The sequence below is a fragment of the Cajanus cajan genome, chromosome 1, assembly GCF_000230855.2.
Source record: "Cajanus cajan strain Asha chromosome 1, NIPB_CcT2T_4, whole genome shotgun sequence".
Lineage (NCBI taxonomy): Eukaryota > Viridiplantae > Streptophyta > Magnoliopsida > Fabales > Fabaceae > Cajanus > Cajanus cajan.
In genome coordinates, this window is record NC_138517.1 from 46,892,374 (window position 1) to 46,964,462 (window position 72,089).

General features: G+C 33.4%; 4 protein-coding genes across 5 annotated transcripts; all 4 read left to right on the plus strand.

Moving 5' to 3' along the window:
- The first annotated feature begins 20,557 nt into the window (after window positions 1-20,557).
- LOC145953968 (zinc finger BED domain-containing protein DAYSLEEPER-like) lies at window positions 20,558-23,139 on the plus strand. Its single transcript, XM_083067703.1, has 2 exons — window positions 20,558-22,203; window positions 22,299-23,139. The coding sequence occupies exons 1-2, from the start codon at window positions 21,988-21,990 to the stop codon at window positions 22,671-22,673; spliced, it is 591 nt and encodes a 196-aa protein (XP_082923829.1). The 5' UTR covers window positions 20,558-21,987; the 3' UTR covers window positions 22,674-23,139.
- Window positions 23,140-25,599: 2,460 nt separating this feature from the next.
- Window positions 25,600-26,127, plus strand: LOC145954617 (pectinesterase inhibitor 1-like). Its single transcript, XM_083069280.1, has one exon. It carries the CDS (start codon window positions 25,600-25,602, stop codon window positions 26,125-26,127), a length of 528 nt encoding a protein of 175 aa, XP_082925406.1.
- Window positions 26,128-41,361: 15,234 nt separating this feature from the next.
- LOC109808656 (mitochondrial import receptor subunit TOM20) lies at window positions 41,362-45,911 on the plus strand. Of its 2 annotated transcripts, XM_020371734.3 has the most exons (6): window positions 41,367-41,602; window positions 41,885-41,963; window positions 42,476-42,645; window positions 42,748-42,795; window positions 44,668-44,766; window positions 45,502-45,911. In XM_020371734.3, exons 1-6 carry the CDS (start codon window positions 41,504-41,506, stop codon window positions 45,634-45,636), a joined length of 630 nt encoding a protein of 209 aa, XP_020227323.1. In that variant the 5' UTR covers window positions 41,367-41,503; the 3' UTR covers window positions 45,637-45,911. The 2 variants fall into 2 exon arrangements, with proteins under 2 accessions (XP_082917058.1, XP_020227323.1); XM_083060932.1 differs by lacking the exons at window positions 44,668-44,766; window positions 45,502-45,911 and adding an exon at window positions 43,670-44,488 and having other exon boundaries at window positions 41,362-41,602.
- A 6,307-nt stretch (window positions 45,912-52,218) lies between these two features.
- On the plus strand, window positions 52,219-60,053 carry PAG1 (20S proteasome alpha subunit G1). Its single transcript, XM_020370880.3, has 10 exons — window positions 52,219-52,436; window positions 52,550-52,589; window positions 52,689-52,772; window positions 53,543-53,616; window positions 55,496-55,582; window positions 55,671-55,755; window positions 55,883-55,929; window positions 56,889-56,954; window positions 57,625-57,715; window positions 59,764-60,053. The coding sequence occupies exons 1-10, from the start codon at window positions 52,333-52,335 to the stop codon at window positions 59,833-59,835; spliced, it is 750 nt and encodes a 249-aa protein (XP_020226469.1). The 5' UTR covers window positions 52,219-52,332; the 3' UTR covers window positions 59,836-60,053.
- The last annotated feature ends 12,036 nt before the right edge of the window (window positions 60,054-72,089 follow it).

The following is a 72,089-nucleotide window of genomic DNA, read 5'->3' on the forward strand; positions in this document are numbered from 1 at the left end:
TTGATGACCCTTTAACAAAAGGGTTACCGCCCAAAGTATTTACTGGCCATGTAGAGAATATGGGCATTATGTCTACTAGTGAATGTTGAATGTTAATGTTGTTATTAATGCCTATTTGACACTCTGAGCTCGTTTAATATATAAGTTTCTGAAATTTGTGTTTTCTACTTTATGTATATGCATGCAAATTATGATGTGGAAAACATATTATGTGTTTATTAATGAAAGAGTGACTTTATGTTTGAACCCATTATGAACTTCTCATTTTTTTACGGTCATATTAAGGAGAAGAATAATATAGTAGTATATGGAAGGAAATGTGTTGATTGAATGACATGTAACCGCTATGACTCTTATTATTTCTGTATCTTTAATTATGATTAATGATGGAGCCAATTTATCTAAGGTCTTTAATGCGCATTATGATTTATGTAATTATTAAATCATGAAGTGTTATGACTTCACATGAGTCAAGTGGGAGAATGTTAGAAAATATTAAATAACATTATAATGTGACTCATGTGAGTTAAGAACTTAAACGTGATTTAATAAAATAAAAGGACTTATTAGCAAATATGGGAAGTTATTATTTTCAAATTTTATAACCGCTGATAACTAACTTGATGGAAGTTAGTTGAATAAGAGAAACTATTTGGGTTCTATCTCTACCATATGAAACAACTCTCATTATTTTTACCATCAAAGAAAGTGAAGTGAGAATATGATGCATGGAAAGAGATAGATTGGAAAAACGTAATTGAAGAACTTATTCTTATTACTGTTGTCATGGATCAAGGTAAGTCTCTCTTACTATTATAAACGTATGTGAGAATCATAAATTCTAAGATCCTTATGGTATGTAGTAACTTTCTTAAATCATGAATGATATACGAAGGCTACAATTTACACATGACTCTTCAACTCCATTATCAATTATAATTGTTGACAATTAATTTCATGTGATGAGATCACTCAGTATGTTTTGAGTTGCTTGTGGGTTGGGTATGCATTGAATGGTTAATGTGTGAGTTGTTAATATAAATAAGAAATTGTACAAAATTCATACTATATGGATGTATTGTACAGGTAAATTGGAGTGTTTTATCGATTGGATTGGGAGAAGAGAGTTTGAATGTGAGTTGTGCCTAATTCTAAAAGTTTTGGTATGAATATGCCTTGATATTTATGTGATTTCTCTATTTGTGATTAAGGAAATTAAGTTCTAATTGTTATGTTGGAAAATAGACATTTGGGACTACAACTTAAACCCAGTAATTATATAAAAATGTTAAGGAATGACCAAGTTATAAGAGTTAAAGGATGAACCTCATATTTTTGGGTGCAAGATGTAACATGCATATGTTGTAAGCTTTTTTAGTAGACTTAGATGGTAGAATCATGTTTTGTAAACTTCATGAAAGTTGTAGCCCTAAATGTTAGCTTTCAAATGCCATTAGAATACCTTATAAAAGATGTCTATAACTCTAGTTATGGTCAACTTAGTTAGCAAAGGTCAGACTATCAAATTTAAGTTGAAAAATTATAGTTTTGTATTTTTAGAAATAGTAGATGATAGAATTAGCCCTTGATGTCAACATAGAAGTTGTAGAAAATTACCCAATTTTTATAATAAAATTAATATAAACTTGATAGAATATGTATATCTCTAGATAAGGGTTTGGACAACATGATACCTTAGAAGATTAAGTTATGAAAATATAGTTTGTGAATGATGATAATGAATAGCTTTTCCCTTTAGGTGTTTGATCTTATGAATGGGTTGAGGTACCTATAATAATATTTTGGAAAGAGAAAATCATGAGAGAGAACAATTGTGAATAAGTTATAATGTGAGTTGATTATTAATGACTTGAGGTCTATCGGGTTAAAGTGTGTAAATATATGTTTGAAATGTGAGCATGTGAATCTTGTGTGATACAATGTGTTGTGTGTTGGTTATCTTGTCCAAGGAATGATTCTTCTACTAATAGATGGATATGATTGAATATGAAATTGTGAAGTCATGAGAATTTAATGTTGTAAATGAAATGTGTATGACATATTGTTAAAACGGTAAATTATTTGAGTATGTACAATGATATATTGATAAAGTGAATGAGATTTTGCCTTTGTATATTGATGAGACTATAGTGACAAATAAATTGAAATGAATTTATGATGTGTATTGTTATAATATGATAAGACATTGAGTCTTGTTTGACATGCATCACACACATAACTGAGAGTTAGCCTTTGGGTAGTGGCTTCGGACAATAATTGATAGTTGTGAGCCTTTGGGTAGTGGCCTTTGGGAAACAATTGATAGTTATGAGCCTTAGGGAGATGGCCTTCGGCCAATATTTTATAGATATAAGCCTTTGGGTGATGACCTTCGAGTAATAGTTGATACTTTTGAGCCTTCAAGTAGTGGCCTTCGGGCAACAACTGACAATTGTGAGCTTTCGGGCAATGGCCTTCTAACGATGGCCTTTGGGAAATAGTTGAAAGTTGTGAGCCTTCAAGTGGTGGCCTTTGGAAACTATTGAGTCTTTAGGCAATAGTTGACAATTGATCTTTGATTTGAATGCCACCATATGCATATACACTTTGAAGTCCGTGTCCATTACATCATATGTATATGTATATAAGTGACCTTATGTGATGAATAATATTGGTTATATGATTTATGTAATTATCAGTTGAATTGTATTTTGTTGTATCAATATATTTCTATTAATAGTTTGTTATGATTTATATTTTTGCCTTTTTGCTTGCGTTTGGCTGTTTGACTATATTTTGTACCGTGAGTTAGAGTGAGATGTTTCTCATTCTCCTTATTTTGTGTTTGTCTCTATTGTATGTTCTTGTAGGTGATTTACATCATGAGATTGAGGATGTTGTCAGTGAGGCCTAGTCCTTGCAGTTGGGTTTATTCTTTGATAGGATGTGACATCGGGGCTTATTTAAAATTAATGTCTCTTTAGTTATGTTTTGGACAATGGCTATTTTAATGTATTAGATTTCATTTGGATATGAGTTGGTTTTTTTTGTTAAAATGTGATACTTTCTATGTTGAACATGATGAACTTTCATTATGATAAACTTATTGATTCAATTTTAGTTATTTCAAGTATTGTGGTATGTAGGGTATAGAAGGTGTCACATTTAGTGGTATTAGAGCTTGATTGATTCAAACTAGATATGTATGTGTTATGTGTCTTAATTGTGTATTTTGTGTGTACTTTGATGATGATTGATGTGATATCTTGTGTTAATAGTTAATTTGTTTATTGGTTTGTATCAGTGTTATGACTGGTAGGAACGATCATGCTATGGATGAATTTCTTCAAGCATTAGTGAATGTTATAAGGATTGATAGAGCTAGATCTGGTTGGAGCAATTTCTGCGTAACCATCCTTTCTCTTTAATGGGAGGATATGATCCAAAAGGTGCAATGATCTAGTTAACTAATATAGAGAAAATTTTTAAGGCTATGGAGTGTCCTACTACTTAGAAGGTGAATCTAGTTACATTTATGTTAATCGTTGATGCATATTTTTTGTAGGAAGGTGCTCTTCAAAGGATGATGGGTGAAGGCATACTCGTTAACTAGGATAAATTCAAAAGAGTTTTTCTATAGAAGTACTTCCTTAATGATGTGCGAAGCTTGAAGGAGGTAGAGTTTCTAGAGTTGAAGCAAGGAGAGAGTATGGTGGCTGAGTAGGTTACCAAGTTAGATGACTTGGTCCATTAATGTTCTCACTACCATGGTGAGGGTGGTGAAAGAGTGAAGTGTATCAAGTTTGTGAATGGTCTCCGTCTTGAGGTGAAGACAATGATCAACTACCAAGAGATTTATCATTATCTAATATTAGTGAACAAGTGTAGGATATATGATCATGATAATCGGGCATGTGCTGCACACTACGAAAGTGTGGGTCTGATTAAAAGAGGTAGATTTGGAGGTTCGAGTAGGAGTAAGGCATACTCCTCACCTGCTAAGTTCTAAGGGAATCAAGTTGGAGGAAGCCGAAGTAAGTCTATTGTTGAATCTTTTGTTGTGAGTAGAGCTACCAGTGTTGGGAGAACTATTTCTACACCTTCTAGTGGGTGTACCAAGCACGAGCACATGGATTGTATTGACAAGGAGGTTACTTGTCTCAAGTACCTTGGAAAAGGGTCATATTAGTATGTAGTGTTCATAGCTACTATGACCACGACTTGTTAGAGCTAGTTTTCAATTTAAGCATCCAAAGGCTATTGGAGGAGTAGTTTCTCTTAGTGGTGCTAAAGCTGCTCAGTCTAAAAATTTAATACAATGTATATGTTTCATAGTTGAGCAACCTTTTGTTGTTCTGTTTGATTTTGGTGCAACCCATTCCTTTATTTTCTTGCCTATGTTAAAAAGCTAAATTTGTCTGTCTTGCTTAAAATTGGATTTGGTTGTGGAGAATCCCACTGATAGTCCATAACTACTTCTAGCATCTGTTTAAAGTATCCTATTGTAATTTTTGAAAAGTAGTTTCTAGTTGATTTAATTTATTTCCTTTTAGCCAACTAGACATAATCTTTGATATAGACTAGTTTTATTTCAACCGTGTCCTATTAGTCTGTCTTGATAAAATAATATCTTTGATGAGAGTAAGAGTGTGAAGTTATGATTGTCAATCAAGTTAAAACTTCTCTAATTGAAATATTCAAGTATATATAATCCTTTTTTCTTGAGACTTGAGAATATAAGTGAACTAAATGACATCCCTTTAGTGAGAGAAATGTAGACACCAGATTTCGTTTGAGCTATCAAGACTAAGGACAAAAGATTGCTAGAATTACATGTGCGGCCCTCGAGGACCCAATAGAATGCTTAAATGAACCAGGACAACACTAGAAGGCCTAAGAACCTCAAAACCCTAGTTTTAGGCTTGGAACGGTCGTTTCCAAACCTAGAATAACCGTTCCCAATTGAAAAAAAATGGCTTATAATCCTAGTTGGGAATAGACCATTCCAAAGGCCCATTTCATGTGTAAATTCATGGGCTAGAACGGTCATTCCAAGTCTGGGAACGACTGTTCCACGTCCTTAGAAGCCTATTGAAGCATTTTTGAGTGCTTCCACACACACTGCGTAGTTGACCTAGTCCAAGCAGAAACTCTTTCTCCCCTCTCTTTAGTCTTTCTTGAGTGTTTGTGAGGTTCTTGTTGATTGAAAGGCTTCCAAAACCCACCATTGTAACAAGATTTGAGATTCTTCTTCTATAAAGCTTGCTTCGGAAATATTTCTATCAATTCTCTTTCTCTCTCTCTCTTTCTCTTCTTATTTATTTAATTGTTTTACATGTAGTATTATTGTCGTGTAATAATCAGTAATCATGTAGACATTAGACATGTAAATGACTAATAATAAGGGGTAAATATTTAATTATTGTTCATTATTACGTTAAATTCATCATAGGGTACCGAGTTAGGGCGTTGTAGGGTGTCTAACACCTTCCCTACACGTAACTGACCCTCGAACCTAATTTTGGCTATTAAGGCCATTATTGAATTTTGAAAACCTTTTCCTTTTTCTGATGTTTTGAGTAAAATTTTGGTGGCGACTCCTAAGAACCTTTTCAAAAACCATTGGTGAAGGATTAGTCTGGTTTTTGGGCATTCCTAAACTGATGAGATTTTCAAATGGAAGTCAAAACCATCTGTGGGCAAGATCAAAATTTTTCGAGTTTCGACAAGTATCTGTTTTTCCTTGAAGACATGTATAATTACATTTTGGGTAGATATAGAGTTTTTATAAGTGGATTAGAATTATTTCTTGAGTGAGAGGTTAAGTGTATGAATCATTGTCGCCACCGGCCCAAACGGGCCTCGGCGGTCGCGAAGGCGGTCGAGCTCGCTTATTATTTTAGTTTTGAAAATGTATTGGATTATTAGAACGACTTGTTCTCAAACTGAGACCTTGTCGATCTTATCCAATTTATTTATTAAATGTCTCACCAATCCATATTAATCCCAAGCGGGACCCTCCATGGATTAGTGGTTTTCGCAAAAGGAGGGTTCGTGGAGTCGCCACCAATGTTTTACTCAAAACATTGGAAAAAGGGATAAGGCAATTGATTTTATAAATCAACTTTGGCCATTACAACCAGAGTTGGGTAAGGGAGTCGGTTACGCGTGGGGAAGGTGTTAGCACCCCACAACGCCCCTTTCGGGTTCCCTATGACAGATTATTTCTAAAATAACAGTGTAAAATTACTAAATTACCCCTATTTATTCTAAGCAATTATAAATTAACTATCTACATGATGACAGTTTAAATATGCACACAGAAAGCAGTAAAAGGAAGGATTTAAGAAGAAACCTCTTGAAGCGTGCTTTTATATATTGAGTAAAACTGGGAAGCTTTTTGGCGTTCCCTCGCTCTACAAGCTCGCTCGCTCCTTCCTAAAAACTTTTGACTATGGAAATCCGGAGGATTTCCCTTCGACTAGGTTCGAATCTCCAAGCTAAGTGCTCGGAATTCCAGAACTTCGTCGGATCGACTCCCAGAGAGATTTCTAGGGCAGAACACTGCTCAAAAACCCCAGAATACTCAAGGAGGGAGTCAAAACTGAGTATAAAAAGTGTCCAATGACGTCCAATTGACGTCATATTTATAGGGAACAGGCCCAATACGGGCCCTGGAGCCAATACGGCCGTATTGAAATTTTTGAACTTCAATACGGCCGTATTGAGTTCAATACGGCCGTATTGAGTTCAATACGGCCGTATTGAAATTCAGAAATTTCAATACGGCCGTATTGAGTTCACTGCGGCTGTATTGAAGCTTCAATACGGCCGTATTGATTTCAGTACGGCCGTATTGAAGTTTCAGAAACTTCAATACGGCCGTATTGAGTTCACTGCGGCCGTATTGAAGCTTCAATACGGCCGTATTAAGTTCAGTACGGCCGTATTGGGCTTCATTCCCTCCACTTTCTTATTTTGAGCTATTCTAAGACCTCTAGACCTACAGAGAACCCTCCTAGGGCCTTCCAGGAGTCCTTCTGGCTGATCTTTCTTCAGTCTTCGAGAGTCTTCAAGCTTTATTTCCGACCCGGGCAATTTTAGGGGTCTACAGCTGCCCCCCCTTTACTTAGTCAAACGGTCTTTTGGTGTACCGATTGACAAGTAAAGGAGTTGACCCAATTGTCCGGGTAATGTGCCATCCTTCCGACTTGTAGTGTCTTCAGGTGGGAAAATTGTTGAGTAGCCTCTCCAGGTTGGTGCATACCTCCGCGCTTCTAGTCACTTTGGTAGCGTGAGTCTTGCCCTCTCCAGGGTGAGTTTGCCCGCTCCAGGGTGAGTATTAGTCGTCGCCTCTCCAGGCTCGTGCGTGAGTCTTGCCCTCTCCAGGGTGAGTTTGCCCTCTCCAGGGTGAGTTTGCCCTCTCCGGGGTGAGTATTAATCGTCGCCTCTCCAGACTTGTGCGTGAGTCTTGCCCTCTCCAGGGTGAGTTTGCCCTCTCCAGGGTGAGTTTGCCCTCTCCGGGGTGAGTATTAGTCGTCGCCTCTCCAGACTTGTGCGTGAGTCTTGCCCTCTCCAGGGTGAGTTTGCCCTCTCCAGGGTGAGTTTGCCCTCTCCGGGGTGAGTATTAGTCGTCGCCTCTCCAGACTTGTGCGTGAGTCTTGCCCTCTCCAGGGTGAGTTTGCCCTCTCCAGGGTGAGTTTGCCCTCTCCAGGGTGAGTTTGCCCTCTCCGGGGTGAGTATTAGTCGTCGCCTCTCCAGACTTGTGCGTGAGTCTTGCCCTCTCCAGGGTGAGTTTGCCCTCTCCAGGGTGAGTTTGCCCTCTCCGGGGTGAGTATTAGTCGTCGCCTCTCCAGACTTGTGCGTGAGTCTTGCCCTCTCCAGGGTGAGTTTGCCCTCTCCAGGGTCTGCCTCCGTGTTCTTGACGACATTGGCAATGTGAGTTTGCCCTCTCCAGGGATTTGAGATGATTTTTGTCTCCACAGTCCACGATGCTGCTTCGACGGTTTGATTTTGGTGCCACTGAGGGCTGGATAACACAGGGATCCGTCTAGGGGATGTGCAGTCATTCATAGGTTCCTGTGCCCCAACTTGCATTGCATTGTTGGTACCCATTGAGGAATTTCTGTTTCCTTGGGGTGTAGACACAGATGCTCTTCTTGAATTGAGCGATGCCTTATGTTTGGCTGACGTCCTTTGACGTTGGTGGAGTATCCCGGTTATCTTTATTCGGGTATCTCTTTTGGGTTTTCTGATTTTTGTCGCCTCTGTGTAGGCTGTTATCCGCTGGGGATTCTGTCGTTGATTTTGATTAGCCTCTTCTGTTAGGCGTATCAGCTCGACGTTCAATGATTGGCTAAAAAGCCAAATTCCACTTGGGGAATTGTTATTGATTTTTTTTCTTTTTTTGGGTTTTCCTTTTTGAAGGAGTGCCTCTTGTGTAGGCGACTGGGGATTTGAAGTTCAGTGTTCGGCTGAGTGCCAGATTCCGCTTGGGGAATACTTATTGATATTTTTGATTTTTCTCTTTTTGCAGGGATGCCTCTGAGTAGGCGATTGGGGAATGAGGGATCTTATGTATCCCAGAGTATTATTTAGGAAGCCTCTGCAGGCTTAGCCTCACTCAACACTTGAGTTGGAGAGCTATCTTCACTGAGGAAGTGTTAAGTCCTTTGACTTGTATATACTGTTTGGATGATCGCACTTCCATTGGGGATTGCGTCGATTTTGCTTTGATAGCTCTCGCTGGGGATTTTTCCGTGAGCTTGAGCTGAGGTTCCCTCTGGGGAGTATTATTTCTGCGAGCCTCTCCAGGCTCAGTTATTCTGCATACTGTGGAGGATGTGGAGTATTATTTTGGTAAGCCTCTCCAGGCTTAGTTATTCGGTACAAATTGTTTGTTGGATTTTCTATATCCTTGCCTTTTTTATTTTCGGCTTTTTCTGTATTTTGCCTTTTCTTCTGATTTGGCTTTTTCTGTATTTTGCCTTTTTTATGTTTTTGGCTTTTGCTGTACAGAAATTAAAAGTGCTAAAGAAATTAAATTCAGTTATTATGAGAGAGTATTATTTCGGCAAGCCTCTCCAGGCTCAGTTATTTTGTAGGAGTATTATTTCGGCAAGCCTCTCCAGGCTCAATTATTCTGAAGGAGTATTATTTCGACAAGCCTCTCCAGGCTCAATTATTCTGTACGAGTATTATTTCGGCAAGCCTCTCCAGGCTCAATTATTCTGAGAGAGTATTATTTCGGCGAGCCTCTCCAGGCTCAGTTATTTTGAGAGTATTCTTTCGGCAAGCCTCTCCAGGCTCAGTTATTCTGTATGATGCTGTTGATTTTCTGAATCTTTGTATTTTGCTTGCTGCTGTCATACACAAGCAATTTTCTATTTTTCTATTTTATGCGGTTGCCTCATGATAAGGTCTTTGAATGTGCAACTAATGTGTGTGTGATGCACAAATGCAATACAATTTTTTATTTTTGTTCATTTATTTAGAAAAGTGAGTGGCTCTCCCTATCCTCTTCTTCTTGGAGGACTTTCTGTCATTGACGCGAGGGAGTATTTTTGTGAGCCTTTATGCAGGAGATTATGGATTTTACAGGAACCCCTCCAATTTTCTTTTATTGACCGATTAATAATGGAATTTCGTACAATTTTTATGAAAAACCAATTCAGAGGCATAATCACATGGTCAAGAAAGAAAAGAAACAAATGGATATTTTTATTGATATTCACAATTGTTTTTACAGAAAGATATACAGAAGGAAATTTCTGAAGAATGGCTGGCCAAGGTAGGCTATACATTTTTGGCTTAAACAATTATATCTGTAATTGTCGCTCTTCCCGTTCCCCTAATCGTTTCGGGTGAGATGCCTGAGCCAGGAGTGTAGATACTGCAAGACGCTTGCTTCTAGAAGATTATCACTTGAACCGCCTTTCGGTTTTCGGTTCAAGTGATCGTTGCTTGCTTTGTTTTTATATCTTATTCTTTTGCCCCTAACTTTTGCTTAGGACGTATCCTAACGGGGTAAATTTGCCTTTGTTTTGCCTAGTACCCTTGTACTGGCAGGCTTTTTATTTTGCCCTAACTTTTGCCTAGGATGCCCTTTTTGGGTTTTCATCCTAGCGGGCCTATGCAAGCAACGTCTTCAAGCATAGTACTTCTTTACCACGTCAGCGTTGACTGGGTATCGAAGTTCTTCTCCATCCATGTCTATGAGGATTAATGCTCCTTTTGAGAAAGCTCGCTTTGCCACATACGGTCCTTCGTGATTTGGGGCCCACTTTCCGATTTTGTCCTTTTGAGTTGGTAGTAATTTCTTCATTACCAACTCTCCCTCATGGTAGACTCGAGGGTGGACTTTCTTGTCAAGAGCCTTTTTGATCTTCCTCTGATAGGCTTGACCATGGCATATGGCGTTCAGCCGTTTCTCTTGGATAAGGTTCAACCGGTCGTATCGGCTTTGAACCCTTTCTGCCTCGGAAAGTTTTGCTTCCATGATTACCCTTATATAAGGTTTTTCGACTTCGACGGGTAGAACTGCCTCCTGAAGTCCTATAACCATGAAGAGCAAAGGGTAATATCTCGTGTCAGTCTTTAAATGAGACAACCATCTTTTGCACTATTTTCTTGATGTTCTTTTTGGCTGCCTCGACTGCCCCATTCATTTTTGGTCGGTATGGGGAAGAGTTGTGGTGTTGGATCTTGAATTCTTGGCTCAGTTCTTCCACCATTTTGTTGTTCAGATTAGATCCATTATCAGTGATGATTTATTTCTCCATGCTTCCACTAGATTATTCCAAAATCTTTTGGGACAAGAGAGAAAAGAAGGAAGAGATATTTTTGTTTTGAAGTTTGTGTTTTAGAAGGGATTTATTTTTCAAAAATGGTTTTTGTAAGAATGTTTGGCCAAGGTAGGCTTATGTGTTTAGCTTGTTTGATTAAACACTTATGAAGTTAAGAAAATCTTTGTTTATTGACGTTGTGATTTGACAACTTAGATAACTTCCCTTGAACCTTTCTTTTTGAATTCGGTTCATGGTACCATCATGGATTTATTTTGTTTTTTGATTGTCCTTATTTTTGCCTAAAACACCCTTTTGTGGCGTTTTAGCGGACCTTTATTTTTGTTTATTTTTTGTAACCCTAACTTTTGCCTAGGTCACCCTTTCGTGGGATTCCTAGCGGGTCTTTTGCTCTTATTTTTGCGCAGTCCCCTTTTTTGAGTTTCCTGCTGAGCTTCTTTTATTTTGAAAGGTTTCTTTTTACCCATGATGGCACTTGTCAAGGCCAAGGGAAGGTGCTCCAAGTTGTCACACACACCTCCACATAAAAATGATGTGGGCTTATTATTATTAAGATGATTTTAACCTCATTCATGTTTATTCAAACAGGGTTAAAAATAATGTGGTTTAGAATTTTATTATAAGCAAGAAAAGAAGCAATGAAGAATGATTTTATTATAATCATAGTGGAAACATTAGTCTTTATTTCATCACTGATATGGGTCCCAATGTTGACCTCTTCTATCTCTCGGCCTCGCCCCAAATTCACGGTCTCTAATTTCTCTTGACACGGTTGGAGTAGACGAGTTTCTTGATCTAGCAGTCTTTGCAGATCCGGAGAGATGGTCTCCTCATCACTGTCCAACTCAACCCGTTTATCCTCAACTTTCGGATCCCGGTCAGAGCGAACAATTACAGACATAATTATTTTATTGGTTCTGTTTAGGTTTAGAATTATTAATGTTAATGAGAGAGAGAGAAAAGAACAAAATAAGAGAATAATGTGTGAAATATGCCTCTTTATTGATATATGTATGTAGAACTGTACAAAACCCTTATTTACATGAAAAGGTTCTCATGATCTCGGGTACAGATCATGAGTCCCTAAAAGAAAAAAGTGGAGGGGCCCTATCATGGCTTGTTATTCTCTCTAATCCTGTTTTGGCCGAGGATTCTTGCTCACGTTGGGCGCTATCGAATCAAAAGTGATCCACCCGGCATCAATAAGGTTTTGGACCTTATATTTGAGAGCTCTGCAGTTCTCCGTTGAATGCCCTGATGTCCCCGAATGGTATAAACATTTGTCTTGTGGTTTGTACCAACTGGGATGAGGTGGATCAATCTTCTTTAGTGGAACGTAAGCTAGAAGACGTGCTTCCACTAGCTTCGGCAGGATGTCGCTATATGTGGTCGGAAGTTTATCAAACTTCTTCACAGGTTTGAATTGCGATTTTCCTGACTTCGAAGTGGAAGAAGACGAAGAGATGGTTATGGCACTGACTTCTCTCTCCTTCTTCTTCCCAAAGGTCTTCTTAGCTTTAAATGATTGGGAAGGTTTAGCTAGCTTCCCGCTTTTCAGCTCTTGTTCCACTCTTCCTCCAACATGATGGGACTCATGGTCACTGTGCTCAGCCCCTTGTATGTTGTGGTGACGCATGAGTTCCATCGTTTGCGCCATTTGTTCTTTGAGCTGTGAGAGCTTGGCTGTAAGCTCCTTATTTCGTTCCTCCAACGCGTCCATTTTCTTGTTGAGCTGAGAGAGCTCGGTTGTGAGCTTCTTATTTTGCTCCCCCAGCGCTTCCATCTTCTTGATTTTCTGCGCGCGTGTGAGGACAGAGAGATGACCAGCCACTTTCTAAAAATGAATATTTAATCTAATTAATTTATGGGATGAATACGCTCTTTAACATGAGCTTGATAAACCTCCATCTTTAAGGCGCTGCCTTTTTAAGACGGAAGTTTACCACCCTTCTTTATCTATGATCTCTCCCCAACGGAGAATCTCTATAGTCATGGGTCTCTTTCACTCATGTCAAGAGGTATTGGTGAACCTAAAATGCATGGTTTATGAGGATGCATGATGCCTTATTGGTAATGATGTACATGCTCCTCACTTTTATTATATTTTCACACATGGTCCTTCCTCTCATGTCATGGTTTTTTCATGCATGGGGATTATTCTTTAGACCTTATCACGAGGTTATTTATTAATGCACAAACAATTGCACATAAGCATTTACACAAACAATTCACTCATCCACGAACAGTCACGAGCGAATCACGAGGTAGGGGTCTCCTGCAGAAAAGTGCATATTCAAGGAGGATCTAACTGTTCTCACTTGGTCAAAGGCCCCCAAGGTGCCCCCATTATAGGGACCCAATTCCTCTCGTCGTAAGTCGATGGAAAGCTCCAACGCACTGTCGGACTCAAGTTCATGGTTATCACCTTGAGTGATGTTTTCCGACAACGGTCTCGTAGGCTCCTATAGACCCATTCAACCGGCCGTACTAACATCCACTCCCTATGGATTACCACTCATGCCCCCGGGTATAGAGGGAACTGTTGTGTGCAAAGGTTTGTGTGCAATTTTTATTTCAAACAATTGCGGAAATTTAAACAAACAACAGTTATTTAAAGCCAAATATATAAAGCATGTTATCATACAAGCAAGGGGTAATAAAGTAATTTTTAACTATTATTTGTTAAAAATAATCTGTCACTAAATGGGACTGACTCTCGAAGCTTCCCCAGCGGAGTCGCCATCTGTCGCCACCGGCCCAAACGGGCCTCGGCGGTCGCGAAGGCGGTCGAGCTCGCTTATTATTTTAGTTTTGAAAATGTATTGGATTATTAGAACGACTTGTTCTCAAACTGAGACCTTGTCGATCTTATCCAATTTATTTATTAAATGTCTCACCAATCCATATTAATCTCAAGCGGGACCCTCCATGGATTAGTGGTTTTCGCAAAAGGAGGGTTCGTGGAGTCGCCACCAATGTTTTACTCAAAACATTGGAAAAAGGGATAAGGCAATTGATTTTATAAATCAACTTTGGCCATTACAACCAGAGTTGGGTAAGGGAGTCGGTTACGCGTGGGGAAGGTGTTAGCACCCCACAACGCCCCTTTCGGGTTCCCTATGACAGATTATTTCTAAAATAACAGTGTAAAATTACTAAATTACCCCTATTTATTCTAAGCAATTATAAATTAACTATCTACATGATGACAGTTTAAATATGCACACAGAAAGCAGTAAAAGGAAGGATTTAAGAAGAAACCTCTTGAAGCGTGCTTTTATATATTGAGTAAAACTGGGAAGCTTTTTGGCGTTCCCTCGCTCTACAAGCTCGCTCGCTCCTTCCTAAAAACTTTTGACTATGGAAATCCGGAGGATTTCCCTTCGACTAGGTTCGAATCTCCAAGCTAAGTGCTCGGAATTCCAGAACTTCGTCGGATCGACTCCCAGAGAGATTTCTAGGGCAGAACACTGCTCAAAAACCCCAGAATACTCAAGGAGGGAGTCAAAACTGAGTATAAAAAGTGTCCAATGACGTCCAATTGACGTCATATTTATAGGGAACAGGCCCAATACGGGCCCTGGAGCCAATACGGCCGTATTGAAATTTTTGAACTTCAATACGGCCGTATTGAGTTCAATACGGCCGTATTGAGTTCAATACGGCCGTATTGAGTTCAATACGGCCGTATTGAGTTCAATACGGCCGTATTGAGTTCAATACGGCCGTATTGAAATTCAGAAATTTCAATACGGCCGTATTGAGTTCACTGCGGCTGTATTGAAGCTTCAATACGGCCGTATTGATTTCAGTACGGCCGTATTGAAGTTTCAGAAACTTCAATACGGCCGTATTGAGTTCACTGCGGCCGTATTGAAGCTTCAATACGGCCGTATTAAGTTCAGTACGGCCGTATTGGGCTTCATTCCCTCCACTTTCTTATTTTGAGCTATTCTAAGACCTCTAGACCTACAGAGAACCCTCCTAGGGCCTTCCAGGAGTCCTTCTGGCTGATCTTTCTTCAGTCTTCGAGAGTCTTCAAGCTTTATTTCCGACCCGGGCAATTTTAGGGGTCTACAATCATTACTAAAAGCTTAGTGCAAGTTGAATATCATGCTTGTCGTAGTTTTCCTAATCCTAACAAACCTTATGATGTTTGTGTTACCTATGTGTTTGGGTGACTTGAGGAAGAAATAGAGGAATTTGTAGAAAATAATTACTAGGCACTGTGGGTTACTTTTGAAATTCTTATGTTGATAATTAAGGAAGGTAGAAAAGTATGAAATTAAGTATGGTTTACTGCTAGGTAGACTAGTGAACCCGATAAGTAAGTATCTCTTATCAAGGTATAATGGACTAGTTGTTTGGAAGAAATATTTTTAGAAGTATAAGTTAGAAGTATTGGTGGGTCTAAAGATCTTAGATACCTTTTGATCAAAAATTATAAAATATTATACAAATAAGAGTATTAGAGTTTCCTGAGGATTATGATCCTGAAACTTTCAGTAGGAAAATTCTTATTGCGTATACCTTGAGGATTAGAGAGTTGAACCATTGGCACAAGTTTCGAACCTTAGTTGACATGTGAGTGACCTTTAGAGCATCCTAAGTTGAATATGTTAAACAGAACCAAGAGCTTGATAGATAAGATTTTAGTAAAGGTAAAAAGGTTGAATCCTAGTTGTTAGTTTTAGTTTAGGTTTGGATCAAGATAGAAGGATGGTATTGAGATGATATATAGTGACATTTTGAGTTCTTTGATAACCAAAGTGCACAGTCGAAACATGTAATGCCTTGAGCCAATTAGAACCTAGAGAAAACCTTGTGTTAGTACTTGAAAAGATGAAATCTACTATAAAGGTTATATCAAACTAAGAAATGATGAGAGACTACTTTTAGAAATCAAACTAGATACCATAACATGAAAAGGAAAAATTTAAGAGATCAAGAATTCTTGAGAAAGAACCCTTGAACTAGAATTGATTGACATATGGCCGCACAAACTCTCTGTGTTTCATTAATCCAATCCTATAATTGAAAAAGAGTTGGTGAAGTTGCCTATCATGTAGCCTTTGTTTTTAATAATTATGAATGTTTTAATTAAATAATAAATATTTGTGACAATTATTTTATAAAATATTTATTAGAGAAATATGTTTTTTATGGCATTTTAATATATATATATATATATATATATGTATTATATGAGGAGGGTTCAAACGACACTTGTGTAACTTTTGCTAAGTATTATACCACTAAATAACTTTATATTAAATGTGAATTTTGTAAATTGAATCGTTGAATTATAATTTCATATCACTTTATATGTTTATATCAAATTTGTTAAAATTGAACAACTTGAAGGTAATCAAAGTGTTCATATTTTATTATATTTTGAAATGTATATATTACGTTAATTTTGTTTTATAAGAATGAAGTATCAAATCATCTTGGATTTATATAAAATTTTATATATATGATCTAAGAGTAAAAAAATTTCAATCTAATTGTTGGATTTATAAAATTCACATTTCATATAAAGTTATTGAGTTGTGTAATACTTAGTAAAAGTTACACCGGTGTTGTTTGAACCTTCTTATATATATTGTTAATTACTATTATCGTATTTTGTTATAATTAATTAGGTTGATTTTAATAATTGTTTTAATTATTTTATATGTATATGGGTATATTATAAGGTTTCATAATTAATTGATTCATTTGTTTTATTAAGTGAGAGAATAGTTTTGTAACTAGGGTTAAAATGTTTAACTGTTGGATTAAGAGAGAGTTGAGTTTTAAAAAGTAAGCTTTCTAAATATTTATATTTTACGCTTCTCATTCTTTCTTATCATGTGTTTATGCTCTAAAGGCTTTGAGAGAACCAAAGCTCGTAGGAAAACATCCCAAAAATGTACATCCATCTTTTAGTGCTCATTGAGATAAGGGGGAGTGAGTAATTTCACTTTAACGTGTGAGATAATTGTTGGGTAGTGAGCTTGGCCTCTAACCACTATATGTTATATGCATTTTATGAAGGGGAAAATCCTATTATTTTCTATTGGTGATTTGTTGTTTGTTTCATGACTCTTCAACTCCCCTATTGATTGTAATTGTTGATAATTAATTTCATTTGATAAACTCTCTTGGTATGTTTTGAGTTGCTTGTGGGTTCTTGTGAGAACCCTAAGGGTATGTATTGAATGGTTAATATATGAGTAGTTACTAGAAATATATAATTGTATGAAATCTGGGCCTTATGAATGTATTGTATGAGTAAATTAGAGTATTTTACCAATTGGATTGGGATAAGAGAGGTTAGATGTAAGTTGTGCCTTCTTTAGAAAATTCTGGTATGAATATACCTTGGTATTTATGAGATTTCTCTATGTGAGATTAAGGAAATTGAGTTCTTGTTTTTGGGCTAGAAAGTAGATATTTGGGGCTACAATTTATACTCAAGAATCACATAAAAATTTTAAGGAATGATTGAATTATGTGAGTTAAAAGATGAACTTCATATATTTGTGCGAAAAATGTAACATATATATGTTGTAAGCCTTTTGAGTAGACTTAAATGGTAGAATTAGGTTTTGTAATATGCATAAAAGTTGTAGCTCTAGATGTTAGCTTTCAAATGCCATTGGAATCACTAAAAAAATAGGTCTATAACTCTAGTTATGGTCAAACTAGTGAGTAAAGATCAGACTATCATATTTAGGTTGAAACGTTGTGATTTTGTAATTTTTAAAAAATAATAGATGACATAATTAGTTCTTGAGGTTAGCATATAAGTTGTAGAAAATTGCCTTAACTTTCATAAAAATTAATATTAACTTGATAACATATGTATATTTCTAGATAAGGTGTTTGGACAACATGATCCCTTAGAAGATTAAGTTATGAAAATATAGTATGTCAATGATGATAATGAATAACTTTTTCTTTTAGTGGTTTGATCTTATGAATGGCTTGAGGTACCTATAACATATTTAGGAAATAAAAAATCTTGAGAGAGAATAATTGTGAATAAATTATAATGTAAGTTGATTGTTAATGAATTGAGATCTATCGGGTTAAAGTGTATAAATGTGTGTTTGAAATGTGAGCATGTGACTCCTGTGTGATACAATGTGTTGTGCATTGGTTATTTTGTCCAAGGAATGTTTCTTTTACTAATTGATGGATTTGAAATTATGAAGTTATGAGAATTGAATGCTGTAAATGAAATGTGTATGGCAAATCGTTAAAACGGTAAATTGTTTGAGTAAGTACATTGATATCTTGATATGAGGTTTTGCCTTTGTATATTGATGAGACTATTGTGACAAATAAATTGACATGTATTTATGATGTGTATTGTTATAATATGATTAGGCATTGAGTCTTGTTTGACATGCATCATTTGTACAACTGAGATTTAGTCTTTGGGCAACATTTGTTAGGTCTGAGCCTTCAGACAAGAGTTGATAGTTGTGAGCCTTCGGGTAATGACCTTTGGGCAATAATTTACATATGTGAGCCTTTGGTCGATGACTTTTAAACAACAATTGACAGTTGTGAGCCTTCGGACAGTGGCCTTAGGGCAATAGTTGAGCATTTGGGCAACAATTGATAATTGACAGTTGATTTGAATGGCGCCGCATGAAAATTCACTTTGATGTTTGTGTCCATTGTATCATATATATATGTATGCAAGTGAATTTATGTGATGACCTGTATTAGTTATATTACTTATATATTATCAATTGAATTATATTTTGTTGTATCAATATATCTATATAAATGGTATGTTATGATTTATATTTTGGCCTCTTTGCTTGTGTTTGACTATTTGACTATATTCTATGTCATGAGCTAGAGTGAGATGTTTTTCACTCTCTTTATTTTGTGTTTGTTTCTATTGTATGTTCTTGTAGTGTTTTACATCATGAGATTGAGGATGTTGTTGGTGAGGCCTAATCCTTGTAGTTGGGTTTATGCTTTGATAGGATGTGCTATTGGGGTTTAGTTATAAGAATTAGTGTCATTTTAGTTATGTTTTGGACAATGGTTATTTTAATTATTAGATTTCATTTGGATATTAGTTGATTTTATTTAGTTAAAATGTGATACTCTATATGTTGAACACGATGAAATTTCATTATGATAAAATCCCTGATTCAATTTTATTTATTTCAGGTATTATGGTATGTGGGATAAAGGGTGTCACAGTGGGTGAAAAGTTGCAACCTTTTGATGGCATCTAAGTCCCACAATGACCCCTTCGACGTGAGTGGCAACATGTGGTTATGGGATGTTCAACGAGCTTTTCATGATGTTTGCTAAGGTATTTGACATTAGTGGTTGCGGCGCGCTGGAAATTATTGTTAAGTTAGATGTAGGACTTGGTGGTGATGGTGGTAGTAGAAGGTTTGAACTTTTGGTTTGTGGGTTTGGGCTAGAGCTGTCAAAATAGGGAGTGGCTCGTGGACCATCCCGACCCACCTTGAAAACGGGTTGGGCTGGGCCAAAATAAATAAAATTTTTACAGTAAGTGAGTAAATTTAAACCCAGCCTACCACGGGTTCAATCCAAGTGAGCCGGGCAACCCACCAGCCCACTCAGTTTTTATTGCAACAAACTACACAGAGTGGCACACACAATAAACTACAAATTGTAAAAAAAATAGTCAAAACCCTATTCTAGCAAGGGCTAAATCGACCACGCCGACTGCATCACACTTGGCTCCACCTGCACGCCTCCCTCCCCGGTGCCCCTTCTTCAGGTTTCGCTTCAGCTTCACGAAGATTCGAAGGGAATTCACTGCTTTAATTTCGAGGTATCAAATTTCCTATTTATGTATTCTTGTTTCATTTATATAGTTTATCGTTTAGAAAAAATACATTTTGGCTTTCCTTTGGATCATAATATGTTAAATGAATAAATGAGGATATTGGGTGGGCTCTTCGATTTGACTCTTCCAAATTATTTAAATAAAAGCTTAAAAGGGAGGAAAACATATAAATAAAAAATTAGAAGCAAACAAGTGTAATAATAGACCCAATCTAACAAATGGAGAAATAAGTGAACTTTCTTACCTTAACCAAAAGATAGAAGCGCATCCCCCCACCCCAATTTCATTCAATTCACGAGAAAGTATGAGGAAATTGTTGCAACAGAGGGAACTAGGAAAGAAAATAAAGGAGAAAGGGTTTTTTAATTTTTTTAAACGTGCCAAAAACCAAAGCCCAAACTCGAAGTATTAAATGATGTCGTCTGTTGTAATATATATAGCAATTGGTAATATTAAATTATTAAAAAACCAATTGTAATGTTAAATTATTAACACTAATTAGCATAAATTGTAGATGATTATATTTTCAAAATTTGAATCCTATGCCTGAGCATGAAATGGAGTATGTCATTGCTAATTTTTAAAACTAAAAACCACCTTGACCACCCTTAATATCATCTCGTGTTAGAATTTTAAGAGAGAAAGAAAGAAAAAATCTACTAATTTAAAGAGGAAACACTCAAATCAATACTTAAATATAAAAGATGTTATATTAGTCTCTAAAAACTAAGAAATTATTAAAAATATCTTTTATGATGGTATTGTTTCTTTTATTGCAGCTTTGTAGAGTTACCATTGAGGCATTGACTACTTATCATTAATAGTTTTAATACCTTGTTATATATTATTAATTTCTTGCTATATATTCTTAATAGTGATATATTGGTGTTTAATTGTATAAGTAACTTTCTTTTTATTAATGCTTTCAATATACAGAATGGAATCTGAAACCCATGAGCAAATTATTGATGTTGGGTTAAATGAACAACTTTCTCTTATTATTGAAGATATTGATGATTCTAACAATTAAGAAGCCTAAAATAATCACGTCTAAAGTTTGGGATAATTTTACTAAACTTGGGGTAAAAGATGGTAAAGAAAAAGCTAAATGCAACCATTGTGGTAATGAATATGTTTGTAGTGGTGTAAAAATAGGAACTTCATCCATGTTACGTCATTTGCAAAAGTGTGACATCTTAAAACAAAAACAAAAATCTGCACAAATTGAAAATATGATAATTGATCAAGATGGCAAGCTAAGGTCTAAAGAAATAGATCAAAAACATTTTGAAGATTTGCTTTCAAGGGCTATTATTGAACATGTGTTATCATTTAGTTTTGTTGAGTATAAGTGGATTAGAGAGTTATTTTTGTATTTATATCTTGGGTTAAGAATTCCTAGTAGGAATATAGTTGTTTCTAACCTTTGGACGATTCATGATGAAGAAAAAGTAAAGGTGAAAAATGCAATGCGTAAAGCTAATAGTAGGATTTGCTTAACATCTGACTATTGGACATGCATAACTCAGGAAAGATACATTTGTGTAATTGCTCATTTTGTTGATTCTAATTAGAAACTGAATAGTAAGATTCTTGCCTTCTCTAAGTTAGATCCTCCACATGGTGGTCATAAAATGGCAAAATTTTGAAATCTTGCTTGATTGGGGGATACATAGGAAAGTGTTTTCCATAACTTTGGACAATGCAAGTGCCAATGACACAATGGTAAATTTTATGAAAGCACAATTTAATTTACTAAACAGTTTGATTTGTAATAACTCATATTTTCATGTGAGATGTAGTGCACATATACTGAACCTCATTGTTCAAGAGGGTTTGGGGGTGGCTAGTGGTGCTTTGAAAAAAATTAGAAAGAGTATAAAATATGTAAGAGGATCGAAAGCTAGAAAGATTGCTTTCAAAGAATGTGTGCTTCAAGTGAGGGGTATTTATACTAAGGTGGGTTTGAGAATGAATGTGCCCACTAGATGGAATTCCACTTATGTTATGCTTGATGGTGTAATTAAATACAAACGTGTATTTGGTTGTTTGGCTATTCGAGATAGGAATTATGTTCATTGCCCAACAGATGATGAATGGAATAGGCTACAAGAATGTACGAGTTCTTGAAGCCTTTTTTTGTCATGACAAATTTGATATCAGGCTCCACTTATCCAACATCTAATCGGTACTTTATGCAAGTTTAGAAAATTAAAAAATTGTTGCATGAATTTGTTATGTGTGAAGATCTAGAGATTAAAGAGACGGCTTCAAAAATGATGACTAATTTTTCAAAGTATTAACATGATTATTGTGAGTTGCCATTGGTGCTATTCTTGACCCACGATGAAGTTTGGAGCTATTCAGTTTGCTTATAGAAAAATTGAACCTTCTACTTTTGAAGAGAAAATTAGTGCTTTAAGAAAGAAAATTTATGAATTGTTTGAAGAGTATGAGAAAGTAAAATCAAATGACTCAAATGTTTCAACTTCTAATGTGTCTCTTCTTCCACCACAACCAATTTCATATATAGAAGATGAGCAAGTACTTGATACCTTTGATGTAAGTTAATAATTTTTAAAGTAATTTATTTAATTTAATTTTTATTTAGTCATTATCATTAAATATTGAATTTCTTTTTCTTTGTAATGTCTTAGGAATATGTTGATTATTTGAGCCAAAATGCTACTGCTAATGGAAAATCTGAATTGGATCTATATTTGGAGGAAGGAAATCTTGATCCAAAGTTACATGAAAAGTTAGATGTGTTAGCTTATTGGAGGGATTGTCATGATCGCTATCCAAACCTCTCTCGAATGGCTTGTGATGTACTGAGTATTCCAATCACTACAGTTGCTAGTGAATCCGCTTTTAGCCTTGGGTCTCGGGTGCTAACTAAGTATCAGTCTACCATTCTTCCTGAAAATGTAGAGTTACTCATTCTAACTCAAAATTGGTTGCATGGTTTTGAAGAATTAGGTAATTTTTATAATGAGAAATTTCTTATTTATTTTTACAATAACTCATCCTAACACTTTTTTTTCCTAATTTGTAGATGGAGATAAAATGGATATGCAAAGAGAAGAATTTGTTATTGACATTTCCGTGCAAGACTCTAATTAAGTCTATTTTGCAAGATTTTTGTATGATAAAACATTAAAACACTTTATTTTTGAATTTAAACTTTGATTATGATTTGTAGTTAATTTTGTATGATGGGACATTGAAACCTTTTAATTTGGACTTTTATCATGGTTTGTATTTAATTTTGTATGATGAGTTATGACTTATGGTTATTAATGATGCTAATTTTATGACTATTATGTTAATTTATAATTAATTTGAAATTTTGAATTTTGTTGATAATTTTTATTTTATTTTTTGGTGGGTTGGTGGGCTGGCCCATATAACCCACTAACCCGTGGTGAGCTAGGCTGGACCAGACAAATTCTAAGAAAATCAAAAGTAAACCAGGTTGAATTAACCCATTTTTAAAATGAATTAAGATGGGCCGGCTCACGTAGATTAGGCTGACCCGTTTTGATAACTCTAGTTTGGACTTAGGTTTATGGGTAGGGTTACGGGTGGACTTTGGGGTGGATGGGTGGTTGTGGGGAGGTGAGAGCGAGGGAGTTCAGAGGGGCTAGAACTATGTATAATTATATTCTCATTAGTTTCAAATAAAAACATATTTATAATTTTTTGGTACATAACCATATATTTATGGTTAAAATAAGTTAACTATTAATTTAAAAATAGATTATGTATAATTATATATAATTTTCAAGTTAAGTGACTATATGTACTGAAATTATATTTGGTAATATTTTCTCATTTGACTAAATAAAATATAATTTATGAAATTAATAATTTGGTAAATATATATAAACAAAATTGAAAATTATTTATTATACAGATTTTCGTTAAATTGAATATGATATCAAATTTAATTACGACATACATTATTACTATTATCATTTTATTTTAATCAAAATACATGTTTTATTAGTTTGAATTAATATTCAAATCATAAAAATCATATCAATCATATATTTTTTTACTGCTCGATTATAATTTCTTAATTACTATAATTGTGTATTAAAATATATTGATACTATCAATTAATTTGAATAAGAACGTTACGTGATTACATTATTAGTTTAAAATTTCAAATTATAAAAATTATACTAGTCAAAGTTTTGATTATTACTATATTTATATATTAGAATATATAGTAACCATATATTCAATTAATTTAAATAAAATAATTTATCATAAATTTTTTTTATAAGTTTGATTTAACCTTTTTAAAGTCTGATATGATTTATTAGCTTATTTAAATTATTAATATTAATTAGGTCAATAAATTTAATTTTTAAAAATTAAAATATTTTTAAAATATAATTTACTCAATATTATTAAAATTTAAATTTTAAAAAAATATAGGAATAAAACTAAATCATTTTCTATTGAAGGATACGTAACCATGTATGTTGATGTACACTCATGCACATGTCGAAAACTTGTAAACCTGTAATGAAAAAAATATTTGTATAAAAAATATTTTAAATATTAATAATTTATTTTTATTTTATAAATTTATTTGTTTATTTATATTTTTAATGATATAGATATTATCTTTTTATTACATTATATAAATAAATAGGTTGATCTATTAATTTAAATTTGACCCTTTTGTATAAATAATTTTTTTTTAAGTTTAAATATTTGACATTTTTATTAAACAGGTCAAATTGGAACAAATTTTAAAGAAATTAATTTAAAATTTGATCTATTCTCATCCCACTACTAATTAATTAAATCGGATTAAAAAAAATTCAAACATTAATATTAATTAAATAAAATTATATTTAAATTAACTCATTTAATATATAATAGTGAGACTGAATTAAAATCAAAAAATAAATAAAAGAACTAAAGGAATAATTTAGTCAAAAAAATTTGAGAGACTAAAAATGAAAAATTAACATAAAATGAGAGAAAAATAATAATAATTAACCCATATATTAAAGTTGTAATAAATTTAAGAATTTTTATTAAACAGTTTTTGTTTTTCTTCTATAAAACAAAGTTATAAATTAAATTTGTTGAAAACATATTTATAAATAAATCTTGTTTACTTTGATTCATAAACAAATTTATAATTATATTCTGATTAGTTTTATATAAAAAAATATTTAAATTTTTTTGGTACATAAATATATGGTTAAAATACGTTAACTATTAGTTTAAAAATAGATAATTATATAATGTTAAGTTAAATGACTATATGCACTGAGATTATATTTGATGTTATTAACTCATAATATTTTTGACTAAATAAAATATAATTTATGAAATTAATAATTTGATAAATATATATAGACAAGATTGAAAATTATTTATTATACAGATTTTCGTTAAATTGAATATGATATCAAATTTAATTACAATATACATTATTACTATTATCATTTTATTTTAATCGAAATACATGTTTTATTAGTTTGAATTAATATTCAAATCATAAAAATCATATCAATTATATTCTTTTACTACTCGATTATAATTTCTTAACTATTATAATCGTGTATATTAAAATATATTGATACTATCAATTAATTTGAATAAAAATACGTGATTACATTATTAGTTTGAAATTTCAAATTATAAAAATTATACTAGTCAAAGTTTTGATTATTACTATATTATGTACTAGAATATATAGTAACCGTACGTTAAATTAATTTAAATAAAAATTTCTAATTAAAATATTCAAATCGTTAAAAATTTATTAGTCATACGTCTCTTTGAATATTAATTTTCTTTAATATTTTTTAATTAGTCGATTGAGAGCTATAAAAAGAGTCTTGTACCCGCTGAATATATCAAACCAAAACCAATAGTGAAATAAAAGAGAGAGATCAAGGAAAAAGAGAAATAAGAAAAGAAAATACAATGGCTTATAATTTCTCTCCTTTTGTCTTGGTGTTCTTTTTATTTACAACATCCTCTTATGCAATCTCACCTGGGGAAATCAATGCCATTTGTAAGCAAACTAGAAACCCTTCATTTTGTGTAACTCTTCTCAATTCAAAACCTAGTGCAAACTTTGTTACTCTTGCCCAATACACCATTAACGTGGCACATGACAAAGTCATTGATACGATCAACTTAATCAACTCGTTGATTAAAAGTGCTGATAATTCTGAAACAAAAGATCATTACACATTGTGTTTGGTACATTTCAGTTTTGAGGGTGCTCTTGGTCAGGTTTTGTACACTCAAGAGATGTTGAAGAAGGGAGATTATGAAGGCGTGAATGTGGGTGCTTCTGGAATACTAACAAATGTTGATGATTGTATCTTAGGAGACTCACCTTCTGATCCTCGTTTTCCTGATCCCTCCATGCTCCCAAAATATGCAGATGTTGTTGATTCCATTGCTGACATTATTCTTAGCATATCTAGATATTTAGTTCATTAATATTTTCAACAAATTCGTTATATCTATTGTAAAATAAGGTTCTGTCATGGAGGCAAATGTGACATACCAATGCCATAGTAATTGTTTTCTTTTGTTATTAATTGACAAAGCACATGATTATATTTCTTTATAGTGATTAAGGCTGTCATAAAATTATATATTTGGATAGAACTAATGAGTTAAACATTAAATTTTAATTTAATTTTGACTTTATATAATATAGTAATCAATTTATTAATTTTATAGAGTTTTTTTAATTTATTTATAATTATCATTTTTTATTTTTATCATAATTATAATAATTTACTATAAATATAAATTATAATGATATAATTAAATATATATGTTACCTTAAACACTAACAAAATCAATAATAACAATAACAATAGAATTTACGGTCTTACATTATATTTATTATTATTATTTTAATATCAATTATAGTATATATAAAAGAAATATTGTTATCCAAAATAAGGTTACTTGTGATATTTTATAATGATACATTTATTACATATAATATCATTATTTATATTATAAAAATACGTTATATATATATATTACATTATATTATATTATATCATTATAATTATTATTAAAATATATTAATTGATTTGTATATATTTAAAATAGGTGATGAAATTATGCTCAAAAGTTCAAGCTCATGTAGAGCTTTGGGTTACTTGTGTAGTCTATATTTTCTTTTTTGTAAATGTTTTAGTCACATTTTAAAATTTGTAATTTGAAAGTAGATTTGGATTTTTTTTATTACTTTTGTAATCTATTATAGAGCCTATTTTAGGATTCCTTATGAGTTCTAACTTTTGTGTTTTAATTTTAACTTGTTTATTTCTTTGGTGCTCTTTGAGTTTTATCGCATCTATTTCTCTTTAAGTTTATCCTTTTTTAATTGTGGCTTTATTGCATGTCTTAAAATTTCCTCTAGTGTTTGTGGTGCCTTTTCTACAAGTGTAGGTTTGTCCAAGACTTTGACCATAAGGTATCATCTTGAAGTGTTGATAGAAAACCTAGGAGGTTGTTTTAGGAGACTCTCCTTTGGAAGAAGACTTGGAGAGGAAACACTCAAGAGAGACAAACACACTAGAGTTGATTTTGCCTCTAACACTTGTTTGTTTATAGTGTAGAAGAAGTAATTTTGGAGCAATTAAAGTTGTAATAATAGGATTTATTTTCCATTTTCCATGTATTTCTTTCTTTGTGTAAAGGCTTTTCTCTTTGGAAGTGTTTGGAAGGCCCCAAGTGTTTATCCAAAACTTCCAATTTACTTGTTTTCCTTAAGTAATCTTGTGCATTTTAGAGCTTGTGAAAACATGTTGATAGATTTTCAAGTGTCCACCCAAACTTTCACATAGGATATGCCTAGGATACATATTTGCTTTCTTTCTTTGTTGTTTTATCTTTCTTGAAAGACACTAGTTGTATTTAAGAGATTCTAAAGACTTCTTCAAACACTTAGCACTTAAAAAAAAACTTTGTGGCGGTTAAATTTTCAAGTTTTGGGAGTCTAAAACTGCCACAAAAGGTATTTCTAGCATTTAAAAGAACTGCCAGGTTGGCATGCATCAAACATAGTTTCTAGCCAATTTTCTTTGAGCACTAGTATTTGTAGTTACAAACCATCACAAAATGCAATTTTGTTTTATATGCAATTTATTTTTGTGACACCTTCTACCCTAACATAATATACAATAATTGTAAGATAAAATTTAGAATGAATAAGAACTTTCTCAATTAGATAAGTCTCAAATAACAAAGAGGTAAAGGATTCATATTCGCAAACATAATCATAATTCACTTGCGAAAATTATAGAAGAAATAAAGTAAAAGGTTTTCCAAAACAAAAGAAAGAAACTAAAGTCTTAAACTAATCATAATTAAGCTTCGATGTCACATATCCTATCAGAGCATGTCCCACAATGAGACTTAAACCTCTTCACCAACATCCTCATGCTGATGATCACTTGCAACACAATAAAAATACACATAGAGCAAAAAGGGGAGTGAGAAACATCTCACTCGGGTTCAGGTGTAAAAATAACAGTTAGGCAACACACACACAAATCATAACAAGCACAACCATAGCTACACATTAATCAGGTGCAAATTCAAGTTATACATACAACAGTAACACATACACAATCATTCATCATGCAATGATGTCGTGGACTCAACTCATACATGCATGCATGTTACGCCAGTCACCTATCATAAATTACTAGTGTGCTGCCTAAACAATACACCTAAGGTAGTCTAAGAGTACATGTAAGGAGCTACCTATACACTCTAAACTAGAAGGATATACTACTAGGGTCTAGTAGGGATAGCGAAGTTGTGCAAGTTACGTCTTGTGCTTACAAATAGGCAGAATCAAGACATCCAAACCATGTTATCCCCTAGGACTCCCCCAATTGTTACACAAAGAGGGTCTTCCCTAACGGTGTACTCCACATTTTACACATCACATTGATGTACATGATGCATGTCACACATTCACACTTCATTGACTCAACATTTCGCTTGTCACATCATATCATGTTTCATGTCACTTGTTCACATATCACATTTTTCATAGTCATATTCATAAGGTCACACACATAGGGATCCTCTTCATCATAACATTCATAAGAACACATAATTCACATCAAATCAGTACAAGACAATTCACATCTAATTTGTACCTTTAAACACACCAGAAACATGTAGACATCAGCAAGGGTCACGCCTGGGGCACCCTAACTCGTGCTCGGCAAATTAGATGTCGCACCAAAGTAGAGTAGCACACCCAACGTGCCCTGAGTGTGCCCGACGAATTTAATGCCATGCCCAAAGAAGAGAAATTTGCCTAGCGCAGCTTCACACACGCTCGGCGTGACTTTCCTGCGTCTGGTGCAATTTTCTTGCACCCAGCGCAACTTTCCTAAGCCCGACTCAATTTTCTTGGAAAATTATTAATTTGCGACCAGCATGAAGAACTACGTCTGACGCCCTAAGCACGAACCTATATTTCACAATCAAGCGATTTTTCACAACAAATATGTAATCATATAAATTAACCAGTAAAAATCCTCCAAATAACACCTAGAACATAAATCCATATTCAATTTTACATAAAATACCTCAATTCTCATCAACAGATCATATCCCTAATTGTTCCTCAAAGGGTTTCTCACAGGAACCCACAAAGCACTCTAATTCATATCAAAACTTATCTATTTTTGAAATTAAACACATATTCACACATCACACCCAATAAGGAACACAACAGAAAACTCATATATCAAAATAAAAAACATTCATATTTTGCCCGTTCCTAGAAGCATGCATCAAGCAAGGGATTGGGGGCTAATCCTTCTAGCTAACAATCATTCCCACACCCTTGAGTGAGGTTTCTCACTCTCCTCGTACCTTGATGAGCAGAAGATGAAGCACAGGCAGAATTTGGTTGGTCTCCTTCTCTTGGTTCTCCTTGGTCTTTAGAGAGCGTAGAAAGGAAAATGAAGTCAAAAGCGTGAAATGATTTTGGTAGCCTCAGGTAACTTCCTAACTCCTGATAACTTTTTTCTTAAATAAATAAAATAATAATAATAAAATAAATAATTTACCAAAACACACTTTCTTCCTTTGTCATAAAAATAAATAATAATTAAACATACTCCCTCTTTAATAATTAACATAAACATAAGCTTACATATTAATAAAACATTTTATAAAAATGTCTCCTACTTCACTAATTAAAATGATAATAACAACTCATGTTTCATAAATAAAATAGAGCTCATATAATTAATTAAATAATATCAAAACTCAAGACATCCACACCTACCTCCAGGTGGTCAAGATATCACTTCAATGAGCACCACCCCAAACAACACTCCCACAAACAGACCATCAACAAAGTTCTCCTAGAAATTCCAACATCCACAACACATGCTTGGAGAGGTATCATAATACTCACCCAGTAGGAGCAACACAAGATTCTTGCTAACCAACCAATCAGTCAGAAAAATTTCCAGAAGACACCTAGAGAGGCATCATAATACTCGTATGGCGGGAAGACCACAAAAATTCCCACCATACATCCCCGATACAGATGCTTGGAGAGGCATCATAATACTCACCTTGGCAGGAGCAACACTAGCTAGATTCCTACCAACTAATCATCAACCAACCAATCTCCAAAGGATGCCCAGAGAGGCATCATAATACTCGCATGGCGGGAATAACACAAAATTCCCACCAAACTTCCCCAATGGAGATGCTTGGGGAGGCATCACAATACTCACACAACAAAGAATACTCATCAAGCTCGAAAAAGGTTGTAGGACCCTTAAAACCAGTACAAGCTCGGAAAAGGTTGCCAGACCCTCAAAACTAGTACAAGCTTAAAAGGGGTTGTTGGACCCTCAAAACTAGTACAAGCTCAAAAAAGGTTCTAGACCCTCAAAACTAGTACAAGCTCGAAAAAGGTTGTTGGACCCTTAAAACTAGTACAAGCTCAGAAAAGGTTGCTAGACCTTCAAAACTAGTATAAGCTCAGAAAAGGTTGTTGGACCCTTAAAACCAATACAAGCTTAGAAAAGGTTATTGGACCCTCAAAACCAGTACAAGCTCGAAAAAGATTATTGGATCCTCAAAATCAGTACAAGCTTGGAAATGTCGAATGGAGCCTTAATACCAGTCTAGCTTGGAGAGGCTGGAACAAGAAACACTCATCATAGGCTGGCTAAAGCCTGTATATCAGTCTAGCTTGGAAAGGCTAAGCTTAAAATATACTCCCTCTTCAGCAAGCAATATATAAAATCACAATATCACAAGATAAGCAAAAGCAACATGGAGTTTCTACACAAAGTCGGACGCTTATGTGGTATAGTTTATCATCCTTTGCCACCCAATAGAGCACGCAACTCAACATTCACTCGCTTTAAAGGGCAAGGATACAGGTAAACCCATCTACTTGAAGGAAATAATGTGGAGGCACCTATTGTCAAAGCAAAAGAGAAGACTCAGATCCTCACCTCATTATCATAGAAAAACAATTAGAGGAAATGGCATGGAGCATCTATACGAAGATAGAAGATCAGGTGGTACAGTTTGCAATCCTTGTTACCCAATGGAGTACGCAACCCAACACTCAACTACTCTGAAGAACAATGATACAGGAAAACCCATCTATCCAAAAGAAACGACGTGGAAGCGCCTACATAAAGAGACAAAGAGAAGACCCTAACAAAATGTCTACTTGCCTTTAGAAAAGCAACACATAGCTATTCAAAAGAACAAGTAAAGTGGGGCATCTATAGACACCTAATTTCGTCCAAGGCACATAAACAAGGAAATGGAGTTCTAACATAAGAATAAGGAGTTTCTGAAGGCCCATAAACAACATCAAAGTAGGGAAACATGACATCCAAAGGTCCAAAATGCATAGGGCCAAATTTAGTAACCCAAAATGGGTCATTCTAAACTTAGAAAATAGCCTATAACCCTAGGTCAGAACACCCCATTCTGACCTAGTCTGTTACATGCAAAATTCAAATCTAGAATATGTCGTTCTGCTTTAGGAATGAGTTGTTCTAGTTTCAAATTTTACATGTAACATAAAGGTCCAGAATGGCCCGTTTTGGTGGATTTTCGTGCCTATAAATAGGAGGCTCGTGAACAGTGTTAGAGGCCAAAAAAATTAGTCTCAAAGAGTCTATGTAGAGTCTACATACTTTTATTTTCCTTCCCCTCATATTTCTTGAGTTTTGTGAGGTAATTGTAGTGCGAAAGACTGCCAAAAAGCGCCTATATTTTTCCATTGAAGATCCAATAAAGCTCAACCAAGAGGTATTTCATAAAAATCCTTCCTTTAATATATTATTCTTGTCATACAACATTGTTAATCAATAAAAACAACCAAGTAGACATCTCAAGTGAGATCGTGTAATTTTAAATTCAAATGTAAATAGTTTATTAATAAAAGGGGAGTAAATATTTGAATTATTATTGTACATTATGCTAATTTCATCATGAGGTACCATATTAGGACGTTGTAAGGTGCCTATAAATGCCCCTCGGTCAGCATGGAACCGCGAATACCCATCCAGTTTGAGGAGGTTACACTCAAATAATACCTTTAGTCGATGTGGAATCGCCAATCCTCATCCAACCTGAGGAGGCTATGCTTAGGTAGTACCTTCGGTTGGCATGGAACTGCTAATACCCGTCCACCTTGAGGAGGTTGTGCTCAGATAGTACCTTCGATTGGCTTGGAACTACTAATACCCACCCAACTTGAGGAGGTTGGGCTCATATAATACCTTGGTTGATTTGGAACTGTCAATCCTCGTTTAGCTTGGATAGGCTGACCCAACAACACTCGTGAGACCTAGAGAGGTTAGCATAAAATACTCACCGAGCTTGGAGAAGCTCGATAAAGATGAACTCAATGTTCCTTAACGAGCTTGGAAAAGCTCTGTAAAAATAAACTCATCCACTCAGCTGCAAGATATCAACAAATCTTGTCGAGCACCAACACCACCATCATCCTAGAACGGCCATGGAACACTCTTTCCCTAATGATCCCTGTGGAGACAGAAAGCTAAAGATCCGAATAAAATGTCCATGTCTTTACTTGCATTTGGAAAATGCAATCGTAGTGTCTTGCTATCCAAAAGACAAGTAAAAAAGGGCAGTTGTAGATACCAGGTTTTGTCTAGGCATTATCTACGAAGGTCAGGAAGCTTCTAAGATGAGAGAAGCAACTCCCTAAAGTCGAGGAGGACACAAAAGCAAGTCGAGACTGAACACAGAACATGTAGGAAGCTCTTCTATGCAAAAAGGGGTCAAAAACCCTCTTTTAGGTTGGGAATAACCATTCCTAGAGGCAGAACGATTGTTCCTACAGATTTGAGGATAAATCCTCTTCAAGAGGGAGGGGATGATGGAAGACCTTGGGCCAAAGGCCTAATTACTAAAGCCATGGCTAGGAGCATACATGAGGGATTGGCTAGCTTGAAGGATAGTAGGCTTTCTAGGCCCAAGCTACTCTTCATGTGGGCCATTACATCTTAAGGTTTGGCCTAACAAATTTGTATATAGATTAGGACTATTTCATTGTATTCATTTTGCCTTGTATTTTGGGCATTTTTTACCATAGGCTTTACATAGCCTATATTGGTCTCATTTCCTTTGTCTTTTTTGCTTTAGGAATTATTGTATAGTTTATTTTTGACCTTATAGTTTAGGTCAAGTAGTTTAGGACATTTTTAGGATAAAGAGAACCTTATGTGCATTAGAATGTAATTTAGGTTAGCATTTCATTTGAAATTGAAGCATGCATGAATGGTCACGCCTAGGTATCATTCACAAGCCTCAAATCCAAATGAAATGCCACTTAAACCCTTAATTGGTGATATTTTCATATTTAAAGTAAATCATCTGTGGATAAGATCAGAATTTTTCAGGTTCTGACAGATTCGAGACCTTTTTTTTCTATAAAGCTTGCTCCGAAGGTATTTTTTTTAAGTCTCTCTATTTCTCTCTTTGTATTTATATAATTGATGTGTTCATAACATTATCGCTATCATGTAGACATTAAACATGTAATTAATTAATAAAAGGGGTAAACGTTTAAATTATTGTTCCTCATAATGTTAAAATCATCATAAGGTACCTAATAGGGTGTTGTAGAGTGCCTAATACCTTCACTACACGTAATTGACCTCCAAACCCAATTCTGGTTGTCAAGGCCATTATTGATTTTCGAAAACCTTTTCCTTTATTCGAAGTTTTAAATAAAATGTTAGTGGTGGCTCCTAAGAACCTTTTTTTTTTTCAAAAACCACTGGTAAAGGATTAGTCTAGTTTTCAAACATTCCTTAATTGATGAGATTTTCAAATGGAAGTCAAAACCATTTGTGGACAAAATCATAATTTTTCGAGTTCCGACAATAGTTCAACAATAAATTTGAATTCTCAATCAACCTAATTCAACATAAACTTAATTAAAAATGTAGATCTAAATCTAGATCTATGAATTTCATCAAAACATGAAACGCAATCGCAATTTCACAATTTTAATAAAATTCAAGAACGATAATGGTTGAATTAGGTGATTTAGGTTATTTTAGGTCTTAATATAAATCTAAATTTAGATATAAAATTAATCTTCAATCTCCATTCTAGATCTAAAATGAAATTCATAATCATGAAAAATGAAAGAAAAAAACTAGAGTAGAGAAGAAGAGAAATAGAGAATTCGTTCGATAAAAAGATTGGAAACTCGAATTTTACTGTAGTGCTTAAAATCTAGAATTGATTAACAAACTAGCCATGCATCATAATCATGTTACAACAATCCAATACATCTAAGCAAGAGAGAAAATTTGAGAGAGAGAGAAATTTGATAGACTTCTAGGAGAAGCATCTCAATTTTGAAAAATGATGTACATGATCTCAAGTGTGCATGTATTACACTTATTTATAGAATACACTAATGGGCCTAATTTGAGTAATTAATGGCCCAACTCACTAAATCAACTAATTACATTACTAACAAATCCTATCATTACATTTTAAAAATAAAAAGAAGATACTATTTAGGGTCGCAAATTTGCAATGCAATTTTGGGTCACTTAACATTTGAACTGGCCCTTTCTCTCAACATAGAAGTTATAGAACTCTCTCTTATCTTTCCAAGGACACCAAGAATGCCCAAATCTGATATCAGAAGCTCTAAATATGACCTACACAAGAAATAATGTCAAAAAAGGAAAAATTACAAAAAATTAACTAAAATTTATAACTAAGACCAAAATGACCCACTAGAACAAATCAAAGCTAATATATCACAATATGATACTAATAAAAGTCAACTAAACCAAAACCAATGCATAGAAAAATATAGAAAAATTGGTCTATCAACAACCATGAGTGACTCTTAATTCATGGCGAAAGTTACTCTGCTACGACGGTGAAGGAAAACATCAGCGATTGGCGAAAGTGTAAGAGGAAGAAAAAACGTTTGTCCAAGTATGTTGTACCTCCCCCTCTTGCATTAATTAGTTAATTGCTCTTTGGAAAAAAGAAAGGGGGATGAAACTTAAGGAGATAATGGAGGTAGATTAGGCAAGGTAGTACAACTAGGCCAAAGCAAATGTTCTTAAGGTGCCCTCATTATGGACACAATGGGATGATATTAATTGTTTTGGGAGGAAAATGTTGTCTTTGTTCATGGCATGAAAGAGAGCATGGTGGTTAGTGTGCATTTGGCCCTTATTAGGTGAAGGGCCTTTTACAACTAGTTATGGGATGACGATGTCTAGGTCAGGGGTGTGTTGGTCATTGGTAGAGTTTGAAAAAAGAGTCTTGATAGAGCATCTAGGTTGTGTTCGTATAATTAGACAAGACAAAAATATCCATGTTGTCTTTGGACCTCCTTTAGCTAGGCATGCCAGTAGATCATAAATTAGTGATGCCAAATGGGAATGCCTTGAAGTTGAAGTACAAGGAGAGATGTATCCAAACATAAGGGCGAAGTTGTTGGTAGACATCATAATAGGCTTGCATTGATGGGTGTGTTTGCATAGCCTTCATATGCACCTCATTCTCCTCTAGAGATTTCCCTTTCTACTAGGAGTGCCAACACAAAAAGAAGTTGTGTTGCCTTGACACATTGGGGGAGGGTGCTACTAATGATACCCCACTAGAGGTAGACTTTGTTGGTCCCGGTAGAACATGAATCTAGAAATGGGGGTTGAATAAATTATTCGCTTAGATGGCTTCTTATGGTCTTTCAAAACTTTCTTTCTAAATTTCTTACTTTCTTAGACCAATTTTGTTAAGTCAGACGAAGCAATTCGTAAGCCCCACTAAGGTTTTGAATGAAGACAAATATAATGCATGTTGTTATTACTAACGTGTGTATTAGTGTTTCAGACAAATATGAGAACATGGATTGGGCTGAACCAAATATCATACAAGACCAAGCTAATGTACATGATTAAAGCCTACGAAATCATCAGATGAAGACACCTATACAAGAAATAATGAACAAGACACATGCAACCAAGATGAAGGGCAAAAGCTAACAAGACGTCAAATAAGGAGATCAAACAATCAAACGAAATCAAGCCCACCATAAGAAGGGAAATAATGAAGACTCAGATGATACAAGACCATGAACGATGGGCAAATCCTAGCAAGAGCACCCTAGACGGAGACTCGAATACACAGACGATGGTCAAGAAAGCTGTATTGCATCTGAAGACACAACGCGGCGAACTATCTAACATCCACACTTCCGGAAGAACACATGAAGACATCAAAATAGAAGAAGGAAGTTAAAAAAAATGGATGAGCGCTTATCCACAAATCAAAACAGCGTGTGTTAGAGCAAGTACACCTACCAGTCAGCAAAGGACAATGCCTCTATCGCTACAATACCAAGAAAGTACAGAGATATCTTAATGTCAGTCATAGAAGCACACAAATGGTACAAAACATCTCGAGAGGTGCAAATTCAGCAAGCAAACATTAAATGCAAAGTCAAAAGCATTAAATGTCACAATCCATGAAGATTGTACAAATTAGATGAAAGAATTAGATGATAGATAATCAAGCATAAGAACGAAGTCTGCTCACAAACGGAAGAAGACTACTACTAGAATGAGACACCGAGGTATCAGACGAAGACTATGAGGAATAATCAAGATGATCACAAAATAATCAGATAAAGCCATGTCAAGAGGAACTACTCTAAAGCACAAATCAGATGAGGGATGTGTCTAAGGCCAGAAGGAAGTCAATCATACATCAGACGAAAGTCAGCACAGACTGAGAGACACTCCAGAAGGAAACAACATTTGGTCATTCACATTGTTAAACAGACTAAAGAAAATTCAAAGCACTAAACCTAGACGCTGAAGTACAAGTCAATCCTGAAGTGCATAAGACCATCAAATGAAGACAAAAATTGGGACGCAAGCAAACAAAGAATCACGTCTCAAGAAACAAGCGAAGGTATCCTCTATAAATATCCCAGAGAGCTCAACGTAAAATGCATATGAAGAAACAAAGATAAGTAAGCAAAAGAAGAGCATCCATGTGTCAGAAAAAATACATTACTTTTTCAAAAGAGGACAACGGCTATATTTCTGCAAGACTAGAAAAAGACAAATAATTTCTTGGTCTCAGACAAAGTCAAACACTATTGCAACAGGACAGAGAAAAATATATGCATTGTCTATAAACGGGAAGCAACATTTTAATGCAAAGAGAAATGCATTAAATGAAGAAATCAAACTAGTCGTGAACGACTATATCTACTTCAACGGACATATGCAACAGGCAAATTTCACAAGCCTATAAATATGCAATATCAGCAAACAAGAAGAGAAGAGGTAAGAAACAACGAAAGAATGATTATATGCCTTGCCCTAGCTCGTGGATTGAAAGAAAAAGAGTGATATCAAGCCCATAAGATAGAGACCTGAGATGAGCATACATAGTCATATGTACAATGTAATATTGTATTTTTTTTCTCTGTAGACTAAGGTGTTTGAAAATGTTAGTGATGAACTAAACCTTAGTGAGTGTTGTCAACTTATGTATCCTCTCCATGAGAGTAATCCAAACACTCAAACACGAGTCTCTGTAAGACTAAGGTAACAAACCTTAGTGAGTGTAGAAATTTCCAATCCTCTCTATGAGAGTTATGTAAACACTCAAACCCAACCTACTCAGCTAATATAGTAAAGCCTGAAGAGGCTAGGGAAAAAATACTTGTAAAGCTCAGAGGGGCTTGTCAAAGAATACTCACTGCTAACCAGAAGTGGCTGATAAGAAAATACTAGCATTGATCAGTGAAGTCGACGGGCCAGGAGTGGTCGAGAATACTTGGGGAACCAGAAGTGGTTTAAGAATACTAGCCTTGGTGAGTGAAGCCGACGGGCCATAAGTGGTCGAGAATACTTGGACCAGAAGTGGTGTAAGAATACTAGCGTTGGTGAGTGAAGCTGGCGGGCCAGGAGTGGTCGAGAATACTCGGACCAGGAGTGGTCAAGAATACTCAAGCCAGGAGTGGTTGAGAATACTCAGGCCAGGAGTGGTTGAGAATACTCAGGCCCAGGAGTGGACGACAATACTCATTGTGCTTAATTTCATATCTAGTGGAACCCTTCAAGTTGAAGGAGACTGGACGTAGCTCAGTTGAGCGAACCAGTATAAAAGTGATTACACTACTCTATCTATATTTCAGACGCAAATCATTTTTAATTGTCAAATCACAATTAATCTTCACCTACTGTCTATTCTTCATTAAAATCATTTTTCAGACGAAGACGCAAAATTTTTTTAACAAACATATTATACTGAAAAGCTTTATCATCTACTTGTCTTCAAATGAAACTATCTTGAAAAGAAAAATGTTAGAACTTCAATAATTATCATTATAAAACATTTTTCTCAGTAGACGATGAATCCTTCAAATGCAATGACATTATGTTAACCAAATTTTGTGTAACCGTCTGACATTCAAAAGTGCATTAGACAAAGAGCATTACTCTTGCGAAAACGTTTTAAAATTCCTTCGTACTAACACACACATATTCAACCTCCCTTTCTATGTATTTTTCCACTAACTTCAAATTTCAAATAATCACATTCAGATTACGATTCAATCAAGAATACAAATTATTAGATTTAATACACAGAGAAACAATTATTTGTAATCCAAATTGATTTTAGTAGTTACCTTTTTTCTTTAATACCAAATTACATATATCATACTCAGATTTTCAATTCAGCAATTGATAACATTCAAAGAAACTGTTTCATTAATTTCTTGAAATTCTTTTTATCAATTTAACAAGAATTATAACAAGGTGTGAAGGTTAATAGAGAATTTGCACAATGATCTATACTGGTTTAGTCATATAAAGGCTTACATCCAGTTTTTGACTTAGCATCCCGCTAATTCAAGTCATTCCACTATAATATTCTTTACAAACACCATGTATAAGAAATATTATACTCATAATGTAAATTACACAATCTTGATTCCACAAGATTACACAAACACAGAATTCTTGCACCCCACAAGAACTCACTTGAGAAAAAGCTATCCCAAGATTTCTCTTAACTTTTCTAGAGACACCCTATCTCAAACAGTCATATACCCAACAGTAAAAACAAAGTTTACCGATAAGAAACAACACACATGTTGTGTAGAATGATCTTCCACAGAGATTAGCTAAATAATCTTTGAAGTTCTTTGAATTTCTTTCAAGAAAACATCTTTCTTGTTTCAATCTTACTCTTGCAATTTTTCTAAAAAAGTTTGATTTGATCTTCTCTCAAAATGTTTTTTCAAATCAAAAATGTTTTTCTTTTTCCTTTCTTGTTCTCTCTAATCATATCTAATCATCATCTCTTTTAAGTTTTTGAAAAGAGTTATATTTATAAAGCAAACAAGATTTCAACATTACAAACTCGTAACAACAGTAATCTATTACCATAGCAGGTAATCTATTACTAGTCTCTAATGAAATTGAAATCAGATTGAGTCAAGCATTATGGTAATCGATTATTGTTCCTGGTGATCGAATAACCGGTGTTTCAAAAACTATAAAACTCAGTTTTGTGCAGAGGTAATCAATTACTAATATAGGCAATCGATTAACCCGATGCTTTTTCAACTTGTTTCACTTGTTTTTACTAAAAAGTCACCATGGTAATCTATTACTTCAATTGGTAATCTATTATCATAGAGAGGACTTTGAATTCCACTTTAAAACTAAGCTTCAGTAATTTGTTACCTGAAATAGTAATCTATTACTTGACTTAATCTTGAATTCTTTTGAATGAATCAAGTTTCATTTTATGTCAAAATACTTTGTAATCTCTTACATTATGTTTTCACATGAAATGAGAAACATTGAGTTTTATGTTTACCAAAACATGATGTATTCTTAACAATTAATTAATCATGACAAGAGAACACAATCATGCTTAAATCTATTTAAACAACCAATACAATATTCTTTTCACATAGGCCAAAAATACAAAATGAAGCAAACTAAATCAAAGCTAAATATACCTACATTAAAACTAAAACTTCATCTTCAATCTTCACAAAGATCTTTAAGAGGGCTTCAAACTCAACAGATTTATATGTGGAAGGCACCACAGAACAGTTGGTGGCTATAGGTAAAGTGCACATCTTGCTAACAACCATTCACTACTAGACGATTCTAAATGATATGGTATAGATGGAGGTTGTCGATGCTAGTGAGCACAATGCTTGAGTCCTTATGTTCACCATGGAGGTTTAGACAATAAAGTTACTGAATTTCAAGTTATTCTAAATAATTCTAATTACATCCCTCATTGTATTGTTTGATAAATAATCAATGAATTAGGCTACAATTGTCTCCATATAAACAAATAACTAAAAGTTGAGAAATAAATTCTCCATACACACCTAAATTCTTTTTTAAGGGACACACTTGAATTCTTAAAAACATAATTAACTTGAAAATATTTTATTAGAATTTGTTTATTACTTAATAACATTTTTAAATGGATTTTATTTTACAATTTAAATTAATTTTTAAGAAATATATTTTGTAATAAAAAACAAAAATAACAATGATTTATATACCATAAATGTATTATCATGAAATATATTATTATTAATATTGTTTCATTATTTCATAATTTTAATTTAAATGATTATTTATTTCATTTTTTTATTATTAATGACATATCTAATTTAAAATAATTATGATTGATGACCGAGCATAGTGTGACGAAACATCATATTAAAAATTCATATCTAAATATTTGCAAAATTGACATATGTTATCCAAATTTTTGTTAATTTGACATATCTCTTGTGAACATATTCTATTCATACGTGTATTTACGTTAATAACACATTTTTTAATATATTTTTTAAAAAATACTTAGAAAACATAAAATTTAGTGACTTTTATATCCTTTATTTTTCTTAATTTTAATAAATTCTATTAAATAAAAAATATACTAAAAAAATTGTGTTAAATAGTATGTTGCTATATAATATATGATTTGAAATTCACTTGCGTACAACATCATGTTTATTAAAAACAAGTGTGTTAAAGTATAATTTGAGTAAATAGAAGACAATTTGAAATTTTGAACCACTGGAGTTCAATTCTTATCTATTAAAAAAAAAAAAGGAGACAGTTTCTCGTATTCTTTTTTCGACCACGTTCCTACACGTAGGTCAGTACTGGTCACACTGTCTCATAAGAGGAACTAGCATCGAAATCAAAAACCCAAAACCCTAAAAAGCGAAAGAAACCCCCAAAGTATCTTTCGCTCTGAAACCACCATGGATTTGCAGCCCAACGAGTTCGATCGCCTCTTGTTTTTCGAGCACGCTCGTAAGACCGCAGAAGCCGACTACACCAAGAACCCTCTCGACGCCGACGTTCGTATACTTTCCCCCCGTTTTTTTTTTTTTTTTTTTAATTTTTTTTTCCCAGATTCGTCGTTTCCTTCGAACTCCGAAATGTTTCTCTCGAAGGATCGGTTCATGATTGCTTATTTAGTTTTTCGTTGATATTAATGTTATTTTCGTTTTTGTTATTATTATTTTTTTAATTTTCTTATGAAATGGCGGTTGCCTGTTGGTTGTTGGATTGGGAAGTGGAATTTTTTTTTTGAAATATTTTTTGGAAAAATTATTCCTTTTGTTTTCTAATCTCTGCAGAACTTAACGAGATGGGGAGGAGCTCTATTGGAGTTGTCTCAGTTTCAGAGTTTTCCCGAGTCGAAGAAAATGACCCAAGGTGATGCTAATTCTCTATGCCCTAGAAATTTTATTTTTGTTTTGGATATTTAAGGGCCAGCTTGTCACAGTTTTTTTTTCTTTAAAGAAATCACTTAGAAGTTTTTCATGCGTTTAATTAAGCTTTTCAAACTAATCAGAAGTTAGGAGAAATCTATAATTTGATTATAATCAAAAGCTATTTTGATCAGTTTCTTATAAATTCAGCTTCTTCCTTCTTCCTTTTTAAGTAAAAGTGATTTTTATAATTGTAAACAAACATAAATTCACTTGTTTTTTTTTTTTCTTTCTAAATCTCTAAAAAAATAATCACTAGATTATCTTACATCAGAATCACTTTTCTCTTTTCATATGTAACAAATGGGCCCTAAATTATTTGTTTGAACTTGAAATTATTAAATTAGGTGGTATTATTTATCGTTTTATTAGTTTTTGAATGGAGCATATAATGATGCGATGAGTATTCCCGAGCTTATGATTTTGAATTTTCGTCATTGTTTTGTTGATTTGCAGAGGCTATTTCGAAGCTGGAGGAGGCACTTACTGTGAATCCCAAGAAGCATGATACACTTTGGTGCCTGGGAAATGCTCACACTTCACAAGCGTTCTTGATTCCAGACCAGGAGGAGGCAAAGGTTTTATTTGATAAGGCAGCTGATTACTTTCAGCAAGCTGTTGATGAGGTACTTTTTGTGGTTTAGTGTCAATGATGGTCTCGGGAATGTGTTGTTGGTGGAATTTTGCTCTTAGAAATAATGTGTAATGGAGTAGTTTGTTTTATGTAGGACCCTTCAAATGAACTTTACCACAAATCATTGGAAGTGGCTGCCAAGGTATGTTCTGTATTTTATCGGTTTTGTATCATATCACCCTTATCATCTGTTTTGTGTTTGGAAGCTGCAAATGTAATATAGAAATGACTGTTGCAATTTTGTTCCGATTTGTTGTTGGCATTTTTATCTATTTTGTGTCTTGGTTCAGAAAACTAACGGAGGATTTTATATATTTCTTGTACCTTGTCTTTTTATCTGAATGAAGCCCTGCAAATATTATGCAGCGATTTGTAAAATGGTATACCCATATGTCTGCATGAAAGTGTGAGACTGCCTTGTTTTGTGAATTTTGTATGTGTACATGTTGACCAGAACGGCATCAATCTTGATTCTATTCATTGATTTTATCTGATACAGAAGCTTCCATAATAGATCACAGAATTGTTTTGGGAGAGTTCCACCAAAATTGTACCAGATTTGCATATTTTGTCTGTGATGTGCACAAATCTTGCATCAATGGGTTGCATCTTTTACCCAGTTTCAAGAAGCCAACAATTTCTTTTCCTTTTTAAAAACTTTTGTGAATGTGTCAAACCTTTTGATCTGCCTTCATGTTATACGAAACATAACCTTATTATGTACTCTTGTCCCTCCTTTTGGTCTATGCTGCTGTGATTTGTGGGAGGGCTGCTGTATTGAGTATTCTGATGTGCTGTGCATGTATAGACTGCGTTGTACAATGTATAATATGTTATATATAATTATAATTATACAAAATGAATTTGCTATAATTCTGAAGTTCATATTTCTATTTGTTAACTAAATAATGTGATGCTTGACTTTAAAATGTTAATGTCTAGATGTAGAAATCTACAAGCATAGATTTGGTCAACATCAGTGATTTAGAATTTCTTACTGAAATTTTAAATATTAGGTTCATAGTTGTCAATCAGACAATCACTACCACACTGCCTGGAAGAGTGGAAAAGTGACAGTGGATGATAGGAGAGGGAGCAGAGTGTTTCTTTGTCATGGTAAATCATGGATGCAGGATGCTATTGCGGCCATTAGCTGGCCATTCCATGGTTGTGGAAGCTGCTATCTCACTGTGTGATAAGCCCCAAAATATCCCTATTTTTAATTGTTCCCTCCCATATTTAGTTACTTTTTGTCATTTTGTCTCCTCAAAGACCAAATAGGCTTTGAAAGAACTCAGACTGGCCACTCCCTCATGTACTTGCTTCTTCTGTTCATCTCTTTTTCCTTCTGCGTCTCAAACAGTTTCTGGTCATTTTCTGATGAAAATGATTTAACTTGTGGAGTTGTTGCTGGTGAGTCTGCACCTACACTAGGCAGCAACCAAAATTGAAGTAAGTTACTATATTTTATATGAAGGATAGGAAAGCAAAGGGAGTTGTACAAGATGAAGAGGAGGATGATGTAGAAATTGAAGGATGAAGAACACATTTACAGATCTAGATGTGAGGAGAGATGTTAGGAACCAAGAATAGAAATGATTAAAGAAAACCGTAATTTTATTGAACTGAATGTAAAGAATAGAAAGTAGGAGGGAGATCTCTCCACCTAAGGTTTCCTCTTCACAGAAGGGTTTTTTCTTCACTAAGGATTGATGACCATGTTATTTATCCTGTAGTCAACTGGTTTATGGTTTCTGTTTGTGGCTTTACTATGGATCAAGAATTTTGGTTTGTTCATGTTTCAAAGGAATTAGACTTGTTCTTTTAAGCTCATTTGTTTCTTTTTTCATATTTCTTTCTATAATCTGTTTTTTGGTGTTTTTGGATGGTACCTTATCCTCCCTCCTTTTTTAATGCTAGAATAATCTTTCTTTTTCATTAAAAAGAAAAGGTTTACCAACTTGTTCTCAGATTGACTAATGGATCAATTCAACTACTAATTCCATTTTTTCAGGCTCCTGAGCTGCATGTAGAAATCCATAAGCATGGATTTGGTCAGCAGCAGCAGGCAGCAGCAACAGCTGGATCTTCTACTTCTTCTTCGGGTACAAAGGTAATACTTAAAAAGTTTTTGTTGTTTGTCTTTACCATGCAATTGTTTTGTATCTCGTTTTTGTAGTTAATGTGTTTGTATAATTTTCTCTCAACTTCTTTTTGTAGATATAGTGTATATTTTAAGTGAAGTTGTTATGTGCATACAGTATAGTAATTTTAAGTTCTAATCTTCTTCCATATGCAATGTTCTCTGACTGAGGACTCATACAAGGATTGTTGATGCAGTGAAACGGCGTTTCTTGACTGGAATGTACTGTGTCGTTACATTTGAAAATTGATGGTTTTTAAAGTTATTTTTTCAGTAAATTTGATTTTTGTTAAGTAGGAACTATGTGACTAAAGTGTGTGGAACACAAATTTTATAGGATGGGCTCAGGTTCTACCATGACTGCACCAAATTGACTTTTTATAGATCTTAATTCCCTACCTACTGTATGCAGGCTTTGAGATAAACTGTATTATCTTGGTGAATTTTTTCTTTGAAGGGAATAATTTATGTATTTTATATTTTTGATAAAAAAAATAGAGAACTAATATTTTGCCTGGTCTGGTCTAAAGATAAGTGCTGTTTGTCTATTTTGGGTTGGACTTGGCTCTTGGACTGTTAGTTATTTGTGATATCTGTATTATTGGTGAGCATATTGTGCTAAAAAATCACATTGAAGGTAGATAGTCATTTCTTCATATTTGGGCTGTGTTCATTTATCACCTAATTTGTTTGGGTATTTTTCAGACTCAGAAGAAAAAGAAGAGCAGTGATCTGAAGTATGACATATTTGGATGGGTAATTCTCGCAGTTGGTATTGTTGCATGGGTGGGATTTGCAAAATCGAATCTGCCACCACCCCCTCCTCCACCTCCTAGATAAGTGGAGCCATTTGATTTGTCTGATGCATTATTGATTATTGAGAAATGATATTTGATTTCGGCCAGTGGCGTTTATTTAGTTTTTGACAGTAGTAGTTGTATGTCATGGTGTAGCCATTGGCTTATCTGATCCCATCATACGAAATTTTATCATACTATGGGTTGAGCAGTTAAATATGTCCGGCTTAGATCTTTGCTAGTATATGCAAAATCAAAAGCATTGCCATCGATCAAGTATTGAATATAATAATTTTCTGCTAATGTTTCGGTTTTTCATTTATGGCTCAACTCAAATATGCTTTTATTTGTAGGGCAGTTGCTAATCTATGGGGTAGTTGCATGGAAGCATTGTAAGTAGATACATTTGTTCATGTTAGACACCTTTGCTAGGATGATTAGTGCCTGTTTGGTGAGTGGTCAAAATTAGTTTTTCCTATTGTGACACGCTTCAATGTAAAATTTGTGATTGAGGAATTAATTTTATTCAACTTCAAAACAAATGGGCTCTTTAAGTTTAAAGGGAGACCATGGTTTTAACGATCTTTTTATTAGAATAATCTAGTTCAAGTATTTTACATGATCCTTTATGGGACCGAAATTGAGATGAAAACTAAATCTATTCTTTTAAGAATTGGAGTCCTGGTATGATATTGCATTGTGTTTTATACCTCGTGATTGCATACTTTTTATGTTTGGTTTTTTGGTTAGTCAATATGATTTGTGGCTAAAATACCTTGAAATTAGTTTTTGCTTTACTATTTTCATACGCGAAACCAAATATCATAGTGTTATTTCCTTTTTATTTATTTTTAACTCCTCACAAGTGTAATTAAGGTGAATTCTCAGTGTTGCTGGATAAATTTGAATAATTCTAAGGTGGTCAAGTATATGTAGTTTACCGTGTACCACTAGTAATAGCCTTTAGATTAATCTAAGTCTAGTTATCAACGCTCCAGCAAACCCCTCCCAGTCACACTGCAACGCACCTATCACCCAAGTCTTTTTCTCTTTGCCGACTAACACCACACACCTAACACAAAACTTGAGCATTTGCCATTGCCTACACGTATTTTATTGCATGTTTCAATTTCTTAAAATGAAAATGAAAAAATCTCTCACTTTCTCCTTTTAGATTTGAATCATGTCACTAGATTCAACTGCTAACCCTATGATCGTTCAAGTGAACACGCGCAATCACAATGCATTTTTGAATTCCCTTGTTTTTTCAATAATGTTTTGTTTAATGATCTGTTTTCGTGGTAGATTCAGTGGCTGACGACATTAAAAGAGAAGTGATGTTTTTGTGATCCTAGTTTGCAATAGATACCGAAATTAAAAATCTCATTGTATGTGTCAGTGTTACTTATAAGCTCTGAAAGACCTGAAATTTAGTTGGTGGTGGTCGTGGAGGTCGCTCGTCATGGAGGCAGTAGTGCACGGTGGTCAATTACGTGCAGTGGTAGACATTGAGGGATTATTATCAGTAAAGGAAAAAAATGGTAATACTGCAGTATAGAAGGTGCATGATAATAATATGAACTTGATATTTATCTAACGGTCATAAATTGTGGTTCATGGTGGACCACTTGTGGCAGTGGTCTACCTTAGAATCCGTCGATAAATTTTGGATGGGTTAATTTGATATGTCGCATGTTATGCAGCTGAAGAACAAAAATAAGAAATCGTACAATTATGGTCTTGTTGTGTAACATATTTACTCTTACAAGGAAATAAAGAAATGTATAAAATCATGAACAAACTTTTGTAATACGAAATTGAAGAAAATTCGTGTCTCCGATTATTTAATTTCACTTCGGTCTATTGGATAGAAATTATGGCAGTTGGCATGAAGCGGTAGAGGAAGAGTTCACATTTTATTTCTTTAATAATGAGAATAAGTAGTGCAAAAGATTAATTCTCTTTTTTGCGTTAAATCTTTTGCTTTATAAGAGTATCTCTACCAGGAGTTGCTTATGTGTTTCTTAAAGTCATCTCATCCTTCGTTATTAAAATTTTGCATTAGAGATGATCTAGGTAGCAAAGTGGATTCCTTAAACTCTAACAGTGTTGCTTCTAGAAGATTCATTGCTTAAGAAAAAAAAAGGATAAATTTATTCCCAAATTATATTCATTGAGGAGAAAAATGAAGATTTTATCTTCCATAAAGAAAAGAAAATTATCAAATGAAAATGAAGATGAGAAGGAACCAGTGTGCCTCCGTCCACCTCTACGCGCGCCTCTCCGTATGTCGTCGATCCTTGAGCTAACCTTTGCACGCCTCTGCCTGCCTTGAGTCTGCCTTCGAGCACACCTCCCGACGTGTTGTTGCCTGCCTCCTCCCACCTCGAGCCTGCCTCCGTGACACCTCTCTATTCCCTTATTTCCTCCCTTCCCCTGCGCAACTTGAATGAAAGTGGAGAATGAAGCAAAAATGTGTGCCTCTCCCTGATTTCTCTTAAAATATGTAATTTGTTTATTTTTCATATATAATGTTTCTATATGCATGAAAAATAAATGTGTGAGATTTTTAATTAATTTTTTTATTCGTATTCAAATATTATATTTTGTTAAATTAATATTTAATTATAATAATTAAATTATTATTAAATTATAAAAAGTGATGTGTAAATAAAAAATTATACAAGTGCGGATGCTTATAAGAACTACTATTGGAACAAAATTTATAAAAAAATTTAGTATGAGTTGCTTAAAGTTGATGTGGCACAATAAACTCCACATAAAATGATATAAGAACTCTAGTGTGGTTTTTATAAGAACCCTAGTCTTATTTATTTGATTTCGGTTTCAGTGTTTCTATAATTCATCCGATTGTAGAAGTATGATTTAGAACGATAGAACTTATAACTTCCTCCTTCGTAGAGAGGTGAGTGAGTCCATAAGTTTGTTTATATAAGTTTTTTCAAAAATATTCTTAGTAGAAGAAAATAAAATGAAAAAATAATTTTTTTTATGAACTAAAATTAATTTATATAGAAAATAAAATTAAGATTTTAGAGAAGTTAATAGAAGAGTTTATATGAATGAATTAATGCTTAAATTGAATTTAGTTTTTAAAAGAATTTTTTTCTTATTTTTTCTCTTGTAAAAGTGTTTATGAATAATTCTTTTTAAACAAATATTATATATCATATGAGATTATGTACATTAATATCTTCATAAGTGGTTCTTTTACCAAATGTGAACAACTGTTGTTTATTTTACCTTAATTGAACCAAATGCGAGCAAATATTGTATATTTTACCTTGATTCTCATATAAATTTGAAATACTATTTCAACAAGTACTAGTAGGAAAAAGACATTCAAGTGCATGGATTGTATTAAAAGGAAAAAAATGTTTTTATGTATAGTTTCAGGATAGAAAGAGAAAAAGAGAGAGAGAAAAATAATTTATTTATAAATAATTTTAGAATAAAACAAATAAAAAGAGAGAGACACCGGGAAAGATGATTTTAAGGAGTTGTAATAAATAAATAAGAATGAAACTAAGAAGCAATTACTCATAGGAGCATTCTTTCTATATAGTATCGATATTACTATGACTAGTGTTATCGAGACACTTTGTCTTTATTAAAAATAAAATAAAGATTGAAGATTGAGATTAAATAATAAAAGTATGTTGATGTAACTAATATTGTGGTTGTTCATCAAGTCCTAAGACATTGAGTTCAAGTTTTGAATTTGATAAAAATATTATTTTTTTAATAATAAAATAATAGAATAATCTATCAAATATGGAAATCAATGTAGTTACTAAAAGGGGTATCCTCTTTATATATTAGTATAGATTGGTATAAACTATATTTAAATAAACTTCTTTTGAAGCATTTTTAGAAAGAAAAAACAAAATAATTTTTTTTATAAGTTGAAATTAGTTTATGTATAAATTAATTTGTAAAAATTCTCTTATATAACTTCTCAAAAGAATAATAAATTAACTTGTACATAAATTAAATTTACCTTATAAGAAAATTAATTTCAATTTTTATTTTTATTTTTCCTCCCAAAAATGCTTATGAAAAACTTTATCCACAAGTCATCAATTACTTCTTACACAAATTTTACTTTAAATAACTACTCTTTATCGCAAAGTAACGCCACATACACACAATCAAATCATAGCCCAATCAAAATAATATCTTAAGAGTTTTTATTATGATATTTTTTTAAAGTTAAAATTAGAGTTTTATATTGAAAATTTATATCACAGACCTTTATTATGTGAATTGTTAAGGTAAATTTTCAAATTTATTTGAACAATAATATAAAAAAGTTATGAAACTTTGTCCATAATAAAATACCTTCTAGTTCTGTTTCTAAGATGAATTGGACAACAAGAGACAAAAGGAAGGTAAAATATAATTTTTTTCAAGGACATTGGCTAAATATAGGTAACTTTAGCCATTGCGTTGGCTTCACTAAACATATCATCTTAATGTTTAGATTAAGAATGACAAATAAATTCATACTAGTGGGTAATATCCAAACCTATTTCGACTTTGACGGAGAATACTTGATTTGACTGAGAACAGGTAAAACCTGATATATTAAATTGGGTACGGGTACGAGTATGAGTATATACTTATCCGTCTCGTATCTGTCCCCGTCCCCATCCCCAATTTTATACCCACCACCGATTTAATTGTGTTAAAAAAATTTAATATTTTATTATGTTTGATTATTTATTATAATGCGAAACATTTATAGTTATTTAATTATTAAGAAATCTCTTAATTAAAATATGAGATAGAGAAACAACCTGATTATAATTGTAATATAATAGAAAAATAATTTAAAAATATTGTGTATTTTTTTTACAAAAAAAATTAATAATTTTTTATGGGTTCGGCTATACCCGATACCCGACGGGGACGGGGACAAAAATAATATACCTGACAGGTACAAGTATGGGTACGAGGATGAGTTTGAGTTGCGGGGATGACGACGGGGACGGTATCATGAAATCCGTACCCGACCCACTCCGGTGCCATCCCTAGTTTAGATGGAATCAACTAAAACAATATCAAGAAATAAGCGCTGACTTCCACAATTAATTACTGTCTAAAATTTAGATTAATGGAAAATAAAACATCATATACCTTATTAAATATATATTTTTTTATTGCAAAAAATTATTTTGATAAAATTATATATAATTCTTTGTCTAAATTCTTGATATTTGAATTATTTTGATTTCAATTTCTATCATTTTAAAAATATTTTGTTTGGATAAGTCAATTCAAATTTCTTAAATTTTAAATTGTTAGGTTGAATATGATAATTTGATTCTATCATGGTAAAATTAATTTTAAAAAAATATTTTTATGTTGAGATTTTTAATTTAAATTTTATAAAAATAAATATTAGCTAATTTTTAAATATTTAATAATTTTAAGAATTAATATTAGATAATATTTGATAATTTTAAAAATATTTTTTATTCAATAATTAAAAATATGAATAGATAAGACATAAGATAAAATATATAAGTGAAATAAGAAAAAAAAATGAGGAATTTCAAATTCTTACTTTTTGGGAGAATTTGAAATTTTACTATTTCAAGGAATTTCACAAATACTTGAATTTCAAATTATTTATAAATTCTTCATTCAAACAAGGTATTTCACCTCAAAAAATTTGAAATTCTTTAAATAAATAAATTATTCCATTTAAATTTCGTATCTGAACATACTATATTTCATTTCGATTCAACTTAAACTTTGATTGCATTAAAGTTATCTCTTCATAAACCATTATTTATTTATTATTTTTCTATCAAATCCAAGTCTCAATCATGAGACTTTGAGGTTTTGATAACCAACCATAACATTGGTTAAGTTAACAAACATTGCTTGTGAAAAAGCTAGTTTATTTTTTTTTTGTTTTTCTACTTTTAATTATTTAAAAAGTTATTCAAATATCTCTCTCAATTTCTCTATATATTAAAATAATTATTTTGAACGTAAATATTTTTAAAAGTTATTCTTTATTTAACTTTTCGCCTCTTTTAATTTATTTTTTTCTTTATTTTTAATTTTATATTAAATTTCAATATTATTTTAAATGTCGATAATTAAAATAACATTTTATTACTGTATAAATTATCTATTATAAATAAAAATATAATTTATATATTCATTATTTATTATAAATTTTAATCATAATATAATTTTTATTAAAAATATGTATTTATTATACTAACTAAAATATTAAGAGTTAATCATCTATACACTACCAGTGTAAAGTTTTTTTACACTAACAACCAATCATATATTTTAATAATGTTATGTCAGTTACTTATTTAATAAAATAAAAATAAAATAAAATAATTTAAAAGATTTAATTAATTCGCAATGTAGATATACTAATTTTAAAAAACACAACAATTACTTTTCTCTTATGGCTCGGTTAGAATCTAGTAGACAAAAAAGGGGTGGTAGGGTTTTAAAAAGACTGGCAAATGAGTGAGTAACCCTAGCGTAGCACTGTTTCGCGGGGACTAATTTACAATATTGGAGAAATAAGAGATCCATGTGCAATTCAGCAACTTTTCAGTCTCGCAGTTAACTCTTGAGCAAGCAAGACCCCCTTTATATTCATTTCCCTGCGCTGCACTGCGAGAAAGTCGCAGAAGACAGAAGAAGAAACAGCGAAAGTAAAAATCAGCACTCGACAAAGATGAGTAGCATCGGAACTGGTTACGATCTCTCCGTCACCACTTTCTCCCCCGATGGCCGCGTTTTTCAGATCGAATATGCCGCTAAAGCCGTCGACAACAGCGGGTAACTTTTTTCTTTTTCATTTGATTTATTCTTTTCAAATGTTCAGTAATGGTGACTATGGTTTTTATAATTTTATAATTGTTGGTGATCTTGGATTTGAAACTTTGTTGCAGGACTGTTATTGGGATCAAATGCAAAGACGGGGTTGTGTTGGTAGGTTTTCATGAAATTTTCTGGTAGATAAGGGTTTTGGTGTTTATTTAATTATTTTTGAATTTTTTTTCACGAGATTGGGTTTATGTTTGGGTTTAGGGTGTTGAGAAGCTTATTCCGTCGAAGATGATGCTTCCGGGTTCCAATAGAAGAATACACTCCGTTCACCGTCACTCTGGGATGGTAATTTTGTCTTTAACCTTTTCTTTTGTTGATTAATTTTGTTGCTCGTTGGTTTTGCTATTTGATTTTGTGATAACTATAAAGAGATTGAGTAGAAGAGACGTGGTTTGGCTTTGCATTTGGTTGTGAGCTTGACCATGAAATGCTAGTGATAGAATGGTGTGAGTGAGGTTTTGAAAAATTGTTTGGGCGCAGATGCAGCTGCGATAACGAGGTTATCGTGGTCTCTATGGTCACATCAGCTGCATTTGTCCATTGCAACAAAACCGTAACTATGACTGTGATCACAGTTTAAAACTTTGGTTAGAGTGGTGAAGGTTAAGAGGGAAAGAAAGGGAAGAAATACGAGCACCATGTGTTTGAATATATAGATCAGTAGCACTACTTGGAAGTAGATTGTTATTTTTTTCGTCAATGGGCATTTTGATGCATTTATTCATGCCTTGGTAGGTCCTATAGGGTAAGCATGATAAATCTTGGATTAACACCCACGAACTTGTGTGACTGAACAAATGTCAAACAACATAGGGATGCTTTACTTATTTGTTAATTGGAGGTGAATATTAGAAAAAGTCATGGAAATGATGTTATGATGATAAAATACAGTTTAAGAAGAAATTCCTGTGTGTCTGGTGCAATTTACTAAAGCACCTAGTGTATTGTAACAAAGTTAAACAGTTACATTGGTGATATTATTATGGCGTTGTGTAACATTCTGGTTGGTGTCTTGGACTTCTATGATATATGAATTAATCTTCTTCCAAATTTAGGCTGTAGCAGGATTAGCAGCTGATGGCAGGCAAATTGTTGCCAGGGCCAAGTCTGAGGCAACTAACTATGACAGGTTTACTTCATTCTCTTGCAACATATGTGTCTGAAGATGCCTCCTCCCCCTCCCCTTTTATTTATTTAAACATGCATTTTTATTTGTTGTCTTTACCGACTGAGTACTCTATCTTTTTAATTGGCTACTGCTATAAAGGATTGATGGACTAATTAAAACATTGTGAAGTAATTTTTCCTTGTTTTGATTTTGCAGGCAATGTAGCTATTAGTACTTTTCATTTAACTATATTTTCCTCACAAAAAGAGTACTGGCTAGAAAATGTCACCAATTAGTGTGTTTGGGGAAGATGATTTTCCCAACTTTCAACTGTTTTTCATGGGAAAAAAGTAGTTTGTGAAATAAGCTAGTTGAAATTTATAAACAACTTTTTTTTTCTTCTGAAAAATAAGCCTTTTTCATTAATTTGAAACTTATTATTTTTTAAGAGCTTTTTTTCATCTAAAGCTTATTTATTACATATGTTGATTTTTTTGTTGTATCTAAACGAAATTAAATATCTTGAAATTGCTGGTCAGGAAATTTACCCAATTAAAAATTCATTCCGATTATAATTGATTATAACAATAATTAGGATTATATATATAATTAATTTTTAAAATAATTTAATTTTCACAGCTTTTTCCAACTCACCCTTATTAGTTTAGTTGGACCAATTGAAACCCTGTTGAATGATTCAAGTCATTCAACCTTGTTTTAACTTTTGAAGTCAACATTATAATAAGTTCCTATTTTTCCCATTCTCCCACATGAAAAATTTATGATAGCTAGCAAATTTCATGAATTCCTATTGCTTCCCTATCCTGATTGAAATAACATGAAGAGTTTTCTCTTTGATAAACAATAGATTTTATATCCTGGCAAATCATTTTAGGTTACTGTAAATCTGATCTACCCCTTTCCTTCCACTAATGCTTTGAATAGTCCCAGGAAAACATTGCAATGCTGGCACCACCACCTGTGCAGCTGATTTGCAGCTGAGAGACTTGGTGGAGGGTTTTGATACCAATTAATAAGACCATTAGGAGAACCACGTCACAAGATTTAGTTGTTGTAGTTGGAGGGCCCAAGGTCATACAAACCCCTAACTAGAATTCCATACTTTCAATGTGGGACTCAAGTCCCATACCTTGCATTGGATTCTAACAAAAGGCCTGCTAACAAAGATTAGCATAAAAGCATGAGCATCTACAGAAACCATTTACCCATGGCCTAAATTCTAGATTTTCACATAATGCACTGGGTGATAACAGTATCTTTTGTTACATAAATTTTAAATTACGGAAATCTGATTACAAGTTGTTGTCTGTACTTAAAAGGAAGCTTTTAATGGGCATTGCAATAAAAACCTTCAAATAGAAGCTCATTATTCTTTAATGTGTGAATCATTGCTGATTTTTGTTCCTGGATTGAAACAAAGCTCCTGATGGAAGCCTTGCATTTCATGCTTGTGTTTTCAATAATCAGGAATCTTTATGTTTTTATTGAAAGACATAATCGGATCAGTAGGGAAGCAAGTTAAAATGTGTTGAAACTTGAAACAGATGGAGGACATAATGTGTGGGCTAACATTTTCTCTTTGTTCTTTATTGTAGTTAGTTATTTTTGTAAATATTAACTAATTCAAGATCCGTTTCTTTCTATTATATTGTAATTCATTATGTGCTGCATTATGATTGAAGACCAGAACAAAGGACAATGTGTTATAACCGAGACAGATGGCCCTTGATCATCATTTAAAATTTGTTGAGTTGTAGGTTTAACATACTATTTGGTGTGATTGAAGTATAAGGATCTCTTAGCTTTGAGTTTTAATAAAATGTTTGTGCTTAACTTTTGTGATGAAAAAATGTTCATTGTGGCTTATATTTCTTTTCAGTGTATATGGCGAACCAATTCCTGTTAAGGAACTTGCTGAACGTGTGGCTAGTTATGTCCACCTTTGTACGCTATATTGGTGGCTCAGGTTCAAGGAGACTGAATGTCTTGTAGTCATTTTGAAGTTGTATTTTGTCATATTTCATATAAATAACAGATCTATAATGGTGCTGCAGACCTTTTGGATGTGGTGTGATACTAGGAGGTTATGACAGGGATGGACCACAGTTGTACATGGTTGAACCTTCCGGTGTTTCTTATGTAGGTCTACCTTATCTTATTTGATAGCTTCTTCCAGACTATATAATTACTTGAGCTATTTATATTCCCTTTTGACAGTTCCATTTGCTACTTTTGTATTGATTTGTTTATTTGGTATTTTTTCTAGAGATATTTTGGTGCTGCAATTGGGAAGGGCAGGCAAGCTGCTAAAACGTAAGTAATACACGTTACTTAATAGTGACGTAATGTTGTACTAAATTGAAAAGCTTTTTTTGCTTTACTGTCTTTGCTAGGGGTGGAATCTGTTGCTTCCCCTTAAATAGTGTTTTCTGGCAATAAGCTGCTGAAGCTTAAGGAAGATAGCAGTATACCTTAGAAACATCTCTGACCATGTGTATCTTATCCGTGGGATACTTATTAGACCAATTGATGATGTTACTTTAATTTTTCCGACTTGTTTTTGTTCTTTTGATATCTGCTTCTAATTGCTTGAAATAAACAAACAAATGCAAGGAAGCTCTAATGTAAATTAGAATTCACAAATCATTTTGCCATTGATATACCAATGGAAAATACCTTGCACTCTTTGATGTATTCCTTGGGAAATATTCAGCCAAACGAGAAAATAGTGGATTCTTAACCCAATTTCAAATTATTGTTATGAATCCAAACTCTGATGCAGTTATTAGGTTTTGTTAAATAAATGGATTATAGATACAGATGTATTTTTTGTTTTTCAATTTATGTTGCAATCTTGCGAAGGAGGTTCAAATGATGCTGAAGCATTCCGAGTATCTTCAGTTTATTCTGTGTGCCTATTTCTGCATCATATTGCTTCCTTTTGTGGTATAAGGTCTAAAATTGATGATTATAGTTTGATGAAAATGAAAAAATTGCACATTGCATGTCTCAACATGGGAAGCTTACATAAAATTTATGCAATTTGTTTATGTGGATGATAAGCTTTTTTTTCTTTTTTCTTTTTAGCGTTATTGCAAATGTAGTAATTTCTTTCTTATGCTGCATTGCATCAGTTTTAGCTGAACCCTTTTCTTGTTAACCTTACAAGGATTTCAGTTAGTTTAATCTAATGGTTGATTTAAATGTGATCTTAAGATATATCTGACTTATGTTGAATATGATATTAAGTAATCTTGTTCATATCTTGGCAGAGAGATTGAAAAGTTAAAGCTTGCTGATATGACTTGTCGACAAGGGGTTATTGAAGTAGCTAAAATGTAAGTAACATGACTATTCAACATAGTATGTGTAGTTGCTTTACATTTATATTATTAATTCAAGAGTTTTCCAATTTGTAATTTGATGCATTGCTGTGTCTTCTTATATACCAATATTTTTACTAATTGTGAGGAGTATCAAGGAAAACAATGTTGGCTGCCAATTTTAAAGCATGAAAAAATTGAGGTAATTGGGTAATTGCCTTGTACAATTTTCCTCTGGAAATCTGATAGCAATACAAAATGAAGGTAAAACTATACAATTGAACATGAGAAGGAATAGGATGTTCAAGGTTTGTAGTGTGCTTGTTTTTCCATAGAAGACTACAAAACTGTCAAGTAACGAATGATTTTGTTCCTAACCAAAAGATAAATGATAATATTTTTCCTAAAAGATATTAAAGGTAATTTGTCTTTTACAGTTATTGGAATTCCATTGGGCTGTAGGCATTGAGATTGAATTTCAATTGTTTTCAACTCCTCACATAATTTATGCAACAAATTTCCTTGTTTTCTCTATGTAATTTTAATTATGAATATTTTTATGGGATGGGTACCCTAATATTTACCCCTTTTAAAAGAGAAAATCTTTTATCTAGACATGCTGCTCCTTATACAAGTCAATTGCTTGATGTAAATTATGACAAATTTTTCTGTTTGTGCCAAGCAGTATATATGGAGTTCATGATGAAGCAAAGGACAAAGATTTTGAACTAGAAATGAGCTGGGTGTGTGATGAATCTAACCGCCAACATGAAAAGGTAAGGCTGGGTATGCTTTCAGTTACTTTTATATGCAGGCAAAATTTGTTTCAGTTATTTTATAATAATGGCTGCACCATTTGTGTCTATCTGTAATTTTATCATTTCTCTTTTTCTTTATTTTCAAGCAATATCTTTTTCAAGTTCCATTTCATGTCTGAGAGTACTGGAGTAAATAAATTTGTTTTTTAGAGGGTAAAGTTACTGGTGGTAGAAATATTGGTCCATTTAGTTGGTTGAAGGGGAAGAACATTGAAAGTTGTTGGCTACTGCTGGCATTTAGATTATATTTGGAGCTGATCTAACACATTTGATTTGTTGTACTTGTACCAAATACAAATTCAGTGTGCTGAAAACTTTCTGTGCTACTTTGAACTCTCACTAATGTCATGGTATTGCATTTTACAAATAGGGTGGATATTGTTATATTAGGTGTTTTGTTAACTTTTGGGTATATATATTGGATTTAGCTCCTCTAAAGTGGAGGGATGTACTTTACAGGATAAAGTACACTCTCAATTATTAATTAAAAAATCAACTATTATGAATTACGATAAAATCAAATACATGTATAATAAAATAAAATTAATTATAATATTAATTGTTGATTCTTAATTAATAGTCATTATTGCACTTTTTTCTAGAGGGAAATCTCACTTTAGAGGAGTCACATCTATACGTATTAGCCGTGTAGTCTGAATCCTGTTTACTCTATCAGTATGACTGTGGAGTTCAGATACTTCCTAGCTGAATGTGTGTGCGCATGCACTCTCTTTTACACTCTTGCTTTCTGATTCTGACTCATGAAATTTATTCATGAAATGTTTCTGAACCAACACTGCTTCATTGGCATAGTCTTCTATGACACAAGACTCCCTTTATATAGTATTTTGTGTAAATTAAACTTGCACCCCCAGTGTTTTTCTGAGATTGCACTAATATCCCTTCATTATTTGGACCTACAGCGAGACTTTTTAAAAGTTAAAAAGATGTTACACTTGCACTCTTTGGGTTTCTCTTCCTTCAATGAGATCCCTTAAAAGTTGAAAAGATGTAACACTCAGCATCCCCTAGGTTCTCCTTCCTTCACGGAGTCTTCCTCCCCCTCTAGCGCCTTGCTCATATACACCAACTACTCCCAAAGCCTTGACCACATTTGCTCGCAGCTCAAGCCCAAGAAAAAAACCTCCTTCAACAATGCCCCCACCCTTACACTACAATGCTGTAGCCATTGTGGCGTGCAAAAAGCTCCCCAATGGCAAACTGAGCCACTTGGCCCAAGCACGCTCTGCAATGACTGTGGATCTGTTTCAAGTCAAGTTGCCTGTTGCCCACATTCTCAAGCAAATTCTCAAGCAAATTACATTCAAGCCACCATCGTAAAGTGCTAGAGATGCAGCAGAAGAAGGAGATAGTGGCTAGGGTTGAGACTATAACCCATGCTCCTGTTGTTCCTAGTTTTTGATTTTTTTTAATTAATTTAATTAAAAAAAGAAGAGAAAGAATACAGGAATGTGAGTGCAACATCTTAACTTTTAAGGGATCTGAGCGTAAGTTCAAATAATGGAGGGGTATTAAGTGTAATCTCGAAAAAAAAAAGAGAGGGGTGCGAATGTAATATACTTTAGTCTTTTTATGCACTTTTTTTTTTTACATCTTTTTGCAAATTTTTCTTTCTTAGAAGGGGAGAACACTATACATGTAGCATCTTTGTCGTTTGGATCCTTTCATCTGACATAACTAAAATATCAGTGAACAGTTTATCTTCTATCAGTTTCCTGTCTAGCTTGACATGGAATTCATCTCACAAGATGACCTAAATTTAGTTTAACAAGTTCCCCTAGCATCTTATAATAGGAAATGATGCATTATAGTCTTCTGTCATGTTTGCAAAAGAGACTATGTAATGAGTTAGAGTGTTGGTTTTATTATTATTACTTTACTGTTTGCCACTTCTCTAGGTTAGCAATTATTTGGCTGAAATTATGATTTTTTGTTAGTTTTTGAAACTTGTTAGTTTTTATGCTACTGAATTAAATCCTGTACAGGTCCCAGATGAGCTTCTAGAAGAAGCAAAAGCAGCAGCCAAAGCAGCTCTTGAGGAAATGGATGCAGATTAATAGATTAAAAATGTTTATTTCAAAGTTGTATTTCTTAACTTGTAATTGAGCATTTGGAACATCTATAGGAAATGCAAAGGCTTCATTAGTTGGATTTTGTATGTTTCTTGATGATTTAATGGCCTTGTTGATTTCCTGTTTCAGGGGAGAATTGTTTTAAAGTGCTTTAGATGCTGACCTTTATTTATTGATTGTAGTGTTGAATTCTATCCGTCAAACCAGCATGTGCACACAATTGACTCTCTTATTTAGCACATTATTTGTTGGCATTCCCTTTTGCTTGCATCGGATTAGAACCATCGAATTTTGTCTAGTGATTTGATTTTAGCAATGCTAGGACAAGGGACATTTGATATATATTCTTTTAAGTTTTAACAATTAATTATTACATAAATTTATATGGGTCTCGTTAAAATATCAGTGTCTATTCAGTACGATTCTCATGAAATTTACACCATAATCAGTGCCTATCATTAGCATCATAATAATTCGGCTTGTTAAACATGGAACTTCCGTTTGTTTTCCTTTTGTACCCAATTTGCCTTTGTTTTTTTTTTCCCCACTTCGTTGTTGATCTGCGTTGTACATGTAGACAATAATTTAAGTTCGTAAAATTGTATCATCTATTAATTAAAAATGTCTTTGATGTATAGTAAGAATGAGATCTGGGTGGACTGCTATAAGATATGGTGTATCATGAAATTTCATCAATGAATTTATATGATTGATTAATATGGCACACCTTTCACACTTTTTTCTTTCCTTTTTTGATTAGATCCTCCCCGTGCTTGAACTTATGTGATCTTACTCCATCGTCCCGTCGTACTTTACAGTGGTATTTCATCGTCTCGTTGCACTCGTCTGTTATGTAGTGTCATCTCGTACCTCGTCCCTATTGTGGTCTTAAATCTCCATTGCTCTTCCGATCACTAAGCCTGAGAGGTGGTGAGTGGTGGCTTCAGCCCATGGTCATGGTGAAATAATACAAAATAATCCACTAGAGGATATAATTTAGAGAGTAGGAACAAGTAAAAAATGTTGGATATATTGTTCGCAACAGAGGATAGGATGGGTAATGAAGGATAGGGGAGTAGGTAATAGAAGAGAGGGAAAAAAAGCAGAAGAAAAATCTACAATAGACGATCCATCATATCATGGCGTAAATGAGATCAATCTGATGATTAATTAGAATAGTACATTGTAGACAGCTTATAAATGTAGTTCACGGTAGTACTCATTGTAAAGTAAAAAATTATTTTAGTCCTTGAATTTGGAAAGTATCGTTATATTAGTTTTTAAAATTAAGAAAATGTTAAAATGAAATTTTGAAAGTAAAAATTTGTAAATACATTAGTTCAATTTTTTTAAATGTGACCAAAGTGATTATATGAATATATATTCACATATCGTACAAGAGACTTATTTTACATTCAAGAATGTATTTGACATTTTTAGTTTTAGGAACTAATGTGATAGCATTTATTATTTTTAGAAATCAAAATGAGGATTTACTCTTAAATTAGTGTTACGTTGCAAAATTTCTGATTTCATTTCATAATAAAATTTTCTTCGACATTTGGATATATAAAACACCATATAAATATTAGAAGCGAGGAAGGGAAAATCTACCATTTTTTCAACGAAATTATGATTATAATCCAGCATAACGTGTGTTTGGATAGGGAATTTATATAGGGTAATTTATTTATTTGAAGAATTTCAAATTCCTAATAGTATGTTTAGATGAGGAATTTAAATGGAGTAATTCATTTATTTGAAGAATTTCAAATTCTTTGAGGTGAAATACCTTGTTTGGATGGAGAATTTATAAGAAATTTGAAATTCAAGTATTTGTAAAATTCCTTGAAATAGTAGAATTTTAAATTCTCCTAAAAAAGTAAGAATTTGAAATTCCTCATGTTTTTTCTTCTTCTTATTTCACTTATATATTTTATCTTATCTCTTATCTCTTCATGTTTTTAATTATTGAATATTCAAAAATATTTTTAAAATTATTAAATATTATTTAATATTAATTTTTAAAATTATTATATTTAAAAATTAGCTAATATTTATTTTTATAAAATTTAATTTAAAAATCTCAACATATAAATATATTTTTAAAATCAATTTTATCATGGTAGAATCAAATTATCATATCCAACCCAACAATTTAAAATTTGAGAAATTTGAATTGACTTATTCAAACAAAATATTTTAAGAATGATAGAAATTGAAATCAAAGTAATTCAAATACCAAGAATTTAAAATTCCTTGAATTTGTAAAATTCATCATCCAAACAAATGCTTTGTTTGAATGAGAAATTTACAAAGAATTTGAAATCCAAGCATTTGTGAAATTTCTTAAAATAGTAGAATTTTAAATTCTCCCAAAAATATAAGAATTTGAAATTTCTCATATTTATTTTTCTTATTTCACCTATATATTTTATCTTATCTTCATTCATTTAATTATTGAATATTCAAAAATATTTTTAAAATTATTAAATATTATCTAATATTAATTTTTAAAACTATTAAATATTTAAAAATGGATTAATATTTATTTTTATAAAACAATTTAAAAATCTCAACATATAATTATATTTTTAAAATCAATTTTACTATGGTGAATCAAATTATCATATTCCATCTAACAATTTAAAATTTAAGAAATTTGAATTGACTTATCCAAACAAAATATTTTAAGAATGATAAAAATTGAAATCAAAGTAATTCAAATACCAAGAATTTAAAATTCTTTGAATTTGTAAAATTCCTCATCCAAACACACTATAAGAGTTTGAATAATCTATTAATTTAGGATTTCAGATAAACATGTAACATAAAAAGACCACAAGAACTAGCTGTAAATAAGCAGAGAATGTTTCTATAAACCAAGACATTATAAACTAATATATAATGTCATAATTCTATTATTATTTTTAATTAACAAAATCACATGGAAAGAAATAAAAATATTTTTTTAATAAGAAGAGGTGAGTCATGCAAATATATCACAATAGATCTAAGTATGTCAACCACGTTAGCATTCTAAAGACTATCAATCATTTGTAGGATTAGACATAACAAGCAAAACAAGCTTAGAATCACTTTCGATCCATAAATTAAACCACCCCTATCAAAAGTTGTTTCAATAGCAATTGTAGCTGCCACTACTTCATGAAAAGTAATCTTGATACCAATATAGATATAGAATTCATCCAAAAATCCACTTCTAAAATTTCTAAATATTACACCACCACTGCATGTCCTTAACAACTAGCAACCACCTCATTTGTGCTACATTTGACAACATCACTAATCGGAGGATGCCAATCTACCTATATGATCCAAGAGGCTTGAGAGGATGAATTATGCAGGAAAGCTATTTAAGCAAATGTGCATTTGTCCAAGAATGAGAAAGATGACTATTTACCAAAGTATCGGATAGCGAAATAGTTGATTGAATCAACACAATGATCTTCTTCACAAGAATAATGATATCATTAAAATGAACTTGATTTTTACAATGCTAAATTGCCCAAATCACTTGCACAAAAGTAGCAGAAAAAACATCCTTAACTTGTCCATTCCATGATTTGCTAAAGAACAACAATAATGATACTACTAAAGAATGATCTAGTGGATGATTAATAATACATTACAACCAAGACCAAATTGAAACACCAAATAGACAATTGGGAAATAAATGTTTAGAAGTCTCATTAAAGGAACCACTAAGACTACACATAGACACCATCGTGATACCTCTTAACCACAAATTGTCACCAATGGGGACTTTATTATGAATCAAATGCCAAACTAAACAAGCCTTGGAAGGAGTAATAACTTTTGACCATATAATGGATGCCTAAGGTTGTTGCGATACCCTAGGTTGAAGGTATTGATAGGTCTACGAAAATTAAAAATCTTGCAATTAGAGTGCTTCCAAATAGGCTCATCTTCCTTTTGAAGAGTCAATAGAGTGCATAATCTATCCAGAGATGCTTGAAGACCTAACAAAAGGTTTAATAAACCTTGTGGAATTTACCATCTCCTATTATGCATCATGTTTGCTATAGAAGCAAAAAATGTAGTTTGTTAAGATTCCAAAATATGAAGAAGGTCGACAAAATAAGCCTTTATACATTAACTATCAAGCCAGAAGTTGATTTTATATCTGGTACCTAATACCTAAAAACTATTATCTTTGATAGTGGACCAATGATCAAGAATTGAAGGCTAAATGGAAGAAGACTTATGACTAATCAAAGGTTGACCTTGCACAAAAATCTAGCACACATAAGCTTAGCCCATTCATCCATAGAATAAAAGAAATCTCATGCCTGCTTCAATGATGCCACTTAATTACTTAAGGATGACGATCTAAGCCAAGACCACCATCTTTCAAAGACAAATAAAACATTTTCCAAGCCACAATGACATACCTCTACACAAATGGATCTCCAAGCCAAATAAAATTTTGAATTTGTTCCTCTAGCCTTTATATCATAAGCTTGGGCCAAGAATAGACCTAAAAGCCATAAAGCAACTTGTTATGAATAACATAGTTAACAAGTTGAACTCTACACATGATGGATAATAAACACCCTTTCCAAGAAGCTAATCTAGTACTAATTCTATCAAATGTTCCTTGAAGGAAGTGAACTTTAGGTTTTCCTTGAAAATGGGAACCCCTAGATATACAAAAGGTAGATAACCAAAAGAGAAACCCAACCTATCCTGTATTGTATAATAGCCCGATTTTCACAGATTGTTTGAGGGCCCAAAGGCCCAATAGGGGTGATTTAGTAGCCCAGAACGGGCCGTTCCAAACGACTAAAACGAGAGTGATTTTGTATCCCAGAATGGGCCGTTCCCAAACTAGAACGGGCCGTTCAAAAATAAAAAAATTGTCTACAATTTTTAGATGGGAACGGGCTGTTCCAGAGTTGAGAACGGGCCGTTCCAAAATATGACCGTTGTGAGTATTAAATGCACCCTAGAACGGGCCGTTCTGGTTTGAGAATGGGCCATTCTAGATGTGATTTTTAGTTGTGAGTTAAAGGTCCAGAACGGGCCGTTCCGGCGAAGCCTGATGCCTATAAATAGAGCACTCTGCCACTCCCAAAAGCCACGCCTCTCATTTTCTGATTTCTTTTCTTCTGCTCTCTCTTCTTTACCTCTACTTTTTGCTTCAGACCGAGGGGAACCCAATGAGGGAGACCAACCATATCTTGCGTAGGTTCAGCTACTACTTATCAAGGTACGGGGGAAAAAGGGATTATTTGTATGCAAAGCTACATGAGGGAATTGGGTAGAAGAGGAAGCTCGTAGGATTATGATGTTTTGAGTTGTTAGGCAATGTAAGGATGAAAACTGATTTGGATATGATATTCTGAGGTGTTGTCATGTGAATTGAGAGGTCGTTTAAGGTTGTATGATGCTATGTGGTAAAGTTGGTTCATGTACATGCTATATGGAGTAAACGATGATTGATTCGTACATGCTTAAGGATGGTATATATGAAGGTTTAAAGTAGGTATTCTAATATGATTTGATATGTATGTATGTTAATATGAGGATAGATGACCTTATAGATTAATTAGCGAGTGTTTATGTGTTTAGTAAGTTTGACCTTAGGGTGTATATGATCATATTGGAGATGAGGATGAAGATGTATACAAGACAAATTTAGGCTAAGTTATCTAAGTATGATTTTTGATTGTATGAAGTGAATTTTCAGGTCTTGTAATTTCTAGCGAAGGTATAGTATTAATCTATTTAAAGTAGAAGTTGCACTTAAGTGGGAGATACCTAAATCAGTTAGTGAGGTTAGGAGTTTTCTTGGATTAGCTCATTGTTGTTGGATATTTATTGAGTAACTTCCTAAGATAGCAATACCTTTGAGCAGATTAACTAAGAAGAGTGTTGTTTTTGTGTGAGATAGTAAGTGTGAGAATAGTTCCCAAATTCTTAAGGAAAGATCGACTAGTGCACTAGTGTTAGCATTGACTGATCTTAGTAAACCTTTTGTGGTATAGGTTGATGTTTCTAAGATAGGTTTGGGTGGAATGTTGATGCAAGAAGGAAAGGTAGTAGCTTGTGATTCTAGGAAATTGAAAACTCATTAGAGGAATTACCTACCTATAACTTTAAGTTAGCAGTTGTAATATTTATTCTAAGATTTGGAGATGCTACCTATATGATTTTAAGCTTGAGGTATTTAGTGTGATCATAAGAGCCTTAAATATTTTTGACTGAAGAGTTAATTATGAGACAAAAGAGATAGTTTAAATTTCTGGAGGACTAAGATTTCAAACTTAGTTGTTATCTGAGTAAAGCATTGTGGTGACAAATGTTTTGGGTAGAAAACCTCTACATCTATCCTCCCTTATGATTAGAGAGATGAATCTTTTTGGCTCAAATTAGAGATTTAAGTATGGCTTATAAGGTTACCCTTAGTAGTGTGAAACTATAAGTATGACTTGAGTAACGAATGAATTGTTGAAGAAAATTAGAGAAACATAATTAGTTGATTCATTTTGGTGACAAGATATGAGGTTATAGGATAAGGTGATGGATAAGAGTTTGACTTGGGTGTAGATGGAGTGGTGAAATTAGAGATTTGATATGTATACCTAGTGAACTTACGCTTAGGTGCTGGATCTTTAGAGATGGTCATAGAAGTAAAACTAATATTGTGGCAGAGACCTTGATTATGATGACCTCTGATATATCATTTTTGATGATTTAAGAGTTAGATTTGATTGAAGAATTTAGAGACTTATGCTCGGTGTGTAAGATTATCCTTAGGAGCATTGAATTGATTATGTTGAAAGTGACTAGTGAATTAATGGATGAGATTAGAGAAGCCTAGGAGTTAGATCCTTTCTTAGGGAACCAAGTGGAGAAGATTGGTAGAAGTATAGATAACCATTTCTGAGTAGAAATCAACGTTGTGTTGAGGTGCAAGAACAAAACTTGGGTGCTTAGTAATCCTGAATTTAGGAAGATGATCGTAGAGGAAGGACATAAGAGTACTTTTAACATTCATTTAGGAGCTACTAAGATGTATCAGAGTGGCGCAGCGGAAGCGTAGTGGCCTTAGGTGGAGAGGAATAGAGTAATTTGTGAACTCGTGTTTAGTATGCTCAAAGTCTTTAAGAATTTTGTAGCCTTTAGACGTCTCATTTTGGAAGTGACATGGTGTGTAGATAGACCTTAGTTATAGGTTTTTATGAAATGCTTAAGAAATTAATTCTTTTTGGATTATAGTGGATAGACTCACCAAGTTTGCTTGTCTTACCCTTGTTGATAATAGACATTCCTTGGTGAAATTGATAGAGTTGTACATCTATAAGATAGTGAGGTTGCATAGGAATTAGAAAGCAAGACGTAAGGAGTCTACCCATTTCGGTTTTCAGGTGAATTTCGAGGACAAAATTTCTAAAAGGAGGGGAGAATTGTAAAAGCCTGATTTTCACAGATTGTTTAAGGGCCCAAAGGCCTAATAGGGGTGATTTAGTAGCCCAGAACGGGTCATTCCCAAATCGGAACAGGCCGTTCCAAACGACTAAAACAAGAGTGATTTTGTATCCCAGAACGGGCCGTTCCCAAACTGGAACGGGCCGTTCAAAAAAAAAAAATTGTCTACAAATTTTAGATGGGAACTGGGCGTTCCCAAATTGGAACGGGGCGTTCCCAAATTGAGAACGGGCCGTTCCAGAGTTGAGAACGGGCTGTTCCAAAATATGACTGTTGTGAGTATTAAATACACCCCAGAACGGGCCGTTCTAGTTTGAGAACGGGCCGTTCTAGATGTAATTTTTAGTTGTGAGTTAAAGGTCCAGAACGGGCCGTTCCGGCGAAGCCTGATGCCTATAAATAGAGCACTTTGCCACTCCCAAAAGCCACGCCTCTCATTTTCTGATTTCTTTTCTTCTGCTCTCTCTTCTTTACCTCTACTTTCTGTTTCAGACTGAGGGGAACCCAGTGAGGGAGACCAACCATATCTTGCGTAGGTTCAGCTACTACTTATCAAGGTACGGGGGAAAAATGGATTATTTGTATGCAAAGCTACATGAGGGAATTGGGTAGAAAAGGAAGCTTGTAGGATTATGAGTAATTTTATAATTAATTTTGTTTGGAGAATTATTGGTCTTATGTGATTCTGTATATATTTAGGATTATGAATATATATTTAGTTTGTAAGAATGATGATTTGGGAGAGAGAACGAAATTATAGAAAAGTGTTTGTAAGCTAGGTTTTGGAAAAATTGGATTATTTCTGTTTGAGAAATTGATGATCCCATTAGATTTGATATATGTTGAGGATGACAAATATATATTTAATTTGTAAGAATGATGATCTGGGAGAGAGAACAAAATTGTAGAAAAGTGCTTGTGAGTTAGGTTTTGGAATAATTGGAGATTTTACCGTTTATGTTAAGATTATATTAAATTGCTAATTCTATTGATTATTATATTAATTTATAAATGTTATTGTTATATTATTTGATAAAATTGATGATCTAGGGGAGAATTTATGGTGAATTACTTGAGGGGTATGTGAACCACCATTTTGTGTGGATTGTATGTATTGTGGAATTGAGATGTGGATGTGGATGTGAATGAAAATGTGATTGTGGTTCCTCACACTTGTGACTAGGGGTGGCACGACCTTAGGCAAGAAATGCTACAGGCGTGACCTTGGCATAATATGGGATGGGTGATTCCTCATGCTTATGTCGGGGCTGGCACGACCTCGAGCAAGAGATGTTGCAGGCGTGACCTTGGCACAGTGTAGGATGTATGATTTCTCATGCTTATGTCGGGGGTGGCACAACCTTGGGCAAGAGATGCTACAGGCGTGACCTTGGCATAGGGTGGGATGTGTGAGGCAATTAATGCTTATATCGGGGGTGACACGACCTCGAGCAAGAGATGCTACAAGCGTGACCTTGGCATAGGGTTAATTGCATGATTTGTGATGGATTGGTGTGATTGTGAATTGTGATGTGAAGATGTTGCGTGATTGATAGAATTGGGATAGATAGAAATGCTTGTAAATACTTTAATAAGTAATTTATGATGAGACGATATTGTGGATTTTTCTTGTGTGCTTTTCATATAGATGTTTTCTTTTCTCACCGTATAATTTGTGGATGATTTAGGTGAGGAAGATTCAGTTATGAGTGACATCTAGAATGCCAACAGTTGAGTTATGGGTATGCTCTGATATTGTGACATCGGGGCAGAGGACTTCTAGGACATAGAATTTATTTGTAAATGGAGCTGTACTTATTATTTTGAAAACATTTTATAACCTCTTATGTTTAATTTTCCAAGTTTCATTTTCAAAATATTTTGGATATCGAAGAATGTCTGTAAAGGTTTTTATGTGAACCCTTTTACCAACTTTGAAAGTTTATTTTTCTTAATTTAATTACATTATTACAATGTATGTGTTGGGGTAGTAAGGGTGTCACAATTTGCAACCCTTCTAGAGGAGGGTAAAGATCCACCAAATGCCTTGCATTTAGAAGGGTTGTTATGTTGACCATAAACTTCACCATGAGATTTAAATGAAGCCAAATGACTTTTAAGATTATTAGTAGTCCCACGACAAAAGAACATAATGTCATCTTCATAGAAGGAATGTGATGGCATGACAAAACCCTCAAGGCTAGCCAAGGGAAGCAACAACTGACACTCCACTAGATTGGAAATACCCCTACTTAGAACATCCTTTACCAAGTAGAAAAACAAAGGTGATAATTGATCGCCTTGTTATAGGACAAGTAACCCATAGAAGCACCATTAACACTAAGATAGCCTAACAGAATACAAAATACTTTTAATCCAATCACAAAAGATCTTATCAAAACCAAATAATCTAAAATTGACAAGAGAAATGCCTAATCTAGAGTATCAAACGCTTTTCAAATATCAAACTTAAACATTAAATTACGACCAAAAGTGTTGTTATCCAACATATTAGTAGTCTTAAAAGCAATGCAAATACAATATGATATATGTCTCCTTTTAATAAAACCTCTTTATTACAAAGAAATGACACTCGGAGCAATATAAGTACCTATCAGCCAAAACTTTAGTAATGATTTTTAACTAAAAGGTCACTAGAGCAATGGGTTGAAAGTCTTCAATTTTATCAGCACTAAGAAACTTCGAAATTAGAACCACCCGATTCAAATTAAGATCAAGTAAAATCCAATTATGAGTAAAAATTTGGATAACAAAGTTATGAACATCCCGAGCAATGATGTCCTAGAATGCATGATAAAAAAACTTCTACCAAAACCATCTGGGCCAAGAGGGCTAGAACTCAACATGGAGAAAACAACAGACTTCACCTCCTCTAAAGTGGTTACATTAGTAGGCATAACATTATCACGATCAATGACCAAGGTAGGCACCACTTGTTGCACGAGAATTCTCAACCTGGACATTATCCTAGGTATACAAATTAGAAAAATTTTGAAGCACATCATTACTAATATAATCTTGTGATTCAAAAAGATCATCATCCGAGTAAAGTTGACTGATACCCTTAACCGAACACCTATATTGCACAAGCTTATGAAAATAGCAGGTGTTAGGATCACCTTGCAAATGGCATTTTATCCTTTTTTCTTTCAAAATGACTCCTCAATATTCAATGCCTGTTGTAATTCCAATTGAGTTGCTTGCTCTAAAAAGAAAAAGTTATCATCTTGAATATCCAAGTAGCTATGACAACATTGTGATGAACATTCCTGAAAACCTCCCTATTCCACCTCTTCAAGGCCTTTTTAACTAACTTAAGTTTATGTTTGAGAATAAACATAAAACAACTGTTGGAGAGAAAGATACACACTAGAAGGCGGGGTTGAATAGTATATATAAAAAACTTGTGCTATTTGTAGTGAAGGAGTGAAGAGTACAAATAAACGAAGTACATGAGAGTAATCAGACGAAGTAATGAAGTAGATGAAATGACACAAGTATTTTTATACTGGTTTGTCTCCAACCTAGATACTACGTCCAGTTCTCAATCCAATCGGATTGAGTTCCACTATCTTCAAGAAGATACAAGTATTCTTTACCAAGCCACTTTTGGCTAAAAATCAAGTATTCTTTCAATAAGCCTCTTCAGGCTTAAACCCAAGTATTCTTTCAACAAGCCTCTCAAAGTTTAAACCCAAGTATTATTTTAAATAAGTCTCTTCAAGCTTAACCACTAAGTATTCTTTTAAACAAGCTTCTCCAGGCTTAACCCTTATAAATACAATTGATAAGAGTTACAAAATAGCTTCGTCTCTTTTAGACGTGATGCTATACAATTTTGGCACAAGTAGTCTACAAAGAATTCTATACAAGATTTTCTATAAAGATCTTCTTTATAGAATATTAGCTTTGTATTTCTCGTTGCTTGAGTTTGCTTTGTGTGAGTTTATTCTCAGCGCTTTCTTTCCTTTTTCTTCACACTTCGACTTACTTCATGATTTACATTGTGCTCATCTTTCTTGTTCATGCCACTTTCTTTTTTCCCTCAGGGTCAATCATATTTGCTTGAGGATTTTGCTCTTGTAGCAATATTCAAATTTAAACGTTCAAATTTCCTTGAGTTGCTTCATCTATCTCTTCTTTAGAGGGTACTGTAGATGCATTAAATGCTGATCAGAGATGTGTGTGTCCCTTATCTGATCTTAGGTAACTATCTTGAGTGTGGCAGCATTAGTGTAGAGCAGTTGGTGCAGAGTAGTCTTTTTCAGTGTCTTTTTCGAGATATCTAAGATTTTCTCTTTTTATCCTAACATAATGATTTGACATTCCCTTTTTGAGAGCTTTTATTTTCTTCGAGAAACCTTCCTTATTTGATCTGTTAAGCAATAAAGTATTAATATTTTTTCAAAGGAATAGTCTGACAATATAACGAGAAATAAATATGGTTTTTATTTCAGATTATATGTTTCGTTTGGTGTGCTTCATCTTATAGATGAAGCATGTCACTGCTTCATCTAAAATGTTTCCTTTTGAAAAACTTAAAACAACGTTCTTATTGTTTATTCAAGGTGTTTTAGAAACATTCTAAGCTTTTTAGAGATATGTTTGTAATCATCAAAACTCAAATCATCTCAAGGGATTCCAGATTGTTCTCTTAATATTCTAAGCTTTTTAATCTTACAACAACCAAACAATGAAGTGCTCCAAAGCTCATCAACTAGCCTATGATAATTAGCGTGATC

What these genes read in the sequence shown, in the direction of transcription:
- PAG1 (XM_020370880.3), top strand. Translation starts at nt 52,333, where the DNA reads ATGAGTAGCATCGGAACTGGTTACGATCTCTCCGTCACCACTTTCTCC. An exon ending in AACCTTCCGGTGTTTCTTAT is followed by an intron (nt 55,756 to 55,882) that starts GTAGGTCTACCT and finishes TATTTTTTCTAG; the next exon opens with AGATATTTTGGTGCTGCAAT. An exon ending in GTTATTGAAGTAGCTAAAAT is followed by an intron (nt 56,955 to 57,624) that starts GTAAGTAACATG and finishes TGTGCCAAGCAG; the next exon opens with TATATATGGAGTTCATGATG.
- LOC109808656 (XM_020371734.3), top strand. Translation starts at nt 41,504, where the DNA reads ATGGATTTGCAGCCCAACGAGTTCGATCGCCTCTTGTTTTTCGAGCAC. An exon ending in AGAACCCTCTCGACGCCGAC is followed by an intron (nt 41,603 to 41,884) that starts GTTCGTATACTT and finishes TAATCTCTGCAG; the next exon opens with AACTTAACGAGATGGGGAGG. An exon ending in TTCAGCAAGCTGTTGATGAG is followed by an intron (nt 42,646 to 42,747) that starts GTACTTTTTGTG and finishes TGTTTTATGTAG; the next exon opens with GACCCTTCAAATGAACTTTA.
- LOC145953968 (XM_083067703.1), top strand. Translation starts at nt 21,988, where the DNA reads ATGAAGTTTGGAGCTATTCAGTTTGCTTATAGAAAAATTGAACCTTCT. An exon ending in AAGTACTTGATACCTTTGAT is followed by an intron (nt 22,204 to 22,298) that starts GTAAGTTAATAA and finishes GTAATGTCTTAG; the next exon opens with GAATATGTTGATTATTTGAG.
- LOC145954617 (XM_083069280.1), top strand. Translation starts at nt 25,600, where the DNA reads ATGGCTTATAATTTCTCTCCTTTTGTCTTGGTGTTCTTTTTATTTACA.